A 72089-nucleotide genomic window follows, 5' to 3' on the forward strand; every position below is an offset into this window, starting at 1 on the left:
TAGTAGTTTGCATGATCTGGGTTATTATGGAATTATTTGAGATTAATTCATAACACATACAGTCAGCAAGAACCTTCAGATCTCCACCTAAAGGGAAAAACTCCAATCCGACAGTCATGACAAACTCTTTGAAATTTGAATGAGTTGCTAGCCTAACACGATGACCATAATCCTGCACACAAATATTCTAATAAACTGTTCATTATAACTGTTGCAACAAACTGCTCTATAAAAACATGCTCTTAAATATAAAACTCAGCCTTAAATTTAAGTTAGAAATCACTTAAATGTTTGTAGAGCTACTGCATAATCCACCAGAGTAAAACGCCATGTTACGGATAATACAATAATATGCCATGTGAGCATTATTTTCCAAAGGAAAACAATTACAAATTTTTGTATTAACAGATTATTAAGAGAGTGTTGCAACTGATTAAAAATATGAAATTTCTTATACATAGATCGAAAAGAAAAACCAAATAACACTACAAGAAAAAAACGAATTAGCGACAAAAAATTCTATCGCTAATTCCTTATTTTTTTGTCACTAATTTAGTATTGCCGACAAAATAGTGACAAAATTTTTTGTTGGCAAAATACTTGTCGCTAAAAAAATACGACAAAAAAATTTTTTATCGGTAAATTAACAGTAAAATTTTATCGCTAAATTTATTTTTTTTGTCGCTAATGTCATTGTAAAAGTTAGACAAACTTTGTCGATAAAATTTTTGTCGCTATTTTATTTGTATTTTATTGCTAATTTTGTCGTTAAATTAATTATGAAAATTTAAAAATATAATTTTTTAATGGTAATTTGTCATTAACTTTAATGATTATTTTAATGAAATAAATTGATCTTGTTATTAATTTATTGGTATTTTGTCGCTAAATTGTTGTTAATTTGACGCGCGTATCTATTGCGCGATTTGTACTGACAAAATTCATATTTGTTGCTAATTTGTTGCTGATTTGTTAGAAAATTAGGCGCCAATATTAGGCACCCTTCTTAGCGACAAAATTCAATTTTATCACTAATTTGATGGTAATTTGTCGCTAATATTAAATAATATTTTTTATTTTAAAATTAAAATTTGTCTATAATTTGTTGATAATTTGTCATTGAATACCGATAAGTTTTATCGATGAATTTTAATTTTCTTGTAATGTAAATAAATCATATAGAATTATTTGACAAATCTTTTGAAAATAAGAAAACTTTACCATAACAAATCCAGCATTAACCATTTAAATTGGCGAGCAGAATGGTTCTAATCATTAGTTTTAATAAAGAGGAACCTTGTTTGAGCATCATTGGAGAAAAAAGAAAGAGGTAAGAAAAAAAAAAAAAAGCCAAACAAATATACTATGGACATGATTAATATGAAATATTGAGTAGGAATCTATATATATTTAAACCAAATAAGTATTATGTTCTTATTAAACATTTCCTTACTAATATTTTCGTATTCTTTCTCAAGAAGGAAATCAAAGAGAGAAGAAGAAAAGAGAACTGATAATGATAAAGATATTAGACATAGAGCACTTCGTTTAGCTTGAAAAACTATGGCTTCTTTACAGTGGATCCCTCACCTGAGGAGCAGATGCCAATTTATCCACAAAATTAATAGAACCTAACTCGTGGTAAAAGGTGATGAAATCTCACCTTGTTGGTGGAGATTGTCAAAAATGACTTGGTATCACCAGAAATCAACGCTCCACTTCCACTTGACTCTTTCTCCGGTGTCGAGCCCAGAGGAGGAAGAAATACAGCTATAACGATGATGCAAATATCAAGCCTTGGACATCAGTTGGCCAGGAAAACAACAGCAAGAAGAGGGGAGATCAATTGCTTGAATAAAAAAAGGGAAGTACTTTTTGTTTTTCACGCGGCTCAATTTTATTTCGGTAAAGGGAACTACGTATTTATATGGCTCATTTAAGAATGAGAACCAAAAGACAATTTTAGATTAGTATAAATCATAAATTTTAAGATGGTAAGGTTATAGTAATCCTAAAAATCTAAAACTTCCTTAAAATTTCTCTTAGTTAAGATAAATGTTGTAGCATCCTGGATCTAAAACATCATATTATGATCATACATCTATATTTATGAACTTGACATATGTGATATGAATGTGTATACTCATGCATTTGCAATTGCCCTGTGATAAATAATAGGTAATGATATGCCTAAACATGACTTTGCATGTCAGCATATAATAAGAATGTGAATATGCAAATGTATAATCTGAATAAGCTCTGAAGCCGAAAAGCTTGGCACTCTGTCTCAATCACAAATGGTGCATATATGTTCTTTAAAGCCTTTCAGTACACCTATATATGGTGTTTATGAATGAGTTGACTCAAGTGAGAATAATGAAAGTATTATGGAAAATTATGTTCATTTGATGATTAAATTGATTAAGATTGTCTTAATATATTATTAAGGAATTGTTAATGACAATATTATAAGTAAATCAAAGTAGAAAATGATTATGGAAATTAATTAGAAAAAGGTTAAATGTGCTCAAGTTACAACGAAGAGAAGCTAGCACGTGAAGCACCTCAATTAGTGTTTTGATTGAGTATTTAATGATTTTGTGTTAAATCAACTAAGATGTTTAGTTAAGGCCTAAATGAGATCAATTAAGTGTTAATGGAGGATTATAGATTTGATTAACATAAAAGAAAAGTTATAATTACAAATTTGGGTAAAAATAAGAATACAAGAGAATTTAAGGAGTTAAAGGGAGATTAAGAGGCCATATGACTTGCATATGACTTGTTAGTTTATACAAGGCTAAGTAATAGCAAAAATCAAAGAAAAAAAGGGAATAGAAAAGAGAGAAGGAGAGGCTGACGCATAAGGAGAAGAAGAAGAAGAAGAAGAAGAAGAAAGCTTAAGGTGCTATAGAATTTAACTTGATTTTCAAAGGGTTTTTGTTGGAAATCATCTAAGGTAACTTAATCTCTATTTAGTTTATGTTATTTTCATAATATGGAGAAGATTGAGTTAGGATTTCAAAGTAGAGATTTTGAAGGGGAGATTGATTTTGATGCTAACAAGTGAAATAAACATGATTTAAAGTGTTAATTAGTTAGTATTGATTATATAAAACCAAGGTTTAAGCTTTAATTTGATTGAATTGAGAAAGTCTTACCTAAGGCTAAATATAGAAATTATGCCAACTTGAGATGACCCTAGAAATGATCATTTCATTTTGAATTGATGAGTTTAGTTAGTTGATTAATCATTCTAATGATGTTATCAAGTGTTAATTTGAAAAGGATGGTGTTTAATTGAAGTTACCATATTTATATGGTTTATGGAAGTTTAAAGAGCTTAAGAAATATTCATTAAATGGTAATATCATTGAGCATTTTAATAATGTTAATTGATGAGTAATTGATTGAATTGAGATTACAGGATTGTTTAATGATTGTTGGAGAATACATGCAATTCTTCGAGAGTTCAAAAATACAAAGAGGAATAAAAATGTTAAGCATTTAAGTCGTGCACACCAAATGTTTGATTAAATGCCTAAATGAGTATTAAGGTGCTTGCTTATCCACATAGGTAAAAAGGGTCTTAGAAGAAGGTGAAGGAGGAGGCTCTCCAGGCCTTGATACTACTACACTATATACAGTGAGTGAAAACTTATGATGGTTATTTATATATGATGAATGTTTGTTTGATATATCAGTTATGATATTATCCTATACGTGATATTATGATCTAAAAAAGAAATGATTTCTCTGAAAAGAGGCAAGTAAGCAAAAGATATATGTTATTCTGAGGCCAAATGAGCCTAATCTGTGAATGCAAAGCATATGATTCATTCTGAAAAGGGCTCAGTTAAACAAAAAGGTATGTGATATCTTGAGGCCAAAGAGCCTAATCTATGAATGCAAAGCATATGATTCATTCTGAAAAGGGGTAAGTTAAGCAAAAAGGTATGTGTTATTTTAAGGCAAATAAGCTAATCTAAAATTGCAATTTTATCACATCTGAGATAAAAGGAAGTTATGACCGTCATTACCAACTCATGAATCTGATTTGTTCTGGAGCTATGTGCTCATAAATCTATTTTCTAGAGCTGCGTACTCATAAATATGTTATCTAGAGCTGCATGCTCAAAATCTAAATCTGAAGTTGCGTGCTCAAAATATCTAATCTGAAAGCTAGCCAACTAAATCTGATATCTGAAATCTGTTATCTGATACCCCGGGGCGAGTTTGGTTTGACAAGTCATAACATAAATAATCTGACTACTATCTTCATCATACTTTTGAAATATACCTCTATAGCATTGTATGTGTGATGCCTTGAATGACTATGGTCTAAATTTCTATCAATGGGAATGATGTGATATTTGCACGCTATTGCTGTGAATGATTTGATGAATGACTATTATTATCTAATAATTATTGATGTCGGGCATTAATGGCCTGAGGAGTTAGAGATGTTCGGATTATTAGGAGTGCATTATGTGCTTTACTTGAGATGCTCATAATATGCTATGTTATTTCAAATAATCATTTATGACGGTTTTTACTCACTGAGTGGCATCTCATATAAAATGCTAATGTTTTTGTAGATTTGGCACTAGGATGCATCAGCAGTCAGAATTCCATTTGTTCAAACTGACAGAAATGGAACAAAGGTCGGGACTAGTTGTGTCTACATATGCCACCTCCTTAGTTTGTAAATATGTTTGTAGGAGTTTAAAACTCCTTAACGTCCACCATCTATTAAATAACTTTTAAATTATGTTTGGTCATGTATATATTTATATATATGATTGTTTGTGAAAAGTAAGAAATTTTTTTATATTGGTTTCTACTGTTTAACACATGGTGCTACTTATATTTCTGTTAATTGATCTTTATAATATGTTATGTAGCATCTCAACACTATTTATCCTTGGATACATGGTGTTAGGGTGTTACAAATGCAAATGCTCAAAACCTATACAATCTCACTTTTCACAGGAAGCACCATGTTAGCATTGGAAAAAACCTATCGATTATATATATATATATATATATATATATATATATATATATATATAATGATGTCTCAATAACTAACATAGGAAATTAGTCATATTAATGTCTACCTACATAACTTCTTGTACCACATCTTAGAGCCTTCTATTACGATGCGGATTTCAGAGTACTGTATCATCTCTAATGCCTTGATATTCTTTTTCATACTCAATATATGGACACTCATCTGGGGAGCTTGAACCATATTCATAAATAGTTTTTGTGGGCTAGGAAAGCTCATATGAGTCTATTGATCGAGTTCTATTATCATCTTAAAAAAATCATTAAATGAGTGTCTAGCATGAGATGTAGATCCATCCCATCTGCCTAAAGACATCGTAGAAGTATTGAAAGCAGGTACTGTAAATTAAATGGCGTTGGTTGCCTCACCCATTTTAGGAAAAAAAGTATAGGATTATTGGGTTACCATCATCAAACTATAATGAGTGTTTGATAGGGTTCCTAATACTGCAGATGGTGCACTCTACTTAGCTTGTCGTGTAGAAGATGATGTGTCGGGCATGTTAGCGCAATAACCTTCGTAATAGTGATATGTCATTGGATGAGGGACTTGACGTATACCATCTATTGGCGAGGCTTGAACTGGAATATATCTAGATGTCATTTCACGTTTCCTTCGCCTTTGCAGTTCTTTTAGTGTTTGAACATGAGAAACCTTATAGATGGAGGGCATGTTGAACCATAGAATGAGTTTCGATTATAAGCATAATCATACTTAGGGGTATGTAAGACATTCGATTGAATCGAACTAAAAGTTCAAATCGACCCATTTTGATTTGGTTCAATCAATCGTTCAAAGAGAATTTGGTTTTATTAGCTTAATCGGTTTGAACCGAAGTTATCGGTGGTTTGACTCTGTTTAGCCTTGATCAAAATTTTTTATTTTACATTTTTTAGCCTTGGTACGGTTCAGTCGTTTGCACACCTCTACTCATACTCGAAATTGATTATAATTATAATCACAATCATACACATACTTGAAATATTGAAACCATCATATGATATATGTGTTTTGGTGAAAAACTACTTTGAGTAAATAAAATTTTTTTTATTGGAACTATTAGTGGATGCTTAACAAAATACTATTCTCTCATGTACCTTTTGCTGACTGGTAGTCACATATTATGTTGCATTAAAACCACCAAATGAATTGTGTGCCTTAGTAAAAAAATCATTTGATAATTTAGTATCTTCATTTTGTATTGAAACCACCAATTAATTTAGTGGTTTGAATACAAAATAAAATTATTATTTATTTCTCTAATTGTTTTTTGCTAGCTACTTGTCAGTACATGTTACTTTTTATATCGCATTGAGACCACCAATTGAATTAGTGGTTTAATGCAACATTATCTTTCAATGGCATGACAAATATTAGATTTGTAAATAGTTTTCATTTGACATTACACTTGTAAATAGTTTTTACAAGAGCATCATTTTTATCAAAAATCCCAAAATAGTGTTGGACATAATTCTATTTTGATTTTTTTATTTGTTGCTTCGAATTGATCCAAGAAAATAAGTAAAATCCAGTCTTTTTAATAGTGTTTAAATTTCAAATTTTATGCCTTCATTTCAGATCAATATTATAGAAGATACAATATGTGACATCCCAACCTGGCAAAGCGATCCTAAGAGAGAGGGTAGAGCAAAGCTCCCGGCTAGCTTCTAGGATGGCAAACTAGCCATGGGTAGTGGAATGCGGGACAGAGGAATGAATCAGATCATATATCAAAAAGATGGAAACTAACTATCAGAGGCGCATTTTGGTGGAATGGCTTAGAGAGTTGGAAGAACTCTAAGGTTAAGCGTGCTCACTTAATGGAAATCCTAAGATGAGTGACCTCATGGAAAGTTCCCCATTTCACATGCGGGACAAAATCGTACGGGTCCTGCCAATCCAGTATGGAATGGAATTGGCTTAATCCAAAGTAGACAATTCCTCTAGTTGCTGGTGTCAGGCGTGACAAAATTGTGGGCCTATGACATCCCGACTCGACAAAGCGATCCTAAGATGGCCGGTAGAGCAAAGCTCCTGGCTAGTTTTGGGTAGTGGAATGCAGGACTCATGAATGAATCAGATCATATATTTAAAAGGAAGAAACTAATTATCAGAGGTGCCTTTTGGTGGAATGGCTTGGAGATTTGGAAGAGCTCTAGAGTTAAGCGTGTTCGCTTAATGGAAATCCTAAGATGGATGACCTTTTGGGAAGTTTCCCATTTCACCTGTGGGACAAAATCATGCGGGTCTTACTAATCCAGTATAGGATTTGGTGGTTGGAGTCAGGCGTGGCAATTGGTATCAAAGCTGGACCCTTCTAGTAGATTTATGGTTTAAGGACGAACTATACTGAAACTGGTGGGCCTGTGACATCCCGACCCGATAAAGTGATCCTAAGAGAACAGGTAGAGTAAAGCTCCTGGCTAGCTTCTAGGATGAAAGGCTAGCTGTGAGTGGAATGCGAGACACATGAATGAATCGGATCATATATTGAAAAGAGGAAAACTAATCATCAGAGGTGCTTTTTAGTGGAATGGCTTGGAGAGTTGAAAGAACTCCAGGGTTAAGCGTGCTCGCTTAACGGAAATCCTATGATGGTTGACCTCTTGCAAAATTCCCCATTTTATCTCTGGGACAAAATTGTGCGGGTCTTGCAAATCTAGTATGGGATGGAATTGGCTTGATCCAAAGCGGACAATTTCTCTGATGGTTGGAGTCGGTCGTGACACAATAGCAATCTAAAAAATTAATATGAGTATCAATTCATTTTTTAAATTTCAAAATTTTATGCCTTCATTTCATATTTTCAATTTTGTTTTCATCTTTGGCCTAATATATAAAATTGACACCAAATTTTAGGGTTTTATCCTTATGGTACTTTTGAAAGACCCCTTATATTTCTAAAATTATAATTTTGCTATAAGTAACAATATTTGGAGAATGAGACAGGTCATGAATCGATGAAGGCAAGATTCATTACAGTGGGAGGTTTGACCGGGTTCAATACTCCAACTGGATTTTTTTTATATGTAATATATTTTATTATCTTTGTTAAATACAATTGAAGATATATGATTTATAAATACTAAATAACTTTTATAAAAAAAACATAAAAATGACTAATATTTGTTCACCATCTAATCAAACTTAATCATTTAAATGTTGCACTAAAATTCTATAATATTGTTCACCATCCAATCAAACTCAATCATTCAAAGTTGCACTACAATTCTATAATATCGTTCACCATCTCATTAAACTAAATAATTCAAAGCAGCACTATAATTCCATATTCTTGTTCATCATCTAGTTAAACTTAACAATTAAATGCAACATTGCATCTGCAGTCTACAAGTACTCAATATGCAATCAAACTTAATAATATTGTTCAATATCTATTAACATTAATCATTAATAAGCCTAAACATTGTTCAACATAATAAACTAAAGAATTCATTCATAATCATAATAATCTCTAAGATCTCCTAAAGTTTTCCTAATTTCAATACCTTTAGAATCACTTCTTACACTAACATTAATAATTTCAAAAGAACTATCTCTTGACAACTAGCCCCTTCACCATATAGAGAAAAAGAAAGAAAGATATATAGGAGACTAGCATTTATTAAATAAAATAAAAATAATAAATTAATATACAAGTTAAGAGTAAATAGTATTCATCAAATACCACAAATGGGTGTTAGAGACTCAAGTACTGCAATTGCTTGTTGGTCATAAATGGAATTCTCAAAATCTTAATCACTTTCAAACTCTAAGGGTGATTCCTCTTCTACCACCCAAAAGTCAACATTTTTTATGCATTGTTAATCAATAGGATTATAGGTTCTCTTTTTGTGAGACCTAAGATAAATCATTCAAATAATTGAATGTATGCAAAACTAAAATATAGCTTATTAACCTAAATATGAATATCAAGAAAACTTCATCGCAAACCTACTCTTCAATCTCAAGTTATAAGTAATATAGACATGATCACTAAGTCTTTTGGTGCTCTAATATTTTTCTCTTCTTTATATGAATACATGCAAAGAAACTCTAATTTCTTTTACACCTAGAGAATAAGCTATTTGACTAAGTATTATGCCCCCACATTTCCACCATTTATCTACATAGATAAAAAAATTATAATTTTTATTGTATGTTTGACAATATCAAAATACTTATTTTATCATTTTTCTAAAAATCAATAAATCCTTTTTTTTTCTACAATACGTGTTTGTGATTCTCTTGTATTCTTGAGCGATTGATCAAAACTTCTACTTTGTGATTGATATACATGTAACTCCCAAAAGGCTTTTGCAGAATCATCACAAAAAATCTTATTTCAAATGAATCAATAACTCCTTTCATGATCCTGGCTTCTCAATAAAATTTTCATGAAAAATGAAAGTAAGATTCAAGAAGTAAGCAATTGTATGTAGATCATGCTTTAAGTGCTTGTCTTGTCAAAGCCTTAATCAACTCTATGTATGGCTGATATAATTTTTATTCTTACAGATCTTCTTGAATCCTTTTCTATCTTTTTATAATTCACTTGTTTTGTTTTATCGTTTAACAATTGGAATCAACAATGTTTTGCAATCCAATGCAATTGACTTTATTTAATTTCTTAGCAATGAATTAATTTTCTTATTCTAGAGGTGTATGATATTTTTTAGTTGATTGATTGATTGAGAATTTGTTGCTTTCTCTTTTAATTGTATTCTTTAATTCATTGAATAAGGATGGTCGTATCCGGCTTTGAATCAAAATCTTAATTGAGGTATTGGTCGGGATGAATATTAATAAGTGATTTGATTAATAAAGATTAAGTTGTGGTAGTGACCATCTAAGCAATTTGATAAAGAAAGAATTAGTTTAGTTTAAGTTTAGACTGTACATTTGGAATATAATCTTTTCAATCAAGAATTTGTTGGTTATGTGGCAAATATCCCACATCGGGATTTTAGGAAGGGAGAGGGGCTCCTTTCGGCTATAAAAAGGAGCCTAGTTTCTTCATTTTAATCATCCCAACTTGTCTTCCAATACGCAGTGGGTTAGACAAGTTTCTCTCCTCTCTCAATTTGTATATTTCTTCAGTGAAATATAAATTTGGTAGTGTCCGAGGACGTAGGCAAAATTGGCCGAACCTCGTTAAAATCCTAGTGTTCTCTCTTATTTAATGCTTTGTCTTTATTTATTTAATAGCTATTGTTGGGCAAAAATATTTTGGTGGTTATTGTCTGATTAATTGCATGTCTAGGTAAATTCTATCAAACGACACGAATTTAGTTTGAGGCAAGTGGATTTTAAGTGAGACTGTTTTTAACTCCTCCACTTATCTGAGAATTTACCTGGTGTAGTTACTTAGTACAGTAATTCACAAATTGTTTTAAATTTGGTGAAAAAAGCCTAATTACCACAACAAGTGGTATCAGAGCCAAGGTTACTAAGTATTCACTGTGGTTGCAGCATAGTCTGATCTGCCACATAAAAAAGGTTCCTTGGTTGTGTTTTGCATTTTGAAAATTAATTTTATAGCTATTAAATATTTAAAGCAAAAATGGCAGACGGAAAGAAAAATAACACACCTGCTACAGCATCAAGCTTAGTAAGAAATGCTGTATCAAATGCAAGATTTATAATGGAGATTTTGAATGGCATCGGTCATTTCGGCATGTGGCAGAGTGAACTTCTAGACGCTCTCTTTCAGCAAGGTCTAGATGTTGCTATTGAAGAGGAGAAACCAAACGAGATGGAGGAGAGTGAATGGAGGACCATCAATTGTCTGGCATGTGGTACAATTCGGACGTGTCTTTCTAGAGAGCAAAAATATGCTTTGTCGAAAGAAACTTCTGCAAACAGATTGTGGAAGGCATTGGAGGATAAATTTTCAAAGAAAAACAATCAGAACAAACTCTTCATGAAAAAGAAATTGTATCGCTTCAATTATATTCTGGTACCACTATGAATGAACACATCACAAAGTTTAATCAGTTGGTGGCTGATTTGTTTAATTTGGATGTGACATTTGCAGACAAAGATTTGGCATTGTTATTGCTAGCATCTCTTCTTGATGAATTTGACTTTCTTACAATGACTCTAATCCACGGGAATAAAGATGTGACTTTTAGTGAAGTTTGTGCTGATCTTTACAACCATGAATTGAGAAAGATAGAAAAGAAGGAAAAGGCAACTGAAGTAGAAGTTCTGCTGGTTAAAGGCTGTTCACGAAGCCAAAAGAAAGGGGGAAAGAAAAGTAGATCCCGTTCAAAAGCCAAAGTTGAAAAAGATGAGTGTGCCTTTTGTCGAGAGAAAGGTCACTGGAAGAAAGATTGTCCAAAGCTGAAAGCCAAAGGCAAAGCTGTTATTGATTCAAACATAGCTGGGTATGATGATGCAGACTCAGACTTCTCATTAGCTATAATGGCATTTATAGACAATTCATCAGCAAATTTGACAAGTTCTGGTTAGGTATGGCTACTAGACTCTACATGCAGCCATCATATAAGTCCCCATCTGGACTGGTTTTTTGACTTTAAAGAACTTGAAAATGAAGTTGTCTATACTGCAAATAATGTTCCTTGCTTCACAGAAGGGATTGGTTCAATCCGTTTGGAGAACTATGATGGGTCAATCAGGATCTTGACTGATGTTTGATATGTACTGAGTTTGACAAAGAATCTCATTTCAGTGGGAGTCCTAGAATCAAAAGGACTCAATATAATTGCGAAAGATGGAATGATGAAAGTCATCTCGAGTGCACTTTTGGTGATGAAAGGAGTTCGGAGAAGGAATAATCTATACTACTATCAGGGTAATACAATTATTGGATCGACAGCAGCAGTTGTTTCTAGTGATGATAAAGAGTTGGAAACAACCAGATTGTGGCATAGGCGTTTGGGACATGTAGGTGATCCTTGAAAAGATTGTCTGATCAGGGATTATTGAAAGATGCCAAAACCTGCAAGTTGGACTTCTGTGAGCATTGCACCAAAGAAAAGCAGTTAAGAGTGAAATTTGGCACTGGAATCCATAATACCAAGGGTATTTTGGACTATGTTCACTCTGATGTATGGGGACCCTCTACAACGGCTTCTTTGGGTGGCAAACATTATTATATGACCCTTGTCGATGATTTCTCTCAAAGGGTTTGGGTGTATATTTTAAAGTCAAAAGATGAAGTGCTAGGAGTTTTCCTTAAATGGAAAAAATTGGTGGAAACTCAGACTGGCAGACGCATCAAATGTCTCCGAACAGACAATGAAGGAGAATACAAAAATGATGCTTTTGATAAAATCTGTGTAGATGAAGGCATTGTTCATCACTTCACAGTTAGAAATACACCACGGTAGAATGGGGTGGTAAAACATGAACCGAATGTTGCTGGAGAAAGTTTGGTGTATGTTTTCTAATGCTGGGTTAGACAAGAAATTTTGGGCTGAGGCTTTGTCATATGCGTGCCATCTCATTAATCAATTACCATCAACTGCTATTGGTGGCAAAACACTTATAGAGTTGTGGTGTGGAGAACCTGCTAATGATTATGATTCCTTATGTGTATTTGGTTCCACTGCATAATGTCATGTTAAGGAATCGAAGTTGGATCCAAGAGCTAAGAAAGCCATTTTCATAGGGATAAACATAGGTGTTAAAAGCTATCAGCTATGGTGTACAGAATCAAAGAAAATAATCTTTAGCAGCGATGTCACTTTTGATGAATCTACCATGTTAAAAAAAGGTGACAGTAGAGCAGTCAGATGGTACTTCACAATAAGTGGAGGATACTCCACAACAGGTGGAGTTTGATAGAAAAATCCAATGGTAGGTACTGAACCTATAGAAACTCCTGAGGTAGAAGGAGGTTCAAATGAAGAGGAGGTTCAACTCCAAGAACCTGCACAGCAACTTGAGTCAATTGCACTTGATAGGCCAAGAAGATCTATAAGAAAGCCTGCTCGTTTTGATAATATGGTGGCCTATGCATCTTTAATTGTAGATGATAGCATTCCATCCACTTTTAATGAAGCTGTCAAAAGTTCAGACGAAGTAAAGTGGAGAAAAGCTATGAAAGATGAAATGAAGTCCCTTTATAGGAATCAGACGTGGAACTTAGTTAATCCACCAAAGGGAAAGAAGGCGATCGGATGCAAATGGGTATATGCAAAGAAAGAAGGATTTCCTGACAGAGACAGTGTTCACTATAAGGCAAGGTTGGTAGCTAAAGGCTACGCTCAGATGGAGGGAATTGATTATAATGAAGTGTTTTCTCCAGTTGTAAAACATTCCTCCATTCGGATTTTGTTAGCCTTGGTAGCACAGTTTGATTTCGAACTAGTTCAATTGGGTGTAAAAACTGCGTTTTTACATGGAGATCTGGAAGAGGAAATCTACATGACTCAACCAGAAGGATTCAAAGTTGCTGGAAAGGAAAATATGGTATGCAAACTTGAAAATTCGCTTTACAGATTGAAGCAATCTCTGAAGTAATGGTACAAGCGATTTGATAAGTTTATGCAAGGGCAGAAGTACACAAGAAGCAAATACGATTATTGTGTGTATTTGCGCAAGCTACAAGATGGCTCTTTCATTTATCTACTTTTGTATGTTGATGATATGCTAATAGCTTCAAAGAATAAAGAAGAAATTGAGAATTTGAAGAATCAATTGAATCAAGAATTTGAAATGAAAGATCTGGGCAAAGCAAAAAGGATTCTCGGCATGGAGATAACTAGAGATAGAAAATTGGGGAGACTTTGTCTGAATTAGAAGCAATATTTGAGAAAGATACTAAAGTGTTTTGGTATGGATGACAAAACCAAGCCTGTTAGTACACCTCTTGCTCCTTATTTCAAACTCAGTGCAGCTCAATCTCTAAAAAATGATGTAGAACGGGAATACATGTCAAAAGTTCCCTATGCAAATGTTGTAGGTAGCTTGATGTATGCTATGGTGGGTATAAGACCAGACATTTCACAGGCAGTTGGAGTTATGAGCATATACATGCATGATCCTGGCAAGGATCATTGGCAAGCTGTGAAATGGATTCTACGGTACCTTATGAACACCATGGATGTTAGATTGATTTTTGAGCAGGATAAGAATAGTGGTCAACGCATTGTCGGATACTACGATTCTGATTATACCGGTGATTTAGATAAACGTTGATCAACTACTGGTTATGTGCTTACTCTTGCAAAAGCACCAGTTAGTTGGAAGTCTACTTTACAGTCAACAGTGGCTTTGTCTACAATAGAGGCAGAGTATATGGCAGTTACAGAGGCTGTGAAGGAAGCAATTTGGCTTCAAGGATTGCTTGATGAATTGGGAATTAGGTAAAATAAAATTGTTGTACATTGTGATAGCCAAAGTGCTATTCATTTGGCAAAGAACCGAGTTTATCATGCAAGGACGAAGCATATTGACGTTCGATTTCATTTTGTTAGAGAAATTCTAGAGGAAAGACGGGTTCAACTCCAAAAGATTCATACTGCTGAGAATCCTGTTGATGTGTTGACAAAAGTGGTGACAGCTGTCAAGTTCAAATACTATTTGGACTTGATTAATATTGTTAAAAATTGAAGCTTGGCATGACCAAGCGCATTCGTAGACATTGCAACTTTGTGAGAGATCGAGCAGAAGCTTGCATTGGTGGGATTTTCGCCTAGGTGGAGATTGTTGGTTATGTGGCAAATATCCCACATCAGGATTTTAGGAAGGGAGAGGGGCTCCTTTCGGCTATAAAAAGGAGCCTAGTTTCTTCATTTTAATCATCCCAACTTGTCTTCCTCAATTTGTATAAGTTTCTCTCCTCTCTCAATTTGTATATTTCTTCAGTGAAATATAAATTTCGTAGTGTTCGAGGACGTAGGCAAAATTGGCCGAACCTCGTTAAAATTCTGGTGTTCTCTCTTATTTATTGCTTTGTCTTTATTTATTTATAGCTATTGTTGGGCAAAAATATTTTGGTGGTTATTGTCTAATTAATTGCATGTCTAGGTAAATCCTGTCAAACGACATGAATTTAATCCAAGGCAAGTAGATTTTAAGTGAGATCCTTTGTGACTCCTCCATTTATCTGGAAATTTACCTGGTGTAGTTACTCAGTACAGTAATTCACAAATTATTTTAAATTTGGTGGAAAAAGCCCAATTTCCATAATAGAATTAAATTGATTATATAACGATGATCATTCATATAATAGCGTTTTCTTAAACCAATAATAAAGACTTAGAAGTGAAAAAACCCCTAGAATGTTTTTACTCTTTATAAACACCAAGTGGTGTTTGATTTTACTCTTTATTTGTCTTTTAATTGCGATTTGAGAAGGTTTTGAGTTCACCTTTCTCATCAGCAACAATCTAGTCATTTTTACCAATTAAATTGTATGAAATAACAACTATTGCTTCCTTGAGAGACAACTTTGGATACTCACCCAATATTGCAATAATCTTATATACTTATGAGTATCGAGCCATCTGAGTGAAAAATATTATGAGAATTGGGTGGCGATTACTAAACTCTAAAGGAAACCATTTTTAATGACATAAATACTATTCTCTATCATATTAATCTTCCATTGTTTCATTATAAATCCCAATATATATGTAAATAACATCATAAAACTTGAAATACAAACTAATTTCACCAAAATCACACCAAACATTAAAAGATTAACAAATATCATAAAACAACAAATCTAATGTAAACTAATGTTGCATAAAAGTGTCCAGAGTCAAACAAAAAGAAAATGGGAGAAAGAGAGAAAAGGAATAATGGAAGAATGAAAAGCTAATTCGAAAAGTTGAATTCAATAGCTTCAGAATAATGGAGAGATGTCCTTTAGAGAAACATGAAAAGAAGAAAAGCTCACTCTGCTTAGAGATTCATCTCTGCACTTGGCTTAGAAAAAGGGGACTGAGGGGAGCAAGGAAGAAGAAACGCAATGTAAAGAAATTAGTTTTAGTTTTCCTATATCTCTTTTAATTTGCTTTTCTTTTTAAGCTGAGGTAGATGAACTGTAACAAATACATAAATTTTGAGTTCAAAAATCCAACCTCCTTTTAGATTTGTGGTGTCTAAAATAAATGTTTTATCCTTAATGCATTTCTTCTACCCTTATTTGGATGGATTGCTCTTTTATATGAATAGAAGCGAGGCGGGTACTGGCGAATTTTAAATTACCCATATCCGTATCCATTTAAAATTTTACTATTTGTACCAGTTCTAAACCCGTTTAAATATCCATTCAAGTACCCGTATCCAAACCTATTTAGATTTTTACTATCCGTACCTGTCTAAAACTCATTTAAAATACCCTTATATGGGTAAGATACCCGCGAATATTAAAATATCTAAATCCAAACTTATTTTAAAATATAATTTTTACTAGTGATGGATATAATACCGCTGGTAACCATTGCCAAACTCATTTAATATAGCCAGTAACAGGTAGCGGGTACCCAAAGACCTATCCATGTAGGCATAGCCACCGATTCGGTTCAAACTAAAACCGGCGGTTCAAGGACCGGTTAAGATTCATGTGAATGTTAAAATATGAACTTGAACTGGCAGTTCCAGTCCGGTTCAAATCGGATGCACAAATAAAATTGTAGCTTAAAATTTTTTATAAAAAAATTTTTATCACTTGATTTGATTGTAGTTAATTTGATTTATGGTGAAGAGAAGTACACCATGATACATAATTTATAAAAAGTGGTGGAAAAAAAGTACACATGATTTGATTTAATTTGTACAAAAAATGGTATATGACTAATTGATTTGTAAAGAAAAAATACTTTAAAGTTTAAAGTGTAGTAAAAGAAATAAGTTTAAAACATAGGAGATGAATTTAGTTAAAGGCAATTCTTAGTATGAAATTTTATTATTGATCATTAATTCTAAGATAACTCAATAATTTCAAGCAATAGACAAGTTATAATCTTCGAACAAGCGTCGTGGATCAATCTTTTCGTATTATTAGATTAAACAAGACAAGCGCTATGAATAATCCCTAACTAGCAAACAACCCTAAACAAGCAATAGAATTTAATTTGCTAAGCAATAACAATTTGAAAGACCCTGCCCTAATTAACAAACTCTTCAAGCGAGGTTCATTTAAATTAGATCATGAATTTTCATAATATAATCCAAAAGCCTGATTACAATTAGATTATATTATTTGTTACTTGAATCAACTCAACTAAACAATTACAGATTTAATCTTGTTCATTAGTATATGCTATCCTACTAAATTGAACAACTGACTATATTGAACAAATAATAAGATAATAATGGAGATAGAGATTCTCATATATGCAGAAAAATAGACAAATATTGATGGGATTAAAGAAGAAAATAAATACATTAAGATCTCACAATCATAGAAGAACCTTTACTTTGAATTGAACCTTTGACTGAAAATAAAAACTTAGCCACGCATGGCTATGGAGAAAAACAAAGAGAACAATAAACCTTAAAGAGAGCTACTGCTGTTGAAAAGAATAAAAGTTATAGACTTAAGGTTCTATTTATAAGAGAGGGAAAAATCCTAAACTAGGAAAATAAAAATCTCAAATCAGTTACAAAAATAAAATATTTGATTCTGAGTATCTTCCTAATTCCCTAAGTAGTGGTCCAGTTGCTTTAAATGACTTTCTAGAGTAAGCCCGAAGTAATCCTAGCTGGCAAACATCTTACTACCGCTCAACCCTGGATGCGCCTCTCTTAGCCTTGCCCAAGCTTAATTTGTCAACTTTCAAGGGGTAGTTTCAACAATTATTTGTACTTTAGCTCCAACCCAGCACATTAGTCTAAAATTTCAAGAATTGGCATCCAAAAGATTCTTATCCAAATATTTTAGCATGAACTAAAAAAAATATGAGAACAAAGTAAATATTCTCATTTTAAAATAAAAATATCCTCAATTAATAATCAAAAAGAGACTAGATCATGCTAAATTAGCCACTTATCAACGTACCAGATCTAAGGTTGATTTAATATCAATTGGTCTTCCCTTTGCCTATTAGGGTTACACACAAATACGCATGCCGTCAAAAAAAAAATTAACATATAGAGAATTCGCTTTGACTTATCGTATCTCCATCATTAAAGTTTGTGTAACGAAAAAAGGTCAAGAGGGAGAAATCAATTAACTTGGTACTTGTATCCTCTGCTCTTCAATGGCCGATTTGAGTTTCGCATCAGGTTAGTTATTCTATTACTGTAAAATTATGTTAGTCTAAAAGTTCTATACAATATATTTATGCAATTTAGTGATTAATGGTTTTGCATAATAGTAAGAATTAAAACTTACATTTGGAGCAAGTAATTTTTTTATATTATTGCTAAATATAACATCATTAGTCTTAATCTCGTAAAACTACGGTTCTTCTATTAGCTTTTGCCTTAATAATTTAGCCAAATGATGTACCTTGTTGACAGCACCGGGCTAATTTGTTTATCAACTTAGAGTTGTTTTGATGATGAAGTGAATACATTTATTTATTGATTTTATAACTACTATTGGAGTTTACCAATTCATTTTAAGTTTCGAGGCAAACTGAATTCTTTTTTTTTTTTCTCTTTTATTGTTATTATTTATTTACTTTATTTTTCTGGCTTAATAAATTTTCTAACTAAAGGAGCTTTTAACTTTGCTGCTTTATTGATTTGTTTTTAAGTGTATAATTGCAGCATGGATGTTAATAGTACTTTTCTTGATTTGTTAGACATATTTGTAACTAATTCAAATATAGCATGGATGTCCATAATTCAAACATATTTATCACACATTAACGTTAGACATATTTGTAACTAAGCATAAATAAAATGTTTAAATTATAGATATCCAACAAGAGAAGTTCAATAAGAGAGATCCCTCTAATCACCAAGACCGTAGACAACATTGTCACCTTCATTTGTTGTAGGGTTAGCACTGAATCCGAAAATAGGAGAAGTAGTGTCTAATTTGAGTGATATAGGAATGTAGGTAGGTAGCTCGACTTGATTTGCATGTTTTGATTTGGAAATCAGTTTGACTAAAATTGGAACAAAGTCCTTTAGCTCATTAATGATGGCAAAAAACTCTACAAAGAAAAAGAAAAGATCGTTTGGCATGTTAGCATCTAAAAATGTGGAATATGATAAAAAAATCATGAATGCCGAGATTGAATAATGGCACTGTAAAGCATGTTACCATACAAAACCCATAAAGAAATAAGCACAAGGTTCATAGTGATACTAGCAAATTCTGAGGTATGTCAAACTTAAAGAAGATTATAAGGATGCAAAATAGTAAGCTTACATTGATTGATGAAAGCTGAAACAAGAAATGCAAACTTCACTTTATGGTAGATAGGAGACTTAATGAAAACAAAGCAAAGGTACATTACTTGGAATATAATGTTTCATCCAAAACAAATCAACAGAAACAAGAACTAAAATCAGAACTTGAAATTGGTACAAGTTAAAAAAGATAAGATAAAACTTATGATTTGGCTGCCATACAAAAGAGCGAGACAAAAATCACTTAGAAAAGCTATGGAAATAATACAAAATAGATATTATATATGTAAACAAAAAATTGAAGAGAAAGATGAATTTATTACTTAAGCTAATACAAAAAAGTATGACATCAAATGAAATCAAAATAGTACTTATTCAATTGTAGAACTGTATAAAACTAGTTATCTTTATAGAGAACTTATTTCATTTTAAAATAAAATCAGATTGAATTTGTTATCATCTCCCGTAATAGCAATCACATATTAAAACAATAGTGCAGCAATGACTTGAAAGTAGTCATAACAAGGACATATTAATGTAGCTTGCAACAAGCTTTAATGGCTAAGAACACAAGCAACCATCTTCCTAATAGTCATCACTTTTATGGAAATTCTCATTCAACAAATCTAAAATTCAAAAAATAAATTATCATGCAGTAACAATCAATATATATATATATATATATAATAAACAAATTCACAATAAACCGAACTGTAATAATTGGCTTCTATTGCATCTTTCCCAAACAATTGCTTTAAATCTTATATGCTGAGAAGAAAATTAAAAGGAAATATGACATACTAGAGTAGAGATATAGCTTGCAAGTGCCAACTGTTACAATACCATATAGACTATTTAAATTGAAGCTTTTATGAGGTAGGCTCATAAATGTCAGATTCATTACCAGCAACAATAGAGCTAACTATTATAAGACTATATAGACTACCTATATTGAAGCTTTTTATGAGGTAGGCTCCTAAAGGACAGAATCAATACTAACAACAACATATTCCTTCAATAGAAAAATAAAAACAAAAAAAAAATAATTAACAACAATAATAAAAAAGATGAAAAATGAATAGATTCATCAACAATTAGAGAAAGACACTATAAAAATTTAAAAAGAAAAACGAAAAAGAGAGAATTCACAAATTGGGCAATAATCTCAAATTTTGTTCTCTCTCTTCTTTACTATGCAGGAATCAAAACCTAATTGCTATTTCTTTCTCGTGTCAAGTGTTTGCATTGAAGTTTGGTAGGACTTAGAGAGAGAGAGAGAGAGATTGGAGTTTTAATGGTATAAGGAATAGTTTAATGTTAGAATCTTTGTTGGGTTAGTAAGGGCAAATAAGTTACTTTGATGGTACAAAAAATTGTTTGCTTTGTAATTAACAAAATTCGATATGGAAATAACGCCACCCTATTTATATTTCATACATATAAATGGTAAAATTGTAATTTTGCAATAATGTCATTTTCTTTCCTCCATAATCTGAGTCTTTCCAAACCAATGAAAATAATTTTATTTTCATTCATTTCTTTTATTTTCCTTCCATTCCAAACATAAGGAGGGAAATGAATAGTATAATCCTACATTATTTTCTTTCCTCATTTTCATTCCTCCCCTAATTTCCTTCCCCCCCCCCCCCCCCCCCCCAAAACATAACATTAGGATATAGTTGCTGTAGACAGAGAGTATGAATCTTGGTTTCGAGGGATTATAACAAAAAAAATGTTCTTCAAAAAACTATTTTCCAATCTAATGCTAAATCAAAATTATTTACCAATCTAATGTTTTGTCCTACCATGGAGAGAGAATGTTGCACTAAAGTCACAAACTCGATTGGCAATTTCAATACAGTAGACAAAGTAATTCATACTGACAAGTAGTTAGCAAAAAATAATTATATGAATAATTAATAATTTTTATTTAATATTGAGACCACCAATTCAACCAGTGGTTTCAATAGAAAATAAAAATTTTAAATTGTCAAATGATCTTTTTACTAAAACACATAATGCATTTGGTGGTTTTAGTGCAAATATAGGATGTGATCAATAGTCAATAAAAAGTACAGGGAGAATAATGTTATGTTAAGAGTCCATTAGGTTAACTAATGGTTTCAATAAAAAAATATTTATTTACCTCAAGTATTTTTTCACCAAAACACACATACTTTTGATGATGACAACCCAACAAACCTATATTTCTTTCCTCAAAATGAGCAAGGCAACACCATTTCAACATACTGTACCTACTTTTACTACTTCTATGGCATTTTTCAGCATACATGATGGATCTATATCCCATGTTAGACACTCATTTAATGATTTTTTTAAGATGATGATGACATCCGATCAACAGACTCGCCTGAAATTGTTCGGCTCATAACAATCATTTGTAAATATGATTCAAGCTCCTCGCATGAGTATCGATATAAATATTGAGCATGGAGAAAAATATCAGGGCATTAGAGAAGATGCAGTACGCTGAAACTCGGGTCGTAATAGGAGGCCTCCAAGATGTGTATATAAAGACACATGAGTAGACATTAATATGACTAATTTTTCATGTATTAGTTATTAAGATATTTGTAACATAATATAAGTTCAACTTCAAACACTTTATTGCTGTTGATAATTTGTAACTGTGTAAAAAAACTTATGTTTTTATCACTTAACTTGAAATATTTATGAACTAAAACTTCTAGATGATATGTGTTCCGATGAAAAAAATAATTTGAGTAAATAAATATTTTTTTATTGAAACCATTAGTTAACCTTGTGTACTCTTAACAAAACATTATTTTCTCATATACTTTTTGCTAACTAATATATTTGCACTAAAACCACTAAATGAATTGTGTGTCTTAGTGAAAGGTCTTTGACAATTTAAAAATTTTATTTTGTATTGAAAGCACCAGTTGAATTGGTGGTCTCAATGCAAAATAAAAATTACTCCCTTCGTCCAAAAAGATAATCCACTTCTTATTTTCATACAGATTAACAAAGTAGCAATTATTATGATTAAAAGATAATTTTATTTATATAACTTTTATGTTATACTCATTTTAAATAACATATAAAGTAATTATTATATTAGAATAATAAGTAAGAATTAATGAAGGTTATTAAAAATAAGATAAAATTTAATAAAATTATAATGACAATTTAAGAATTAACTATAATCTACAAATATAAAGTGGAGTATATTTTGGGACAAACTAAGAAGTAAAGATGAATTATCTTTTTGGGATTGAGGAGAAATTCTTTATTCATATGAGAATTCTTTATTCATGTAATTGCTTGTTACTGACTGTTTGACAACAGAGTTACTCGGTTTATTGCACTTGATGATTAACTTTGATTTGACATTATAACTGGAAATAGTTGTTTGAACAATATTAATTTTGTTAAAAAAAAAGGTTTCGATTCATTTAAACAAAAATTTTTCTCTCAAAGTCAAATTAAACTAAAAAGCCAAATTTTATTCAAATTGAAAACCATATCCGAACCAAGGACTGAAAAAAAAACTAAACAACCGAACTGCATCGGCGAGTTATGGTTTTTTCATTTTTTCTCACGCCCCTAGATGGTGTACATTGGTTTGGACTTTGGAGTATTCCAATAAATTTCAAAGCGAATAATTGAATAGAAACAAAAAGAGAGAGATTGTTCTGTCCAACCTTTGTTTGTCTCTCCAAACGCATCAGAGCAAGAAATATCTGGATTTTAAGCTCTCAACTGTGAAGGGAGAATGGTGTTTGAAGAGTTTGAACACATCTATGGTGAACCCAAAGCGGAATGGGCAAATAAATCAAATTCGGAATCAGTTCCATTACGTCGATTCTTGATGCATGTTTTTGCTCCTGATTACTATCATCTCAAAATTCATGTAACTGATTATCACTCTAACACTTTCGAGGCCGTTAAATCGGTTATGCAGCTTGAGGACATGGTCAGCTCTTCTTTATCCTCTGTTTTGAGTTTAACGCATTATCTGTTTGTTTTCGAAAATTTTCATTTGTTTTTTACCTTCTGATTTGTATATGCTCTACATTGAAAAGCAAGCACAAGGTTTTTCTTTTTCCGATATTATTTCTTGCTTTTGTTCGTTAGGATACTTATACTTTGGTTTATCTTTGCTTGATTGGAGGGGAATAGTGAAAAAGGAGAGTGTTTTGGGTTATACATTTTTGGTGGCCTACTAATTTATTTCCTCATCCTTGTTATGAGCTTCTATTTACTCTTGAATTATTGAGGAAGAAGACATTTCTTCTGTCGTAGTCCTAGTCCTACATTTTTAATAGTATTGTTAACGTTGAGTTGTTAGGTTGATTATGCATCCAAAGAATTCTATAATTATGAAATACTGTAATGTAGTTATTCCTTGTAAATGAAAAGAATAATGGAAGACAAGCCATGAGAATTATTTTGTTTTTGGAATTTCTCATCAATTGGATAATATGAAAGGTTTCTGAATCTGAAATATAGACTGTTTCACAAATTACTTCTACTTAATACTATTTTTTCTCTATTTTTCTTTATTTTTATTTGCTTAATCTGATATGCAGAGGGATACCATTGGAGTTGGCGGCTCCTGGTCCGAATTTGTTGACTACATCATAGCTTCTGTTAAATCTGAAGATGTAAAGCTTGTTTTGGAGAAAAATCCAGACTCAGGTGGTTACTGATTATCTGTTTCTCTCGCCATCCTTGATGGATCCTTAATTGCTTCAGAAATGATTAATACATAGTTTGGTATATTTTGTTTTCATAGTGCAATTAATTGTCTAGTGGGAATTTTGTGTTAGTCAAATATAGAACTTAATTGCTTCAGAAATAATTAGTAACTTCAGTTTTGGTATATGTTGTATTTTTCATTGTACAATAATTGCCTAGTTATAAATGTGTGTTAGCCCTATAGTTATGCATTGTGTGTTTGGCGGTCAATAGTACATACTTTGGCTGATTTTGAAAGTTAAGTACGGCTGTAGGGTGAACTAGATGCACTCGTGATTCTTACAAGTTTTAAACCTTAATTTGTTTGGTGGTTATATATGTCTTTGTAGTTTGTCTAAGACATGTTTTGGTTGTCCTACTTTATAGTGATGAGGAGTCCAATTAAAGTGAGTTTGAATTCTCAATGTAAATGCATATTTTGTTATGTGCTCCATAAAGGTTATATATTTTTATTTGCAATTCTAGTATCTATCTGTGAATACCCAAATTTTAAGCACAACTGAACATAGAACGGCAGTAATACTTAGATGACTGTTATAAATTTGGTTTGGTTGGATGACTGTTAAGATGATAGTGGCAGTAATCATATAATTGATTGAAAACTGAAGTTATCTTGAATGTTTTTATGCTTAGTATGGTCAATTGCTGTGGTTGATGATGAGACTCAAACATTCTTTTGTATACGCACTTAATATTTTGTTTTTTGAGGGAGAGAGTGACTTTAGGAATTACACAAGACATATACTCAATTCATGTTAATTTATATTCTGTGTTTAGGTCTAGCATCTGCAAAATTAGTTGCTCAGAAATCAAAAGGAATGCCCGTGATCTCCTTTTCTATGACAAATCTTGTGGACTCTGCTGCAAATGATGCTATGGAAAATATATCTTTTGGGCTCTTCAAGGCATTGAAATGCATGCAAAATTTGACAGTGCAAGGTTGTCTTCTCCTTTTCTTTTATATGAAGTCACTAGCTCTTTTTCTCATCATTTTCTCTTTTTCTCATCATTTAATCTCCTATTAGGAAAAGTAAGGGTCACTTATTATCTAGTTATTTGTTGGTACTCTTATGAGTTTTTGTTTAAGAATTCAAGTTAACATGATGATTAGAAGTACCAATAGTTAGGGGTACGAATGAGCCGAGTTGAATTGAGTTTTGAAGAGCTCAAGCTTGGCTCCCCAATTTTCATTAAGCTCGAGCTTGACTCAATTAAATTTTATGGAGCTTTAGCCCAACTTAATCTTAGCTCAGTTAGCAGCTCAATTGCAAGCTTAACTCAAGCCTGGCTTGTTAGCTTGTTTGGAGCCATTAACAAGCTCAGAAAACCCTTGATTTGAGCTCAATAAAAGGGCGATCCAATGCACGAAGCATCTCAGATGTGTGGGCTCTAGAGAGGGCTGATTTACACAGCCTTTCCCCTACTTTTTTGTAGAGAGTCTGTTTCCATGGCTCGAACCTATGACTTCTAGGTCACAAGTGTAGTAACTTTACCATTGCCAAACTACAATTTGAATTAGGCCAATTGTTAGCACGCCAACCTAATAAAGTCCTAAATATTTCAGAGCTTTTGTAAAATTGCAAGGCAAAGATCTGCTGCTTCTCTTTTTCTAAGGTAAGCAAAGCCTCCTTTCAAATTTGTCCACATCTATGAAAAAATCTTTGGAAAATAAGTGAAAGTTAAATAAATTCGCGGTCAAAGACTTTTCTGCACTTAGGAATTCACTTTAGAAAACCACGGTACAAATGAAGATATAGGTTTCACATTTAGATTTCCTCAGCCATCAATTCATAGGCAAAGATTATGTTGCAGGCTTGTGGCCCTAGAGATAGAAATGCTTCTGAAATTTGTATATGGATCTTTGTTGATCCTTTTGAAAGGTAAAAAAGTTGCAAAAACTTAAGTAATCTTAAACATTTAGGGGTTTATCCTTCTATTAGAAAACAAAAACCTTTTCGACTACTCTGCCAATTACAATTATAATATTCAAAATATAAAAAGACTCATTGAAGTTCAATAGCAAAAATCAAACTTATGCCCATGCAAAACTGTTAGCATGCTAGTTGCAAGACTAGGTATAGGACTTGTCTTGGATCCCACATTGAAAATATAGGATTTCAATGTGGGGTTGATATGAATTTGGATTTCCAACCTTAACGGCTAGCTTTTTGAGGTGTGGTTCTCCCAATGTCATACCGATTAGTATCAGATCCAACCACTGCTTCTCACAGTTGCCATTCAGCGCTGCAAGTGATCGGTAATCCAGTTTTCGCCTTGGGCTAGGAAAAACTGAGCACACATCCAACCTACCACAAGCCAACCTGTCGTGGGTTGTGGGACTGCGGAGGGCGGTGGGTTATTAGGATCTTATTTGCAAGACAAGGTTTGGGACTTGTCTTAGATCCCACATTGGAAGCATGAGATTTCAATGTGGGGTTTATATGAACTTGGGCTATCAAAACTTAATGGTTAGCTTTTGATATATGTTTCTCCCAAGATCATTTCAAAAATTTAGTGAATCCTTTGATGCACTTTTGTGTTTGTCTTTCTTTGCATGGAATGCTTCAAAGAGTTTCTATGTGCCAATTCCTTTTGGTTGGTTTTCATTTCTTATCTTTCTTTCAAGTAATATAGTAGACTTCAGATTTTATACTCTATTGACATGTCCAACTGCATATATATATGTATGTGTGTATATATATATATTCCAAATCTTTTTTTCTTATTTTTTTCTTTTAATGAAATTCTCAATAGATCAACAAAATATGAAGTGCTTATAAAAAAATTACTTATTGATAATTGACTATGCTATAATCTCTTCCACCTGTAAAATCACAAGAAAAAAGGACAATAAATCAAAGAAGGGTTTTATTCTGACTCGTCAATGATGGTATCTTTCCTCGTGATTTCTATTTTTGTTTCTGTTTGTTCTCTTAGGTTTCTTGTAAGGTTCTCTTTCCAACTATCAGACTTGCATTGCCTTCCTTGATTTTCCAACAATCAAAAAGATTTCTCATCACAAATTGTAATTGCTCCCAGATGACAAAATTTAGATCATTTGTAATTACTCTGTTGACTTGTCTATAGACTATTTAGGAATTTACGTCTCCTAATTAGAATTAGATTTGGTTTCCTGTTTAGACTTGTATTTTTGTGTATAAATAGGGTGTGTTAATGTCATTGAAAAATCAGAAAACAGAGAAATAATTCTATAATTCTCCTTGATAATCTTTAAAATTCCAAGTTGGTATCAGAGCTAGCCCGGAATCAGATTGGAAACTATTAGGCTTAGTTTGGTTTCTTTTCTATTAAATCGTTTAGGACGGAGAGTGGAGTGACACCGCCTAGCTAAGAAGGTAGCCCAGCCGCTGATCAGCCTTACGCCAGAAACCAACGACTGTCCGGCGAAGCGCGTGTGCTCACTTGCCTTAAGAGCTTCCAACGTCTCTTCCATGCGCCGGTGCATGACACAGTTTTCCGGCGACTTTTTTCGGTCGTCTGCCCTTCCTCTAGCGACCCTGTTCCAGGTGCTAAAACCAATTTTGGTTGAGGTTTCATTGGCTGTCTCTTTTAATTCGTACAAAAACGGTACTGTTCCTGCCTGTTTCATTGATTTTTGAAATGGGTGATTTGAAAAAAACTACTGAAACTGCTGAACCCACTGAAATTAAATCTAGTTTTTCTAATGGTAATCCCTCTTTGCAAATCAGCCCTGTAAAGCTTGATGGCACTAATTTCCTTGCTTGATCAAGGTCTTTTCTCTTACTTTTTAAAGCTAGAGGACTACAGGGATACCTTACTGGAACTAAAACCCAACCTAAAACAACCAGTTCAACCTTTGATAAATGGGATTTTGAAAATGCTTATGTCATGTCTTGGCTTATTAATCCCATGCAACCTCAGATTTCTAGTGGGTATTTGATGTTGGATATTGCAGAAAATATTTGGAAGACTGTTTCCCAAACGTATTCTCAACATGGGAATGATGCACAAGTTTATGAAATTCGGAACAAAGTTCAAGGAACAGAGCAAGGTGAGATGACCATTAGTCAGTATTATGCTGAATTGAATAGTTTGTGGCATAAACTTGATTACTATGAAGATTATCATCCCAATGTGAAGCTAATGTGGTAGGATATGAGAGGAAAGTTGAGAAGGAACGCAGATATGATTTTCTTATAGGTTTGAATACTGAATATGATCTAATACGGATTCAAATCTTAGGGAAAGACCCTATGCCTTCGTTGCAGCAAACATATTCCTATGTTCAACAGGAAGAAAGCCGGAGAGCTGTCATGCTTACTACTGCTTTTGTTGAGAAATCCAGACTTCACGTTTCTCAACCTGCAAAAAATACCTAAATTTCTTTAAATAAAGATCGATTAGTATGTGATTACTGTGGAAAGCCAAGACATACTATAGAAAGCCAAGACATACTATAGAATCGTGTTGGAAATTGCATGGACGACCAACTAGGGGTTGTGGTGGTAAAAGGATGGGTTTCTCTAGACCTGTTGCACACCAAGCTGAAGTAGTAGCAGTACCTGAAGCATCGTTTGTTGGGAGTTTCTCTACTGAAGAGGTACAATCACTAAAGCGTCTTTTGTCAAAGTTTGAGTCTTCTTCCACCTCTGCTGCTTCTTCCAATTTGTGCAATCAGGTATGGCCCTTCTTGCTACTTATGTTGATGATGATTCATGGGTTATAGATTCAGGAGCAAATAAACATATGACGAGCTCTTCTAATAAATTCATAACCTATTCATCTTGTTTTGGCAAAGAAACTGTTCATGTTGTAGATGGTTCTTTTGCACCCATTGCAGGCACAGGTTCTATTAAGTGCACACCTACCATTGATCTAACTTCTGTCCTTCATATACCCAGTTTTCCTGTAAACCTTTTATCTATTAGTGCTATTACAAAAGCCCTAAATTGCAAAGTTGAATTTTTTCCTACTCATTGTGTTTTGCAGGATCTGAGAACAGGGAAAACGATTGGTTTTTGTAGATTGTATGATGGCTTATATCTCCTGGAAAAGAGTTGTAGTTCTTTGGCTCCCTATATTACTCGAGCTCTATTAGGAAATCATAATAATCATAGTCAAGAAATAATTATGTGGCACAGGCAATTAGGGCATCCCTCTTTTCTAGTCCTAAGGAGATTATATCGGAGTCTTTTTGAGCATTGTCAGTTAGAATATTTAGTTTGTGATGCTTGTGAACTTGCCAAACATACAAGAAGTTCTTATATTTCCCATAATAATAAAAGTTCAGTTCCTTTCATGACTATTCATTCTGATGCATGGGGCCCTACTTCTACTGTTTCATTATCTGGTTATAAATGGTTTGTTACCTTTATTGATTGTTGTACTAGATTAACTTGGGTTTATTTGCTAAAGGCAAAGATGAAGTGTTTTCTTGCTTTAAGTCTTTTCATAACATGATTAGTTCACAATTTGATGCAAATGTTAAAACTTTGAGAACTGATAATGGAACTGAGTATGTGAATAGCATGTTTCAAGCTTACTTAGACTCTAATAGAATCATATATCAAACTAGCTGTGTAAATACTAGTGCTCAAAATGGGGCGTTTGAAAGAAAAAATAGGCATTTACATGAGGTAGCTACATCCCTTTTATTCATCATGAATGTTCCCAAGACTTATTGGGGAGATGCAGTACTCTCTGCAGCTTAGCTTATTAATAGGATGCCTCTTAGAACACTCAATTTCAAAAGTCCTATAGCTGCTTTACAGGGTAGCACCTAATACTATTGTTCCTCCAAAAGTATTTGGTTGTGTTTGTTTTGTTCATCACAGGCATGGAGGCAAGTTGGAACTTAGAGCTTTGAAATGTGTGTTTGTTGGTTACGCTGCTACCCAAAAAGGATATAAGTGTTATCATCCCCCTTAATGCAAATACTTTTGAGTATGGATGTGATCTTTAGAGAGTCCGAGTCTTATTTCTCCCAAACTCCTCTTGAGGGGGAGATTAGGTTAGAAGAGGAGTTTCCTTTAGCTCCTATATTCGCATATGTTCCTGAACAATTTGTGAATATAAACACTAGTGATGAGCGAGAACTTAAAGAGGGTAGACTTGATAGGCCAGATTTAAAAAGGCACAATCTCCTATGTCCGCATTTGTTCCTGAACAATTTGTGAATATAAACACTAGTGATGAGCGAGAACCTAAAGAGGCTAGACTTGATAGGCCAAATTTAAAAAGGTACAGTCGAAGGGAGAAGGAGGTTAATGCCATCACGCATGATATACCTGGTCAATCGTCATCTCTGCAATCAGCTCCTGAAATTGAAAATCCATGTGGTGAGTCCTCTATACCTCCCAGCTCTAATTCTGATTCAATTCCTTCTGTTAATATTTCTGACTCTGACTCTGTAGTTGATGATGTTGATCTTCCCATTGCTCTTAGAAAAGGGGTTAGAACTTGTATCAAACATCCTATATCCCACTTTGTTTCTTATAACTCTTTATCACCTTCCTGTAAAGCCTTTATGTTGTATGTTTCTTCTATTTCTATTCTATAGAATTGACAGGAAGCATATCAAGATCCAAAATGGAAAGCAGCAATGGTAGAGGTGAAGCAAGCTTTGGCAAAGAATGGAACTTGGGAACTTGTTACCCCTTCATTAGGGAAAAAACCAGTGGGATGCAAATGGTGTTCACAGTAAAACACAGGGCAAATGGCACAGTTGAAAGGTATAAAGCCAGATTGGTGACAAAGGGATTTACTTAGACCTATAGAGTGGACTATCAGGAGACTTTTGCTCCGATTGCAAAGATGAACACCATTAGAGTCTTATTGTCCTGTGCAGCCAACCTGGACTAGGGCCTGCATCAATTTGATGTGAAAAATGCCTTTTTTGCATGGTGATCTAGAAGAAGAAGTATACATGGATATTCCTTCAGGCTTTGATTGTGAGAAAACTGAAGGTAAGATTTATAGATTGAAGAAAGCATTGTATGGGTTGAAATAATCACCTAGAGCATGGTTTGATAGATTCAGTAAGGCCATGATTTCCTTCGGTTATTCTCAAAGTAATGCTGATCATACCTTGTTTATCAGACACTGTAATGTTAAGATCACTTTACTAATTGTCTATTTTGATGATATGGCCGTGACTAGAGATGATGAAGAGGAGATTGCTCGCTTAAAGAAGTTGTTGGCTCAGGAGTTTGAGATTAAGGACTTAGGGGGTCTAAGATACTTTTTGGGTATAGAAGTTGCTAGATTGGATAAAGGGATGTATCTCTCTCAAAGAAAATATATCCTGGATCTCCTAGCAGAAACTGGCATGTTAGGTTGTAAACTAGCTGATTCTCCCATTGAAGTTAATCACAAATTGCAAGCATGAATGGGAGAATCAGTTGACTTGGGTCAATATCAGAGATTGGTAGGCAGATTGATCTATCTCTCACATGCTACGCCTGATGTAGCATATGCTGTAAGTGTAGTTAGTCAATATATGCATGATCCACGTAGTTCTCATCTTGAAGCCGTCTTTCGCATTTTAAGATATTTAAAGTCTGCGCTTGGAAGAGGTCTACTTTTCTCTAAGCATGGTCATCTAAAAATTGAAGCCTTTTCTGATGCTGATTGGGCTGGATCTCCAGATGATAGGAGGTCAACTTCTGGTTATTGTACCTTTGTTGGAGGAAACTTGGTTACTTGGAGAAGTAAAAAGCAGACTGTAGTGGCCCGCTCGAGTGCAGAAGCGGAATATAGAGCTATGGCTCAAGGGGTCTGTGAACTGTTATGGCTAAGAAAGATAACGGAAGAATTGCGAATGTTGGAAGGAGAAGATTCGACCTTATTTTGTGATAACAAGGCTGCTATTAGTATTGCTTAAAATCCAGTTCAGCATGATCGGACAAAGCACATAGAGATTGATAGATATTTTATAAAAGCAAAAAATCATCCGAGGTATTTTGAAGCTTACTCATGTGACTTTAGGATAATCAGACTGTAGATCTTCTTACTAAAGGGCTTCATAGCAAACAGTTCCATAATTTGGTTTACAAGTTGGGCATATGCAATATTTATGCACCAACTTGAGGGGGAGTGACTTGTGTATAGACTATTTAGGAGTTTACGTCTCCTAATTAGAATTAGATTTGGTTTCCTATTCAGACTTGTATATTGTGTATAAATAGGGTGTATTAATGTCATTGAAAAATCAGAAGACAGAGAAATAATTCTCCTTGACAATCTCTAAAATTCCAAGTTACTCAAACAAAAGTTAACTTATTGCTACAACCTTTTACAATCTGCTGTCCTTTTATCAAGAATGTGTTTTTCCTGTTTATCCTGTTCTCAAAGATGTTTTTGTCTTCTCCAAATACCATTCAAGGAAACAAATGCTGGTCTTATCAGTCATTGCCCCTTCTCAAAAACCCCCAAAAAGTCTCCCTGCATATTTCACTTCAATCTGGCACCTGTGACTAACTGGTACTCTTTTACATTTTCAAGTGGGCGCAACATATATTTTTGCCTTCAAGAAGACAGGGGAAGGATTTCCATACTAACTTTTAAAGTACTATATCTTGACGTGATTTTTTCTGGTCTTATCTATTGGGTTTATTGTTAAAAAATTTGAAAAAGGAGTCCAAGAAATTGAGCCAAAAAAGGGGAAGGATTTTGATTATAAATTTTGAGTTTTTTGTGCATTTTACTTTTTATAGGTATTGTATCATTTTAGGTTTTAGGCAAATAGAAGCATATTTTCCTGGAACTAACTAGCTGTTATTTGTTTGATTTGTTTTCAGATCAAGGGCATTCTTCACAATTGACAAAATTGACATCATTTGAAAAGGTACTCTTGATATTTGCTAATTATATACATGATATCATTTGTCATGATATCATTTGAATGAGTAAAAATGTTCCTCATTGTTTTGGTTTTGGACTCTTCCATTTTGAAGCTATGTTGGAGCCTTGAGCAAGCTGGTGTAATGTTTATAGAGTTCTTCTTAAATTGCATCTTTTACCTACCAACTAGCACCAGGGCCATTCAGATACCTTTGGAAGAGTATAATAGATGCATATGAGTTTGTTATTTTCTTTATACTAGATGAATGCTTATAGCAGAGCTAATTAAGTTTCTTTGAGATGCCTACTGCCTCAAGGCAGTCTTAAGTATTGTTTTCCATCCGACAATCTAAGACCAGGGTGCAAGCAGCAATATGCTATTCTATGAAAATGCAGTAGACAGAAAAATCTTTTGTGTGATAAATGAGATAGTATAGCTAAGGGGTATTCACAATCGGGTTGAAACTTGATGTATTAGGTATTCCTAGATTTTTTGTTTTCTTGTTAGCATTACTTTCTCGCAAATGGAGACACTCTGTTTCAAAATTCAGAATGTTGGTGTATGAACAACTGATTGCATTTAGCAACTAATGTAAACTTGATAGCTGTTTCCTCTTTATTTAGGTGTCTTCAACCTATTCTTTTTCCACTGCTTTCCTGCATCATAAGTCTCTTGACTTCTTCCTGCATATTTTTTACTAACATTATGTGCACCATCCTTTCATATCCCAGAATAGGAAATTTGTGTCAGGGTTCGTTACTCCATTCGAGAAGAAATTCCTAATTTGGGAATTAAGGTTCCTAATTTAGGATTTAGGGCTTACTAGTTTTTTTTAATGTGCGATGCACATTATTTATATTTGTTGGTTTTTTCTCGTATATGTATGCACAATCAATTTTTTCTATTTGTATAATTTTGTGCTTATAAATTTAGGTTATTAGTTTAGTAGTAATAGGAGTTTATTCACGTTGAATTATCCAGGTTTTTTATTTTTTTAATAGTTTTTTAATTTGGATAATCTATTATATTAATTTAATGTTGATATGGAATAATATATATTTCATCATTAAAATTATTATTCACCTATGTTATATTTTAATTTGTAAATAGTATATTAATAATTTTTTAATATAGTTTTAGTTTCAGAAATTAATATACTAATCAAAGAATTTAGATTTACATAGGAAAACTAATATGACCATGTTAGGAATATTCCTAACTATTTAAGTAAAATAGGGTAGATAGAGATGCTGCAGGTCTGAGAGAGAGAGAGAGAGAGAGAGAGAGAGAAAGGAATTGATTGTATTACTGAATTGAATGCTCTTGCCTCTAATGAGGCGCATGCATATAGGAAAAAAGAGAATAAAGGACTATAGCAGAATAAAGGACAATAGCTGTCACACCAGCTGTGTCTAGTACTATAGGAATATTCTAACTAACTATTTTTGTTTCTTAGCTACATTAATTCCTAATTACATTTCAACCCTTTCTCTTATATGTAAAAATGCCCCCCTGATTGCATTCCTGTCCCCAAGAATGAAAAAACTCAGGAAATTGCTGCTTGATGAAGGAGCTGTCTTCCCAAGTAGCATCTATAGCAGATAGGTTCACCCACGTAATCAATAGTTGCTGAACATAAGAGTCTCCTAATGACATGGTGCGAGTGTTGGGCACTTTTTCAGGTGTAATGACAAATTCCCCATCAATTAGCTTAGGCAGCTCTAGGGTGGGAGTAGCATTGTTCCCAATCTTTTTCTTGAGTAGAGAAACATGGAATTCGGGGTCTATCATGCAATTAGGAGGTAACTTGAGCTTGTAAGCCACCTTGCTAATCTTGTCTACTATCTGAAATGGCCCATAATACTTTGCTGTAAGTTTGATTGATCTTCTAAGAGCTAGAGTAGCTTGTCTATAGGGCTGAATTTTGAGGTAAACCCAGTCTCCTATTGCAAATTCCCTATCTGACCTGTGCCTGTTAGCATACTGCATCTTTTTATTCTTAGAGGCAACCAATTGTTCCATAAGACAGTGAGTCATGGCTTCTCTAGCTTGAAGAAAATCTTCTACTGATGCTATTGAATTAGAAGCTGAAGGGAGGGTTGGCAGAGTAGGGTATACCCATAGAGGACTCATATTAATGGCATTGTGGTGAGTGGTATTATACCAATATTCAGCTAGACTGAGCCACTTGCTCCACTGGTTTGGCTTTTGAAAAGTCATACACCTCAGATATGATTCAATGCATTTGCTGAGCCTCTCAATTTGGCCATCAGTCTGGGGTTGGTATGCAGAACTGAACTGTAGTTGTGACCCTATAATGTCATGAGTTCTTTCCAAAAGCTGCTAGTGAATACCTTGTCTCAGAGACTATTGTTTCATGCATGCCATGGAGCTTAAATACATGATCTGGGAATACCTGAGTAACCTTTGAAGCATTGAATGGTGAGCAAGAGGAATAAAATGCGCAGATTATTGAACCTGTCAATGACAACTAGGATAGTGTCAAAACCTTGTGATTTTGGTAGTTTTTCTATGAAATCCATAGAAATATGCTGCCAGGCTTGGATGGGGGTTGGGAGAGGTTGAAGGAGACCAGGATATGCAGTGGACTCAGTCTTGCATCTTTTACATGTGTCACACTACAGGACCCATTCAATGACATATTTCTGCATGCTTGGCCAGTAGAAGGATTGTTGTAGTCTAGCCAATGTGCCCCTGATCCCAGAATGGCCTCCAATAGGGGATTCATGGCATAGGGATATCAATCTCAACCTGAGTTCTGTAGTAGCTCCAATGTATATTTTCCCTTTACTTCTTGAGGGTTTATGGTTAGAGCAGCAATAGTAGGGGCCAAATACATTATCACCTTCATAGGAATTTAGAACTTCCTGTAGCCATTTTGGGGTAATTGAGGATATTGTCAAGCTGAAGCAGGAAGTACCCCCTTCAAATCTCCCTCAGAGAGCATCAACTACTCTGTTTTCAGTTCCTTTCTTGTATTGGATTATATAATCCAATCCTAGCAATTTAGAGATTCCCTTCTGTTGGATGTTGGCCCCAACTCTAAGTAGTGTCTCCATTGAGTTACAGCCAAGATTATAGCCATTAACTCTTTCATAAGCTGAGAGCTGTTGTGCCCTTACACTTAACGGCTTTGATATGTAGGCTAGATGTCTGTTATGTTGAAGTAAAACTGCCCCCAGTCCAGTGTCACTAGCATCACACTCAATAATGAAAGGTTGGGTGAAGTCCGGTAGAACCAAAACAGGTGCATTTGTCATGAGATGCTTCAGCTGGTCAAAGGCAGCCTATGCAGTAGGGTTCCAGCTGAATTAATCTTTCTTGAGAAGGTCAATAAGTGGTTTGTAGATAACCCCATACCAAGCTATGAACTTTCTATAGTATCCAGTAAGACCAAGAAACCCTCTAAGGCCTTTCAGATTTTTTGGGAAAGGCCAATTAGTCATAGCTTCCACCTTACTAGGGTCAGTACACACCCCTTGAGCAGAGATAGTGTGACCCAAGAAACTGACTTGGGATTGCCCAAACTCACATTTAGGCTGTTTAGCTAACAGCTGATTTGAGGAGAGTACTTGAAAGACAAGTTCTAGATGCTGCACATGGGCTTCAAGAGTGGGACTATAGATGAGAATATCATCAAAGAAAACTAACACAAACTTTCTGAGGTAGGGTTGAAATAAGTGTTGAAATCTTTGTAATTAAAGTCAATATTGTCTTTCCTAGTTTAGGTTTATTGTCTTTCCTAATTTAGGTTTATTCCTATTTAGATTTCTTCCTATATTGGAACAATCTTGTGTATATATATAGTGGTGTAGAGATTGAAAATATAACACACAATAAAAGAAATACGAAATATTCTTTCAACATGGTATCAGAGCCGTCGCCGTGAATTTTTTTTTTTTTTCGGCAACAGTTTCGGTTTCTGAGTGGACTGACATACACCCAGTACCGCCGGGAGTAGGAGTTGATCGTCACCGCCAGGCTCAGAAGGAAGCGCGACCGCCGATCGGCCCTCCGTCCAAACCGCGTCGCCGTCCGATCACGCGTGTGTGCACACGCGCCTCCAGAAGATTCTGGCCGTTCTTCACGCGCCGGCGCGTGCGGCTATTTCCGGCAAGCTTCGTCGACGTTTCTTGTTCCGGCGGCCTCGATTTGTTGTGGCGTTCTTCCCTTGCTGGTCCTTCGGCACCAGTTTTGCTTTTTTGCAATTTTTTCTTTTTTTGGTTTATTTCTGCCGCTGCTAGTTCTTCGCCACTGCCGCTTAAAATTTTTTTTTTTTTACAATATGGGTGACGGAAAAAAGGTAGATATGGGTTTTCACTCAGAGAGCCCCTCTCTTCAGATTAGTCCGATGAAGTTAGATGGAACGAACTACCTGGCTTGGTCTCGATCTTGCTTATTATTCATTGAAGCAAGAGGTTTGCAGGGATACCTTGATGGTGGCGCAACTAAACCAGTTTCGACAGATCCAGGCTTTAACAAATGGAAATCCGAGAATTCTCTTATTATGTCTTGGTTAATAAATTCCATGCAGCCAACTATTTCCCGAGGCTATTTGCTTCTTGATACAGCTAAGAAGATATGGGATGCCGCTTCACAGACGTATTCGCAAACTAGAAACTATGCTCAGAGGTATGAATTGCGATAGAAAGTTCATAAAACCAAATAGAGAGATCTGACTATCGCTCAGTATTTTGCTGAACTTAGTGGGTTATGGCAAGAACTGGATTATTACCATGACTTTCAAGCCAAATGTACTGATGATGCGACTCAAGTTCAGAAGTTGATTGAAGTAGAACGTGTGTATGATTTTCTGGCTGGCCTGAACAACGAGTATGATCAGATTCGAGTCCAAGTTCTTGGACGAGATCCTTTTCCATCCTTGCGACAAGCATATTCTTTTGTACAGCAAGAGGAGACTCGGAGGAATGCAATGGTTCACAGATCTACAATTGATAAAGCAGGGTTGATTGCTAATTCTGCAAGAGAACATATACAGGCTGCCAAGAACGGTTCTTCAGACAGAGATCAGTTATTTTGTGACTATTGTGGTAAGAACAGGCACACTAAGGAGTTCTGCTGGAAATTACATGGACGCCCAACTAAAGGGCGTGGAGGAAAGCGGATCAGTTCTTCTAGACTGCAGGCACACATATCTGATGGTGGAGCTTTATGTGAGGAAACATCTACTACTGGTAGCTTTTCTGATAAGGAAATTCAGTCCCTGAAACGATTGTTGTCACAGCTTGATTCTTCCTCAACTCAGACTGCAGCTTCTAATTTTGTTAATTCAGGTAATGCTTTTCTTACCTTTCTTGCAAAAATTGCAAAACCCTCTTGGGTTATAGATTCAGGAGCAAATAAACATATAACAGGCTCTATAAAACATTTCCTCACATATTCTAAGTATCAAGGCACAGAAAAAATTCGCATTGCGGATGGCTCCTTAGTACCCATTGCTGGCACAGGTTCTATTAACTGTACTTTCAATATTAAACTCTCCTCTGTTCTTCATGTCCCTAGATTCCCTATTAATCTGTTATCTGTTAACTTAATCACAAAAGCGCTTAATTGCAAAGTAACCTTTTACCCTACTCATTGTATATTTCAGGAACTGAACACGGGGAGAACGATTGGCAGTGGTAGCTTGCGCGATGGACTGTATCTGTTGGATGACGTTTGTCGTTTTTCAAATTCGGGTACCGGTCAAGCTTTGTTAGGAACTTCTAGAAATCCTTCCCATGAAGTTATTCAATGGCATAGGAGATTAGGACATCCCCCTTTTTCTGTTTTAGGACGTTTATTTCCCACTTTATTTGCTAAGTGTGATTTCGATTCATTAGTATGTGATGCTTGTGAACTTGCCAAACACACCAGGCATTCTTATTCTCAAATTAATAATAAAAGTTTGATTCATTTTGCTACTATTCATTCTGATGTATGGGGTCCTACTAAAACTGTCTCTCTTTCTGGTTATAGGTGGTTTGTGACCTTTGTTGATTGTTGTACTAGATTAACTTGGGTTTATTTGATGAAAACAAAAAATGAAGTTTTTTCATGTTTTTCGAACTTCCATAGAATGATTTGTACTCAGTTTGATGCGCATGTTAAAATCCTAAGAATTGATAATGGTGTTGAATACATGAATGCAGTTTTTCGTACCTATTTAGATTCTAATGGTATTATACATCAAACTAGTTGTGTCAATACTAGTGCTCAAAATGGAGTCGCGGAAAGGAAAAATAGGCATTTACTGGAAGTAGCTAGGTCTCTTATGTTCACTATGAATCTTCCCAAACCATTTTGGGGGATGCTATTTTGATTGCTGCTTACCTTATCAATCGTATGTCTCTTCGTACTTTAAATTTTAAAACTCCATTAGAGGTTCTTCAAGGAAAAAACTCTTATATTGTACCTCCTAAAGTCTTTGGTTGTGTTTGTTTTGTTCATCAGAATGGTCTAAGCAAATTAGATCCTAGAGCCTTGAAGTGTGTGTTTGTTGGTTACTCTGCTACTCAAAAAGGATACAAGTGTTATCATCCTTCGTCTAGAAAATATTTTGTGAGTATGGATGTTACCTTTCGGGAATTTGAGTCTTATTTTCCTTCCCAATCACCTCTTCAGGGGGAGAAATATCAGATGGAAGAGGTGATGAATGACGTTCCTTTCCAGGGGGAGTTTCCTGTAGACATAGATAGTAGGAGAGAACAACCCAAACCTCTAGAAAGATTGGATAGACCTGATTTGAAAACCTACACACGACGGACTAATACAGATACAACCATGGAGCATGAGATCTCTGATCAACTGTCTTCTCCAATTTCAGGCTCTGAAAATACAGCCGAACAAGAACTTGGTGAGTCTTCTTTAATTCCTGATGATTCTGATCCTAATCTTGATTCCAGGCCTTCTGACAATGACCTTGATATTCCTATTGCTCTTAGAAAAGGAGTTAGAACATGCACTAAACATCCCATCTCCCATTTCATCTCCTATAATGCTCTGTCCCCTTCCTATAGAGCCTTTGTTTTGTCTGTTTCTTCTGTTTCTATACCGCAGGATTGGCAAGAGGCATTACAGGACTCAAAATGGAAGGCTGCAATGGTTGAGGAGATGAGAGCTTTGGCAAAAAATGAGACATGGGATCTTGTAACTCCTCCATCAGGAAAGAAGCTAGTTGGATGTAAATGGGTGTTCACAGTTAAACATAAGGCAGATGGTTCCATTGAGAGGTACAAGGCCAGATTGGTAGCCAGAGGGTTCAGTCAGACCTATGGAGTCGATTACCAGGAAACTTTTGCCCCTGTAGCCAAAATGAATACAATTAGAATTTTGTTGTCTTGTGCATCCAATCTTGATTGGGAATTACATCAGTTTGATGTTAAAAACGCTTTTCTACATGGTGATTTGAAAGAAGAGGTGTATATGGAGATTCCTCCTGGATTTGATGATGACAAGACCAGAGGAAAAGTTTGCAAGCTGAAGAAGTCATTATATGGGCTGAAGCAATCACCAAGGGCATGGTTTGAAAGGTTTAGTAAAGCTATGCTTTCTTTTGAGTACATGCAGAGCGATGCTGATCATACTTTGTTCATTAAACATCATAAAGGTAAGATCACATTGCTTATTGTTTATGTTGATGATATAGTGATGACTGGAAATAATGCAGAAGAAATGACTCACTTGAGAAATTTATTAGCTAGGGAGTTTGAGATTAAGGATGTGGGAAAGTTGAGATATTTCCTTGGGATAGAAGTTGCTAGATCAGAAAAAGGGATTTTTATTTCTCAAAGAAAGTACATCCTTGATCTCCTTAAAGAAACTGGTATGTTGGGATGTAAACCCGCAGAATCACCTATTGAAGCCAATCATAAGCTTCAAGCTGGAGTGGGAAGTTCAGTTGATGTTGGCAGGTATCAGAGCTTGGTCGGGAGGTTGATTTACCTTGCCCATGCTAGACCAGATATTGCCTATGCTGTAAGTTTAGTGAGTCAGTACATGCATGACCCTCGGGAGTCTCACTTAGAAGCTGTGCATCGGATTCTAAGATATTTAAAATCAGCTCCTGGTAGAGGACTTTTATTTTCTAAACATGGCCATTTGACAATAACAGGCTATACAGATGCGGATTGGGCTGGTTCTCTTGATGATAGGAGATCAACCTCAGGATATTGTGTTTTTGTTGGAGGAAACCTTGTCACATGGAGAAGCAAGAAGCGGGTTGTTGTTGCAAGGTCCAGTACAGAAGCAGAATATAGAGCTATGGCACAAGGAATATGTGAACTCCTATGGTTGCGCAGATTAATGAAAGAGTTAAAGTTGGTTGAAACAACAAATATATCCTTGTTTTGTGATAGTAAAGCAGCCATCAGTATTATGAATAATCCAGTCCAGCATGATCGAACTAAGCACATAGAGATTGATCGTCACTTTATAAAAGAGAAGATAGTTGAAGGCCTTATAAATGTCTCCTATATAGCTTCAAAAGAGCAACTAGCCGATGTTTTCACAAAGGGTTTGAATAGCAAACTGTTTCATTCTTTAGTTTGCAAGTTGGGCAAGCGTAATATCTATGCACCAACTTGAGGGGGAGTGTTGAAATCTTTGTAATTAAAGTCAATATTGTCTTTCCTAGTTTAGGTTTATTGTCTTTCCTAATTTAGGTTTATTCCTATTTAGATTTCTTCCTATATTGGAACAATCTTGTGTATATATATAGTGGTGTAGAGATTGAAAATATAACACACAATAAAAGAAATACGAAATATTCTTTCAACAATAAGGAATTCATTAGGGCTTGGAAGGTAGCTGGTACATTAGTATGCTTATTGAGTTCCCTATAATCCACACAAAATCTCCAAGTCCCATCTTTCTTTTTAATTAATAACACAGGAGAAGCAAAGGGGCTGGTGCTTGGTTGGATGAGGGAGCTGTTAAGCATTTCAGATACAAGCTTCTCAATTTCATTTTTTTGGTGGTGAGAGTATCTATAAGGTCTGATGTTGACTGGTTTAGTGTTTGGTTTTAGGGGAATTGAGTGGTCATGAGTTCTAGATGGGGGTAAATAGGTAGGTGTTTGGAAGAGATGTGCATATTTATGAAGTAGGGAAGTGATTATAGGTGATGGGTTTGGGTTGGGGCTGAGTGTTGTTCAATGGGTGGGTTTAAGGTCATGACAAATAGTCTAGCACTGATCCCTTTCCAACCAGATTGCATTAGTTTCCCTAAGGCCTTTGAGGTCATCATTCTTATATAGAGTTGCTCACTCAACCCTCTCAACTCAAGCTTCTTTCCCTCTTTCTGTATAGTCAGCTCAGTTTCCTTAAAGTCAAAGGTCACAGGTGAGTGACATTTCATCCAATCAACCCCCAATATCATATCATAATCTCCTGGTTCTAAAACCCTTACGTCAAACCCAAACTTATACCCTTGCATGTTCCACTTTCAGCCATTGCATTTTTCACAAACAGTCAGTTTTCTCCCATCAGGTTCTGTCACAGTCACAGGTTTTACCTTGGATACAGGTAGTTTAGACTCTTTGGCTACCTTAGAATCTAGAAAGCTATCTGTACTGCCTGTGTCAATCAAGATCATGATTGGCTTACCATGTAACTGACCCTTCAATTTTAGTGTATTATCACTAAGCCCCCCATCTACAGCATTAAGGGATACGGCTATATTCTCTAATTTTTTCCTCTAGAGTTTCATTTTCAAGCTCCTCCACTTCATGCCATTCCTCCTCTTCCAACTCCCTTTCTTCTTGAGATTGTATTGCCATTAATTTCTTAGATGCACATTGGTGACCTTGGAAATATTTGTCACCACATTTGTAGCATGTGCCAGGTGGTCTTTTTTGAAAGGAATGAGCTGTTTTGTTTGTGTGTTGAGTGGAAATGGGTTGGTTGTTTTGGGATCTGTTCTGGTCTTGGATGTGTTAGGTGTAGTGTTTATGGGTATATTAGGTGGTCTAGTATGATTATAAGGGTTCCAAGGTTTAGAAGTGTAGTTAGGTTTATAAACAGGTTTGGGTTTGGTAGCTGCTAAATGTCACTCTTGCAGCCTTGCATGCTCAATAGCAGTGTATAGGTCTGAGGGTTTATCATTTTGACAGCTGATCTTATTTCATCCATAGTCCTCCAATGAAGTAGGAGATATAATATGATTCAGGGTGAAGGGGGTAAACCTTTCCCATTCTCAGTTTAAGAGATTCAAATCTGTCTTGATAGTCATTGACAGTGTCAATTTGCCTTAGGTAACGTATTTCCTCCACAACATCTTCTTCCTTTTGATCCCTAAATCTTTGGCAAATAGCCTTGCTCCAATTAAGGAACCAAATCTTAGCTCTACCCTGTAGAAATAAACTTGCTAGTTCTACCCTCCTATCATCGAGTACCTCAAAAGTTTGGAAATATTTCCTACACTTGCTAACCCAAGTTCTTGCATCTAATCTCTCAAAACTAGGCAAATCACACTTAGGGAGTAGCTTATTAAAATAAGTTCTCCCATTTGGTTCATACTCATTCTGTTCTCTACCCCCTGGGTTATTTAGGATCCCTTTATCAGTTCTAGGGGATTCAGGGTTTGTGTTTAAGTGCTTCCTACCTCTCCTACTGCCAAGTTGTGAGAAGGGACCTCCAGGAGAAAAAGAGGTAGAGAATGAGGGATTACCTTGAATCAACATAGCCAAGTAAGCCACTGATTTTTGGTTCTCTTGCTTAAGCTCTTCATAAGATGCTTGTGCTTTTCTTTGTTCCAGCCTCATACTATTTTGCTCATGTAACAGTTTCTCCATTGTGATGTGATGTTCCTTCAAGTGAGATTCAATAGATCCAAGCCTGGTTTGCTCCTCCAGTTTGGAGTTGAGAGAGTGGAGCTGGTATTCCAGTTATTCCAAGGATACAGGAATGCCCTCAGATGAGGGTCCCTTGTTCTTCTTAGAGGCAGTTGATTTACTCATGGTTTCCAGCAACCGTGGCTGCTTTGATATCAGTTGTTAGGAATATTCCTAGCTATTTGAGTAAAATAGGGTAGGTAGAGATGTAGTAGGTCTGAGAATTGAAAGATAAAGCAGAATAGGAGAAGAAAAGAAGAGAATGACAGAAGAGAGAGAGAGAGAGAGAGAGAGAGAGAGAGAGAGAGAGAGAGAGAGGAATTGATTGTATTACTGAATTGGATGCTCTTGCCTCTAATGAGATGTATACATATAGGAAAAAAGAGAATAAAGGATAATAGCAGAATGAAGGACAATAGCTATCAAACCAGCTGTGTCTAGTATTATTGGAATATTCTTCTTAGCCGATGATATCTCCACAGATCATTCCTCTGATTTAGGAACAGATTACAATTAATTTCCTGTAATTAATCTCTGTAATTCCTTTCCATATTCTGTTTGTATTCTCCCTATTTAAAGGGTCTTGTACATCAATACAAATCATCAAGAATTCCAAATCCTCAAACACTTTCATGGTATCAGAGCTTCGGTTCTGAAAATTATCCTTCCCTCTCCTTTCTCTCTCATATTTTTTAGCTGCTGCCGCCGATAGCCATGACACAAACAGAAGACCCATCTTCGACCTCCAACCCTAAAACACCCACCCCCATTCACCCTGCCTACTCTGTGACTAACATCCAATCAAAAATAAGAACCCTAGATGGTAGCACAGTTACATACACATCATGGGTGAAATTATTCAAGTTTCATTCTATTGCATACCGTGTTCTTGATCACATTGATGACACGCCACCCCCAGCCTCTACAGATCCATCATACAGTGCCTGAAAAGAAATAGATGCCTTGGTGTCTCAATGGATTTACAGTACCGTGTCTGATGAACTGCTCACCCACATCCTTGACACTGAAGCTACGGCTAGAAAAACATGGCTGAAACTTGAGAAAATCTTCCTTAGCAACAAGAAAGCAAAAGCGGCAGCTCTTGAAACAAAATTCGTTAATCTCACCCTTGCAGCCTGCAGTTTCGTTGATGATTACTGCAAGAAATTGAAAGACATCGCCAACCAACTGAACGATGTTGACCAACCAGTTACAGAATCCCGATTGGTCTTACAACTGGTTTGTGGCCTTCCTCAAGAATTCGACGCCATAGCTTCTCTTATTAACTCACAAAACGCAGACTGGGACCTTGCACGAACCATGTTGAATGATGAGGTCATTCGCCAGGCTGCACGACAACAAACCACCTCTGTCCTTGTCGCTCCAACCATGCAGACAAACCAAACCCAGCCGGCCGCAACTCAACAACCTCACAACAGTTCTTACCACTCCAATTATAGAGGCCGTGGTCGAGGCAGACGTGGCAGCGGCAGAGGACGCAGCTACAGGGGAAACTCTATGGGGACTCCTTGGGCTATAACACATCAGTCCGCCAATCAAACCAACCCAAAATGGGCTTGGTGGAACACTCCACCTTGTCCCTACCCAACACAAACTCCATGGCCACCAAATCAAATTCAAAACACACCCACTGCCCATTATGCCGCTTATTCAGAACAGCAGCCATACGACCCAGCACCTCCATATCCCTCTCCACCGCATACTGGATATGATGCTTTAAGTCCTTCCGATCTCAGCCAAGCTTATAACACGATGCAACTCAACTACACAGATCCAAATCTGATCATGGATACAGGGGCAGAACGTCATGTCACCGACAACCGAGGTATGATTCGCAACCCTGACTCTTTTCCTGTTAACACTAAACTTTTAGTCGGCAACGGACATTAGTTACCAATTGAGGGCTCAGGAACAGGTTACCTTCCCATCCTTAACCGTACATACATCCTCCCAAACATACTATACAGCCCACAGATCATTAAAAATTTATTATCTGTCCGCCGTTTTACACGTGATAACAATATTTCTGTTGAATTTGACCCTTTTGGTTTCTCTTTGAAGGACCTCAAAACGGGACAGCTCCTTTCCTGCCACAATAGTACCGGAGATCTCTATCCTGTCACTCCACCAACCCTACCACCACAAGCTTGTTCAATCACATCTCCAAATTTACCTTGGCACGATCGCCTCGGTCACCCTGGCACACAAGTTTTAGATGTTTTAACCAAACAGTTTGGTCTTCCTTGTAATAAGAACAAGCATTTATTTTTTTGCAATTCTTGTCATTTATCTAATAGCAAACGATTACCTTTTTATGAGTCAAATTCCTTTACTTTCTCACCATTTGATATAATACACTGTGACTTGTGGACCTCCCCTATTCCAACCAAATCTGGATATAAATACTACATGGTGCTAATTGATAATTTTTCCAATTATGTGTGGGTATACCCTCCCAAGTTCAAATCTGAAACTTTCACCACTTTTACTAAATTCCATAAACTCATAGCCACCCAATTCAACCGTAATATCAAAACTTTTCAATGTGACTTGGGGGGAGAATTTGACAACCATAACTTCAAAATTTTTGCCCAACAACATGGTCTGTTATTCCGTTTTTCATGCCCCCAAACATCTTCCCAAAATGGTCGGGCTGAACGCATGATTCGTCGTCTCAACGACATCATCCGCTCACTCCTCATCCATGCTCAATTACCACCTATGTTTTGGGTCGAAGCACTTCACACTGCTGCCTATCTCCATAACATCCTTCCAACCAAACGTCTCAATTATTTCACACCCACTTTTGCATTAAATCTCCGCCACCCGACATACGATCACTTACGTGTGTTCGGGTGTGCTTGTTATCCCAATACCTCCGCAACCCAACCCCACAAATTACACCCAAGATCCGTTAGATGCATCTTCCTTGGATACCCTCCAGACTTTAGGGGATACCGATGCTTTGACCCTACAACTGGGAAGATCCACATATCACGACATGTAACCTTTGATGTACAAACTTTCCCATACACCATTCCAACTCCACCCAAAACATACACATTTCTTGATGAACAACCACCACCAGGATTTCAGTTTATACAACCTCACCCAACACCAAACACCACCCAAACCCAAAAACGCCCAATCTCTCCTTACCCCATAATATACACCCGCCGCCATAAACAACAGCCCCTTAACCTAGTGGCCAATGCTACGGCACCCCCACACACTGCTGCACCTGTCTCACAAAATCCCAACACTCAGACCACCGCTGTATCAAAACCCGCACAGAATACCCATCCAATGACCACCCGCTCCAAAGCTCGCCATGCCCTTATGACCACCTCAATTTCACCAATACCCACCTCTTATGCAAAAGCTTTTTCTGACCCTCATTGGTTAAATGCTATGCAGGCTGACTTTCGTGCTTTGCAAGAAAATGATACATGGGAACTCGTGCCTCACTCTCCTGACCGACCGGTCATTCGGTGTATGTGGCTTTTTCGTCACAAATTTAAATCAGATGGGTCACTTCAAAGGTACAAAGCACGTTTGGTGGTAAATGGCAAATCTCAAACGGTGGGCATTGACTGTGACGATACTTTTAGTCCCGTAGTGAAACCCGCTACTATACGGACTGTGTTATCCATTGCAGTTTCCCGTTCTTGGCCAATACACCAGTTGGATGTCAAAAACGCGTTTTTACATGGGCATTTAAATGAAACTTTTTTTATGCATCAACCCCCGGGTTTCACAGATAGAAGATACCCTCATTTTGTGTGCATATTGAAAAAATCCCTTTATGGGCTCAAACAGGCGCCACGGGCATGGTACACCAGATTTGCAACCCATCTGCTGTCTCATGGGTTTCGTAGCAGTGTGTGTGACAATTCCCTATTCATTTTCTCAAAGGGAAATCAGCTTGCGTATTTACTTCTGTATGTTGATGATATAGTGCTCACTGCCTCTTCTAATGAGTTATTACAGAATATTATCCGCATGCTCTCACGAGAGTTTGCAATGACAGATTTGGGCCGGGTGCATCATTTCCTGGGAATCAAAGTGACATGGACATTTGGTGGGTTATTTTTGGATCAGTCTCAATACACAAAGGATATCATCTCCAGAGCTTCAATGTCCTCTTGCAAACCGTGTGCCACCCCAGTCGATCTATCATCAAAACTGAGTGCTTCTGATGGACCTCTCTTCCATGATCCAACATTATACTGCAGTCCTGCTGGCGCATTACAGTATCTCACATTCACACGCCCAGATATATCATATGCTGTTCAACAAATATGCCTCTTCATGCATGAACCGCGGGATCCACACTATGCCTTTCTCAAAAGAATAATCCGATATTTACGAGGCACAGTTGACTACGGTATAAGAATTGGCAAGACAAATACACATACCTTGGTAGCATACTCAGATGCAGATTGGGGTGGATGCCCAGACTCCAGAAGATCAACTAGTGGCTACTGTGTTTTCCTTGGTGATAATTTCATTTCATGGTCTTCAAAACGGCAGCCTACTATCTCACGGTCTAGTGCAGAGGCAGAATATAGAGGAGTAGCCAATGCTGTTGCAGAGACCACCTGGCTTCGCAATTTACTTCTGGAATTACACCTCCCACTTCAGCAGGCCTCCGTCGTATACTGTGACAATGTTTCTGCAGTGTATATGTCTGACAATCCTGTCCAGCATCAACGCACAAAACACATTGAGATCGACATACACTTTGTAAGGGAGAAAGTTCGAATAGGCCACATTCGGGTCTCACATGTCCCATCTGCTTTTCAATATGCTGACATCTTCACCAAAGGCCTATCTCGACAGTTGTTCCAGTCATTTCGATCCAGCTTGAGCGTCTGTCCTCCGCCCGCTCAAACTGCGGGGGAGTCTTAGCCGATGATATCTCCACAGATCATTCCTCTGATTTAGGAACAGATTACAATTAATTTCCTATAATTAATCTCTGTAATTCCTTTCCATATTCTGTTTGTATTCTCCCTATTTAAAGGGTCTTGTACATCAATACAAATCATCAAGAATTTCAAATCCTCAAATACTTTCAATTCTAACTAACATTTTTGTTTCTTAGCTACATTAATTCCTAAGTACATTTCTACCCTTTCTCTTATATGTAACAGACCAATCAATTAATATACTAATCAAATAATTTAGATTTAGATAGGAAAACTAATATAACCAATCAAAATTAATTACCTTTAATTAATATACTAATCAAAAAATTTAGATTTAAATAGGAAAACTAATATAACTAATCAAAATTAAATACCTTTATTTTTCCAACCACTCAAATTAAAATCTTTCAAGATATTCTTGTCATTCCTCAAAATTATTTGGTTCATTTTAGTCGATCCTAATGTTTTCCCCACTCATTCCCACTTTTATATGTATTATATATTATAGATTATAGATATAAATATATCAAATCTGATTTTGGGTGTCAAGACACAATTCATGGGGTTCCGCATCACAAGGGGAGGATTACTCCAATTTTGTAGTTCGCAGTATTATTTTGGCTTATTGCACCTCCCAATGAATAAAAAAAACATTATCTTTTGATTTAGAATTTTCTGTTTTTTTCAGGATGATGGTCGAAGTATCCACAGCAAACTGGAAAAGAGGCAGAAGTTAGAAAAGATGAACTCTTCAAATACAATAGATGCTTCAGCACCTCTGAGTAGTAATGGCTCACAAGACTCACCAGGTGTGTATCCTTTTTGTGTCTTTTCAATATGCAAATTCCGGGCTAATTTGGATTGCTATGGCCAATAGCAGTTCTTGGGGTCATGACTTACGCAAAATTCTTGTGGGTTAATGAATAATAGATTCTTGTACTGTTATTTTTGACTGCTTAAAGCAGATTTTGGGCAAAGCCGAAAATATGCACTTTTTCTAAAAGAAACTCATTGCAAAAAGCTATAGCCATGATGGACCAGCATGATTAATCATAATTTTTGGGCAAATCTATTGACAATGCCCATTGCAAAATTTATGATTGCACACAATCTTGTTTCCAGGTTATTTATAAACTAAGGAACTGAGCTTATCTACATTATTGCATTTGTGCATTGGATAATTTTATAGAAAAAGTATTTCAAACTTAAAACTAGAAACTATGCTGGATGTAATTGCGATTAGACTAGGATTCCACGATGAATTAGAAGCTTGCTTGCCAAGAGGTATATGCAAGTGAAATCTTACGAGTAATCAGAGAATCCATGAAACATTGGACCAAAAAAAAAAAAGTCTAGAATTTGGTCAATATGCACAATGTTAATAGCAGTGTTTTCTAGATCCACACTGGAACGGCTGGTCAGACTGCTTAACCAGTAACTAGTTGCTGGCTCTGTTTGTGTTTCTCTGATAAGCCCTCGTTCTCTGGTTAACCAGTCCAATGGAGTGGAGGGTGAACTGACTAAAAAACCAATTTGACTGAACTGAAAAGTGGAAGTGTCAAAGCGAGGAGTTGAACCTTTATCCTTGTGCTAAATGCATGTATAGTGTGGCACCGACCACTTGACAGTCGTAATTTGTTATCACCAGTTTTTTATTTATTAAACAAAATAAACCAACAAATTAGAATTTTTTTTTTTACTTAAGTATATCCTCTATATTAATTGGTCATTAAAATATAGTTATTATACACAAAAAAAATTATATATATTCAAAATTAGAAGAACACTGCACAACAATTTTTTTTGCTGTGTTTGTTTTGATAGAGTCAGGGTGAGCAAAAGAGAAATAGAAATAGAAATAGAAAATCAACATGCAAGAAATGACACATTTGTTTTCTTTGGCTGGGATGGATTTTTTCAAAGAATGATGGGGAAGCAACCAAGCCCAGACCATTCATGGTGTGTTCCAGAAGGCCCAAAGTTGGAGGGCAAGGAAGAGGAATTTAGAAAAGACAGCATCATACCTTGCAGCCAACGAATGAGTACATGGTAGAAGTTAGTTAGGAATTCCAGCTGTATATTGGAGTGAGTGCGAGGCTGTGAGGGGTATCTTTTGGGATCAGTAATTTCGATCGTGTTGGTATCGGGAGCATCCTCCTGGGGGCTGAGTTTCTTCAGTCATCTATTCTCTATTCCTTGTTTACTGGATATTCTGTCCTTCATTTCAGTTAATTGGAACCCTTCAAGGCCTTATTAATTTCAGATCTTATTTCTTTTATTTTCTCCATTAGAAACCTGTTCTTTACTCTACCCAGTTGGTCCGACCTGCTGTTTTGCACATGGCAAAAACCAGAATGGAGGGTCGATTAGAGGAGGTAGAGAAGAACGTATATAATCTACAAACACAGCAAAGTTATTTGCTTTTCTAGGGTTGTAATTTTTTTTTTTTTAAAAGAGAAATGCATTTCAGCCTAAAAAATGCATTTTAAACTTATGTTAAAATTATGGAAAGGCGCCAGAACATTCCGTACCCGTATGCTGGAGTTTCCAGGCATCATCTGTATATATACTCTTCTATCCTTTTTCACATATTCATTAACTAATATTCAGAATCGTGCTTTCAGGACTTCAATAAATATATTTTTCTTTTGATCTAGTTTAATCCTAGTTTAACCATAGTTAATACTGTGATCCTTTGATACTCCACCTTCCCCTGTTCAGTGGTGGTTTTTGAGATAAAATGCATCAGTATAGAGCATATTACATGATCATGATAACCAACAAGAAAATCTGTCAGGGTCATGAACTGCTTTTCAATAAGTTGAACTTGGAAATTTTATGAAAGGAACTCCTTCCTTTTACATTCTCCTTGAAATTCTTCTATAGTTGGACTGATGGGTAGCCTCACTAGTTTGTTGTGTTTTTAGCAGATCTATTTGCTTGCTGCTAAAAGTTGGAATTTGGTTTCCTAATTTTATTCTTGCAATTTTAAAGAAATCATGGTAACAGTTTGATCGCCTACTCAACAGACAAAAAATCAGCTCGTGATCCAGGCTCAAAGAAAGTTACTAGTCGTGTTGTACCCGCATATCGCAGGTATACTTCAGCATATATTACCAGTGAGAACATATGTTTCTCATGTTAATGACTTCTATATTGTTTGGGCAGGGCAAAAGTGAGGGGCGCCTTTCTGCAGGATACTGAAGATGACAAACACAACTAGAATCGAAGCTGACGGTTTAATTGGCGACGTTTTGCAATTACATGATCTAGTTTAGAATTGTTATTTCAATGGAACATATATACATATAGAGAAAATGAAATGGATTAATATTTTTAGTTAAGTGACAAAATGTAAATCCTAGACTGTTAAGAATCTGTGAAGAAATGTGATTTTAGGGATTTGTGTATATATTTGCTATCAAAGATTAAAATCAGGCATTTGGACAGGTTTGTACAGATGATATTACTAGTCAGCTTATGCAAATTGTATTTTTCTGTATATTCATATGGCTAAGTTGGAATAGTTGCCTGTGTTTTGCAATAGTGATTTTGCTGTTTGAAAAGAAACAAATTCAGGAATCACAGATATTCAAAACAGAGCATGTCATTTGTTTATCTTCTCAGTAAGTTTTTGGCTGCTTTATGTAAAGTTTTTAGCTGCTGTAGTAGCCGAGAAACAATCAGCATCGATCACCAGCAACAAAGGTGGATGCCATGGGCATTTTTCTATGGAGATTTCTCGTCAATTTTCTTGTGTTTTCCATTCGAAGCTTGTCGTTATGCTGTTGTAAAACAATCCTAAGCTCATTCAGAAGAAGCATCCTCTACCTCTATCTCTCATGTGTTTACTTTTCCTGGTGCAGAAGAAAGGCCAGCAACCTGGAGAGAAGCTCCTGAACAATTCAACAAGTTTCAATCAATGGGGATTTAACATATGATCAAATGCCTTTCTAGGATAACATAACTTGAAAATCTAAAATTATCATTAGATGGTTTTGTAGCATGGAAAAACAGGTTGAAGAATTAGTAATTTTTAGCATTTAGATGCGCAATTTATTGGGAGGACCAGGGAAATACCTGCTTGACTTGCTGCTGCTGCTGCTGGTGCATCTACTACTGTTAGTGCTGCTGCTGCTGCTGCTTCTACTGGTACTACTTGTATTGCTTCTTTTACGATCTCCTGCAGACAAGAATCTTTTTATCCCCCACTCCTCGTCTACATGACTCTCCTGTACATGAAAGGACGGCTTTCGAAATGCCTTTGGATCATTTTCGCTAGTTTTTTTCTTCCAACTGAATGTGCTGGGGATGAACATCTTGATCAAGAAACTTTCTTTTCCCATACTACCAGTTCTCGATATCCGATCAGACTTAGCAATATTCTTTATGTTTTTCTTTGACTGTTTCTTGATTTGAGTTTCACTAGTGTTCAAATCGAAGCCAGTTCCTTCAATAGCTTTCTCTTTCTCCTCGTTTTCCCTTTGCAGAGCAAGCTGTTCTTTCTCATCTACAATATCCTTTAAAGACAGTTCATAACTGGACTCTGGCATGTCATTGATCTTCTCCATGAGCTCCTTCCTAGCTTCTGCCATGGCTTTTGACTCTGGTTTTGGCGATATATTACTATGTGGATGGTTGACAGGGAGCAGACGGGAAGTTTCATTTCTAACATTTCTTGATGTATTGGTTTTCCATAAGCCTACTGAAAAATCATCGAACTCTTGCTCAAAATTTCCTCCAAACTCCCTTTCGCTGCCATCTTCATCAGTTATACTCTCGTAGTATTGAGATTGGCCTACGCCCCAGAAGTTGAATTCTTCACTTGCCATAAAGATTGGATGGTTGCTTGACAGGAGGAAGGAGATGCATACAAGAAATGTTAAGTTTGGAGATTAACCAGTTCATAAACAGCAAAATCTTTATTGGAAGATAAATAATCTTCTGGTCATCTTCTCCATACAAGTCACCACGGAGGAACTCAAAAGTCATTGCCGTCTTAAATGGGTTGTCAAGTACATTTGCATATGGTCCAATTTTGATATTTTTCTCCTTTTTCCTTTCCTTCAAACTTTATTGACAACATTTTTTAAGAGTCATTGGCTACATCTATTTTCTTATTTTCTAGTCAAGCTTCCATATAATAGTACTTGTGAATAATATATTTTACTAAACCCATACATAATTTGATCCCTCAATTTTATAAAATAAAGTTTTGGTTTAACTTTAAAATCGATATTGTGACATCCTTAATTTATTTTTTTAATAACTTCGCACCCTTTTACATTAGAAACAACAAATTTTAATGTTTTTTTACATGTAAAATATTAATTTGATACGTGTTTAATATAATTTATGAAATGATATTTTTATATTTTTTAATTATATTCAATAAATATTTAATTGATATATTTTTACATGCTAAGGTTTTTAATGGATTAATAAAATATTTAACATGTCTAATTTTATAAGCAGAATCAAATAAAAATTGAAAGTATAACAATATTTTTATGAAAAATAGAAAAATGAATTTATGTATTGAATCTTGATTGAATATCCGGGTAATTTCAAAGGTATTATTACTATGACGTATATATTTTTTCCAACATTGTCAAATTTTGACGATTGCCAATTTAAATAACTCTTTTGGAATTGAGTGAATTTAATGTACTACAGATTTTGCAGGGTGTATTGTGCCCATAAAATTATAAATTTTAATAACGAGAATATACTTTATCTGTCTCAAAATATGCTATTTCTATTCCTAATACTTGTCACATTTGATAAAATAATTTATTTTAAAATACTTGTCACATTTGTGGTTTCAAGGAGTAATAAATATTTTTTTTTCATATTTACCCTTTATATATAACCAATAATTATTACTTCAATTTAATGATTTTTTTTAGAGAATTAGTATTAAATTAAGGATAATTCAGTTAATTTACTCAATAATTTATTCTAACTTAAATAAATTTAATAATTTTCTTAAGGGACGTGAAATTTCAAATGTGGCAAGTATTATGAAACAGAGGCAGTAAGTCGTTTAAGGTTTTTGCACAAGGATTAAGGAATCATTTAATTTTTCTAAATTATAATAAAATCAAGGGTAAATTGACTAAGTTATTTTTTATCTCCAAACCAATAATTGCTAGTAAAAGTATTTATTATCTTACATTGAAAAAACTCATTTATTACTCCTTAAAATACTCAAAAGACTTATATTTTTGAACAAAATAATCACTTAAAAATGACTTATGTTTTGGAACAAATTAATTACTCAAAAACAATTTATATTTTGGAACAGACGAAGTACCTCTTTATGTTAACAATATAATTCACATAAACAGATTATTTTTAGAGTTTTGATTTTTATGTGTAAAATATTGAGTTTATGTGTTGTTAGTATAATTTTTAAAATAATAAGTTATATATTTTTAACTATCCAATAAGTTTTTCATCGATCCAATTTTATTAGTCGGTGTTTTTAATAAAATAATTTTGTAAAATGTTAACGAATCAAAATAAAAGTTAAAAGTGCTATAGGATTTTTCCTAAAAAGCACAAAGGTGAATTTATGAATTTTCTAATAAGAAAAATCATAATATTATTTCAGTACTTTATCAAAAATTACTACTTTGTTTATGTGGTTTGAAAAATAGGCTATTTAACTACATATTTTTCTTTTGTTATACACTATTGCCCTTCAGTTAAAAAAAAAATCCCACATTTTGCCATTAAATACTTTTTAAAAGGGCAGAAATATCCCTAGTCCCTTTGTACCCTTAAACCTTCTTCCACCAAAAAAGTTTTTATGAAAGCTTAAGCTGCTATTAATAGAGATGAGGATAGCAATAATAGGGTTGAGTAGCAACGTAGACTTTAGTGATGAAAATGATAGAGATTTGGGCGTAAGTGGAATTTAAGGGTATTTATGCCTTTTACAAGGTAAAAGAAAAATATAAGAACAAAGTATATTTTTTAAATAGATGGACAGAGTAGTAAATTTTAGCAAAATAGATTGACAATATTATAATTTTCCCTTAATTATATATGTCCATTTGCCATTTGAATATTTTTATATAATGATAAATAAGATTGGTTTAATAACTCTTAAATTTTTTATTTAACTAATATATATATTTTAGTCATGGATTAAATTACCTCTAGATATTTCTGAACTAAATACTTAAACTACTTACCAAAAGCTTAACTATTTTTTTTTTAAAGTAATTTGATATAAAATATATCCTTAAATTAAAAGTAAAAAGAAAAAGTGAAATCCTTATTTAATTGCATGTCCTTCCGTGAATTCAGCTGATGCCGTGTTCTTAGAGAAGAGAGAATCTCATCTAAGAGACCAAGACCGTGAACGATAATGCATGAAAGAGTGGATTTGAGTGTGCCATGAGTTAATTCTGAATTCTGGTGGGAAACCAATATATTAATTAACCCAAAGTTTGACTTCGTTTGTCCTTCTGTGTCGATATGGCAATTGGTAAATAATGGAAAGCTATTGAGGCCTAGATTCGCAAGAGTTTGGGAGTGAATATATAGCGTAGGTAGTGTTAAGATGGCCACTTAACCTAGAAGGTACACATTACTTGGAGTGCACTCATACTGACCTTTATAAATAGAAAAAGTTACTGTTGTAATAAGACATATGAATTAATATAAAAAACTCATTTGTCTCGTGCATTTAAGTCACCTTATGTCTTCCGTTTTTTTCCAACTCCTTAGATTTTTATATTTCTCTCTTGCCCATCTTATTTTGGTTTTTCCTCCTGAATTCTTCTTATTTTCATCCTCTTCTTTTCTTGCCCATCCTCTTCTTTCAAGCCAAGCAAGCCTCGGCCCATTTATCCACTATCTCAAGGCACTATTATATAACCAAACCCAATGGATCCTTAACCAATTTTAGATGGAACAATTTTTTTGACACATTTGGTGGGACCTGCTGGGGTTTTCTTAAAATATCGAGATACTGATGAAAGTGACCAATGATTTGCTTTACCTAAAATTAAACAATTTCATGCATCTCAATTCGGACTCAACTTTTAGAACAGAAAAATTGGCCTATCGGATGATTTTTGTTGAGATATTTGAGAGAACTTCCTGCCGATTGTGGAAGAAACATGAGCAGCCCCTGCATATATGCAAGATTCTATGATTAATTACACGATAATATCGACCGCTTAGGGACTGATGTGGCAGAATGGAAAGTTCGTGACGACTTGGTCAAGACTGATATAGAAATCACTATCCCTAATCAATTTGTAGATTACAGATATGAGGATTTGGTATACACTTTGGGCATGGTCAACCTTGGAACCAAGTTAACAACCGAATAGAACCAAGTATTGAACACTGGAAAAAATAGTAATCAAAACTTAAGACTAATGAAGAATCATACCTTGAGGATTCCAACCGCCCACGAACAGTTGACATAGTGGACAACTCTTGCTTACCATAAGGGGAAAAGAACTATCATAGATAGGTTGAAACTGAGACGGATGTCACCTAAGCTATGCAAACGGCTTCTTTCTAAAACTAATGGCCATAAAGCCGAATGATTATCATAACACATCTAGGCAAGGTCATTGCCAGGCTAATACTATTCTATGCCTAGATGTAAATAGTCGACTGTACTGGGTTATGAACAAAATAATCTGGTATGACAAGCGATTGACCCTATTTCGCATTTGGAGCAATATAATGGTATACCTCCAGATTAGAGTATCTGGAAATACGGTTGGTATGTGCAAATAATTGATTATCGGCCTAGAAACATAATGATCTATCCAAAGCATTAAGAGAATTGTTTAAAAGAAAAATTGATCCAAATAAATATATTAAAGATACATGAGAAATATGGCCTAAATAAAGGCTGCAAATTCTTATTAAGTTAGACATACAGTAAGATAATTCATAACACATTTGAAATCGAAGAAGTCTGATGCGCTGCTTTCTTTTTCTTGGCCATCCTCCTCTCATCGGCCGAAATGGAAGACAATAGGAGTAGAATGTTACGCGACTGGCTTGCACTTGCCTTCATAGGGAAGCCACTTTTTCTGTTAAAATGGGTCCCTTAGCTCTGCAGCCACGTAGCTAGGACTTAAGTCTAGTGATTTCAACTAGGGCAATCTTTTTCTCACTTAATTATTTCTTGCGCTCTTCAATGAGCCTAGGCAAGAGGCTTAAGCCTCCTCCTTTTGCTTTTTCTTCATGGCCAAAGCTTCCTCTAGAACTGATAGAGCATTGAAAGCAAGCTAATGGTCCTGAATTTTGCTGGTTAATTTCTTCATAGCGAATATACTAGAATCGTTCATAGGACCACCCCTTCATAGGCAATCACATATTCAAATGCATGATGGACGAGTTAGAGAGTTTAGAGCTTATAAAGACATCAATCTCGTGCTCCATCACCCAGTGGATATCACCAAGGTTTTATTAACGGGCACAGGGGCCGAAGGGGGTGTGACAAATGATTCTCCTAGCCCTGGTTAAGCAGGAAAGGACATTACAAACTGGAAGTAGGCTTCTTCATCATCAGTAACAGGACAATCGACCTAGAAAGGGACAATATTAGAAATATTTATTTGAATGGAGCCAAAAAAGGAACCGAAAGAAATTTGCCTTCGATAAGATAATTGGAGGAATGGGAGCATCCTACGCTAAAGGAAAGTTCACACGGCTGGAAGCAGACGGATCATTTGGCCTTATTTAAAGTCCAGAAGAAGACATGGTCGAGGGAACGCCTTGCTATGGTCCTTCAGGATAAGGAGTCAAGGGTAATTTCTCAGCTGAAGAGGAATGGGATCTAGTGGACCCAGACTTACAAAATACCTTCGAACTTTAAACTATAGAGGTTGAATCACCAATCGATGTTTAAGGGGCATGGCTGATAGAATTGGAGCACTAGGAATATTCAAAAGGGAGGAAGACTGGACTCGACTTTTTAAAAGGATGGCTTGATGAACCACTCGACAGGTTCTGGGGTCATTGGTATTAACAGAAAAGAGCTAATAAGAACCACTTAAATATAATAAAGAAACAATAATAATTCAGTTAGGATTCTTTAGCTCGAAGAGTAGAACGTTGAACCTCTGAAGGAAATTCCATGTGTAATATCCTCAATTTGATAGTTCTAGGAATTCTAGTTATCTTGTAAATTAGCATTATCCAGATAGCTAGAATAATTGAGATTATTTTAATTTTAATATGTAGAATTATTCATTGAAAGTTATAATGCAAATTAAAGTTGAGTTATATAATGAGAATCAAATTGAAAAAAGGTTAAATAAGCTTAAGCTTAAACGATGAAAAGCTAGCATGTGAAGCTCCTTAAGCTAGCACCTTGATTTATCATTTAATAGATTAATAATTAAACACCTAAGACATATGATTAAGATTTAATTGGGACTAAAATAAAGTAATAAAAAATATTTAGGTGCAATTGTATGAAAAGAAAAACAAAGGAAGGATTAAGGTGCAAAAGGGTAACTAAAGGACATGGGAGAAATTACCATGAATGGTTTTGATTGCCACTTATTTATAATGAGTCATAAGGCACCTCTTGGTCATTTTTTTTTTTTTGCTAACAATGGTTGAAGCTCCATGAAAAGAGATAGAGAAAACTTTTAAGGACAAGCTAAAAGTGCATGAAAACTTAGGAATTTTCAAGTGATTCTTAAGGAAAGGTAAGTTATCTTCTCTTTCCTCTTTCTTTTCCATGGTTTTATTTTTGATTTCCATGAACTATGATATGAGGTGTTTGCTTATTGTTGCTGACTTAGTGGAGATGATGTGATTATATGTATTTTTACTGTGATTTAAGGCGATTAAGGATGGTTAAGTATGAGTTTGATGTCATGATTGCATAATTAACCAAATTGATAATTTCAACCATTTGATTGATATTGTATGGATTAAATATTCTCGTATATGAAAGTTAATTATGTTAATTAAGTGTTAGAAGAGTTTTTATGCATAAATTAGTGGTGGAGTTAAGTAAAGAATGCTTAAGGAGGTAAAATATTGCTTAATTCTATTACAATTGAGCATCCTAAAATTTCATCATTAAGATTGGCTTAGTTAAATAGGTAATGAACTCCAAAAATTATGAAATTTTATAAAGAAGTATGATAGGATGGTGGGAAGGTTTTGGTAAAAGGGTGAGTACAATGAACAAAGGGAAATAAAGTTATAGCTAGGTTTATGTAGGCTGCTCATTGGAAAACCTGATTGAGATTCAGGTACTATCATTTAGCTATTTGGCTATGCAAATGAGCTCCAAAATTCATGAAATTTTATATGAAAATAGCCTGAGATGTGAGGAAGATTCTGTTGTAATTTTAGGACAAATGAGTTTAAGAAACCAAAGTTATAGCTAAAGGAAGACAGACTGCTTATATGATTAAAATATTGTATCCATTCATTAGTAATGAATTGAGCATACTTTTGATATATTATTAAGTTCCATTGTTTTAGTTGTTATTTTTATGATTCTAGATGAGATTAAGTATAAAAATGAAGTAGTTCAAGCCTAAATTAAGGACAAATGGTACTTGGTCATTCATAGTGAAATTAAAGGAAAAGCATGAATACTACATTCTAATGCTTAAATTTGCATCCTATGATAATATGTGTATGTCTAATGTGTTGTATGAAGTTAATATGAACATTAACTTAATGCTATAATTTTTGAGAGGAGAGAGTTGGAAGATAAACCAATAAGTAGAGGAGAAAGGCTAGGGGAGCCTTCCAATTCAGATTAGTGTAATACTCCTTTCTTACTTATTTCAAGTCAAATGTATTTGATTTCACATTTAATTTTATACAGTGATTTATGATTGAAAAGGAAATATTGAAATAAAAATTTTATAGGTTTAAAAGGAAAGAAGCATGATTTGATAACTTATGATTTTTAATAATTTTTAAAAGTTATATTGAAAGTTGTTTATATGAGAAAGGAGGATGTCGGCCAATTGTTATCTGTGGTATGAGGAGCAGCCATAAATGAATGCTTTTAGTAGTGTTTATGAAAATGGATTATTGCCCAATGTGTTTTCAAATATGTTTAATATATAAAACAATTTATAGTCTCATAACAGCTGATAGACATGATTATTGCCCTGCAGATATCCCTTCATTTGTTGAAGTTGATATTGTGATTGATATGAAAATGAATGGTATGGAATGATATTGTTCCCTCCTAGATGAGGTTGAGATTCTCTCTCTTCTGTTGAGATATAAATCACAAATTAAGGTTGAGATAACTTTGTCTTAATGAGCTTATAGGACACTGATAGCCCTTCAGATTGAGTCTATTTAAGCTGTTGAAACTAAATTGGATATTGCCAAGCTTCTTGAATTGATGCTTTTTCTGTAATTATGATGCTCGGTAACTATTTTCACATAAAGGCATATACGTGATTCTTGAGCAAAGAATTTCTATCACTATTATTGATATACTTTCTTACTAAACTCTTTACTGAGTTGAAAGAAAGATTGATTTTCAAGAAAGATTAAATGAAAAGGATTTTCATATAAAGCTTTATTTACAATTATGGTTAATATTGGAAAAATGTGAATTTACACTTAATTATATATATATGCACTACTAAGCAATTTGCTCAGGGATAGTGTTTTCTATGCTATCACAGGAAAGGAAAGGAGAAAGCAAGAGAGTGAGTCCTACTAGTTGTAGGATTCTTTTTTTATCATCATAAATAAAAGAGCTACTACTTTAGCTATTGTATATAATTCCTTTTTGGGATCTTGTACAATGTATAGAACATTAACAGAACATTCATATATACATATATGAGTAGATATATGTAATTAAAGTTTATGTAAACTCTCAATGCTAGTATATAACACATGCTATATATATATATATATGCTTTTATTATCATGGAACTGCATTTCAATTGGGCTTATCAGTTACGGAATCATTTGCGATGAACGAACTTGCATAATTGTAAAACAAACTTTTATGATATTATGAGTACTTTTCCTTATATATATAAATGTATAGTTTAATAATAGAAAGAACTTTTGATCCTACTTCTAAGTGACGTACTTGCAAATAAATTAGCTAATGAAGATGTGTTTTGAAATTATTTTATTTAAGTCCCTTGTAATATGTTTATTGAGCTCTTATGCAAAGTAAGTGTTTAATAAGCATATTATGGGCGACATGCCACATCTTACAGTAGGGTAAGATGTGACACCATGTCCTCCAAAGGATCTCTAATGATAGCGAGAATGGCATTTGTCCAAGGGAAACAATTCAACAAAAGTTAGTAAAATAAATGAGAAGAATGAATGATACATTGGGATAGTATGACCCTTAGATAAACTTTCTTCGATTCAATCAAGTGTAGATGGTGGGTTCCTGGATCACCCATGCAAAGAAAAAACTAGCCTATTCTATTTTTAGTGTTCTCTTTGGTCAGTACATTCCTAGAGAAGCCAAAGGCGACCATAGGAAACTCATGTAACTAATGACATCTCGACCTGACAAAGCGGTCTGAAGAGGGTGGGTAGAGCAAAGATCCTGGCAGGCTTCTAGGATGCCAAGGATAGTTAGGGCAGTGGAATGCAAGACACAAAGAATGAATGAAATAATACATTTAAAAAGGGGAAAACTAATCATTAGAGTCACCTTTTGGTGGAATGACATGGAGAGTTGAAAGGACTTCAGGATTAAACGTGCTCATTTAATGGAAATTCTTGGATGGGTGGCCGCTTGGGAAGTTCCCCATTTCATTTGTGGGATAAAACTGTGCAAATCTTGTCAATTTTAGATGAGGTAAAATTGATTTGATCCAAAGTGGACAATTTCTCAAGTGGTTGGAGGGATCAAGAATTGAGGGATCCAAAAGGAGGGAATTTCAAAGCACTTCAGGTCAGTGGAATGAGGCCGGAGCTATGAAGTTCGACCACCATTTATCAAAAATAGCTATAATGGATGGATGAATAGCCTCTAGAAATTGAGTCTAGCTATAGGCAAGGAAGTTCAAGCTTAGTGAGGCACGAGTATAGACTAATACAGGCTGAATTGACAAGCTACCAAGTTTGGGTGATAAACTTCCACCCCACAACAATTGTTAGAACCTTTCTCAAAAGATATACCATATATGAGATCCTATTGAGTAAAGGTGATTGACTAACTCACTTGCCATTCAAAAGACCACCTGAACTAGGAATAAGATCCTTGTATGAAGGGTTGATCTTCAACCAAGAGGGACCGAATTCAGCAAGCCAAAAAGGACAAAACAAGTGGTTATCTCTAGAAGGTGTAGTCAAGAAGAATTTAAAAATTGACAAAGCTTTCTCCTTCCAATCTACCTCTCTTTCATTAGCTACAAAACACATAGCCCAATGGCCATAAACACATGTCTCTACAGTCAGCCGATTAGTCTTCATGACCAATCCAAGGAAGTATGCCTTGAGCCATAGTTGGAGTATCCACATTGGCCATGCATAGGTGAATAGTGATTCCTAAACCCATTCGAGCATGTGTTTGTGTAGACTCCAAGACAGACATGGAAGGACGCTTTAGCTAAGAGCTAGATGTTCCCACCTAGTTAATCTTGACTGCTAGTTTAATATAAGATTTCATGATCTTACTTGAGTGAAGCAGAAGGAAAATTTACATAACCAATAAAGAAGGAAAGCTATGTGCTCTCCTTCATCTGGGTCGGGTATTTCCTTTCTTCGGTCAAGGACATATTGTTGGCTAAAGGGTCAAATTCTAATCTCGAAATTTTGATGAGTAAAACAAAACAAATAAATTTGAATTATATTACTTGTGCTAATAATATTTTATGCAGAATACATATGGAAAGCAATAATGAACAAGGCAAGTCGTACAAATCTAAAGATTATGAAGACATTCAAAGACCTTAGTGGTTAGATTTTTAGGATTCATTGTAGGATAGAGAGAACATTCAATTATAAGCACAAAAACCAATTTTCTCTCATCAAAGTTATTTTTTGAAAATAGTTCTTCAGAATAAATCTTTTCGTTCTTTGATTTTTTTCGTTAAAAATTGTTTTTCGAAATTCTCTTAAGATTTGAAATGTTCAAATTACCTAAATTAAAGAGACTATGTCTCTAACAATTTTGGTAATAAGAATAAATCGAATAAAGATCTTATGCACTTCAATTGCGGAAACAAAACCTTTTTGAAGATCTAAGAATCTTGATTTATCCTCTTACCTAAAACGAAGAAAGATCTTATTTTTATCCGTTTTAGTAAGAAAAATCTTTTCGGAAAATATTTATTCAAGTACTTACTTTCGAAAATCTTTATTTTAAAGGAAAGAAAGATTGTCTCTTCTTTACTTACCAAAAAGATAGAATATTGACTCAAAAGTTTTGGTAACAAAGATTTTCGTATCTTCTAAATAAGGAAAGACAATATTCAGATTTGAAAAAGAAATTTTTACTTTCTAAAAATGAGAGTCACAGACCTCTCTGTAAAAAGGTATTTTCATTCTTAAAAAACGTGGAAGAAAGAGTTTTCGTTTTAAGAGTATTCACCCATTGATCATATCTTTTATCTCTCAAAACTTACTCTCTACCCCCTTATTTCTTTTCATCTTTATACTTTACGTTTTTATCTTTAAAAGAGAAAAGAATTTTTATAACAACTTCTTTTGAAAAACAGTTCTGTTTTCTAAACGATTTTCTAATTTGAAAAACTGTTTTTCTTGTGCTTATATTTGCATTTCTATCTGTCTATTTAGATTTTGTAATCTTTAGTAGACAGGTTTCTATTTGATAAACATTTGTGTAATATCTTAGGTGAGAAGCTATTGTGAAAGAGGTCATCAAGTGACCTTCTCCGTGAGAGAGATTCTAATGTCTTGAATTGAGTTTCTATACTCTGCCAAAAACAGAAAGGGTTGAGGTTAACTAGAATCTTTGGAAAATCTAGTGGGATAAATGGTAGATTTAGGTGTTCATCTATTGCCTTGTACTGTTGGTTTGTCTCTTGCCCTTGAAAAGAGATAACATAGTTGAGGATCTCAAGATGAGTCTTGGGGAGTGGATGTAGGTGAGTTAGTGCCGAACCACTATAAATCACTGTGTTGATCTTTTTTTTGAAGTTTTTGCTTGATACTATTTTACTCACACTTCTGTTTACATTCTAGAAATGGTAAAGTTGTTAATGGTTCTGATGTTCTAAAACTGGAATAAGTCTTATCTTCTCTGAATATTAGAACTCTGGAATTCTGATAAGTGAATATACCAAGTTCTAAACTGTTCTTCTATTTACAGTATATTTCACTACTTGGGTTTCTAATCAGTTTTCTAAACTTGATTAAAGCTTTGTGAAGCAGTTCTGATTTCAATAACTGTCTCTCACACAGTCTTATATGATTTTCTAAACTTTATGAGAAAGTTCTAATTACAATAGCTTTCCGTCATAAAGTAGTTCTGATAATTGAATAAGACATTGTGAAGCAGTTTTAATTGATAGCTGCACTTCGCAAAGTCTTTCTATTTTCTCTGAATAAAACATTGTGAGGTAGTTCTAATCAATAACTTATTTTCACAAGTTCATTATTTTTTTCCGCTGCACTTAGAATTCTATATTTTGTTTTTAAAGCTAAAATTTATATTTTTAGAAAATCCAATTCACCCCCTCTCTTGGGTTATGCCATTCATATACGGGACCCACAATCTGGTATCAGAACCTTGGCTCTTGACTTACTAAAGCTTAACAGCTTAAGAGATAAGATCCCATGGCAACCCCACTTCCTCTTACTTCTTTAGAAGGTCAATCTGTTGCTAGACCTCCTTTGTTCAATGGTTCTAATTACTCTTATTGGAAAACCAGAATGGAAAATTTCATGAAATTAGTTGATATAAACTGCTGGAGGAATGTTATTACTGGTTCTCGTATTCCTATGAAAATTATAGAAAATGAGAGTATTAGAAAAACAGAAGAAGAATATACAGATGCTGATTGGGATGATATTTCTATAAATGCAAAAGCTATTAATATTCTTCATTGTGCTTTAGATGCAACAGAATACAACAAAGTGTCTGGATGTAAATCTGCAACAGAAGTCTGGGAAAAACTTAGAGTTACCTATGAGGGTACAGATAGAGTAAAGGAATCCAGAATAAATATCCTTTGGAGAGAATATGAAATGTTTAGTATGAAGGAAGGTGAAACTATTGCAGAGTTAAATTTTAGATTTACTAATATAGTTAATCCTTTGAGAACTCTTGGAAAGGAAATTTCAAAAGATGAGCTTGTTAAGAAAATCCTTAGAATTCTACCTAAAAAATGAGATTCTATAGGAACTGTTATGAATTACAAAGAGACTCCCGTCACGTATGATTATCTTATAGGAGCTCTTGTTTCAGAAGAAATGAAATCTTCTTTGACTGTAGAAGATAAGAAAAAGAAAGGACTGGCTTTGAAAGTAGTTTCTAGTGAAGAAAGTTCTTCCGATCTTGATAGTGATGATTTAGCACTTGTTGCTAAAAGATTTAAAAAGTTCTATAGAAAGAGTGGAAGGCCACAGAAAAAGTTTATCAAAAAGAACTTTCCACCTAAAAATAGCAACTTACATAAGAAAGAACTTTCTGAAGTGGTTTGTTATGAATGCAACAAACCCGGACATATCAAACCCAATTGTCCTAAATTGAAAAAGAAGTCAACAAAAGAGAAGTTGAAGCAGGCATTCGTAGCTGCTTGGAGTGATTCAGATAATTCTAATTCTGAAAGCCAAAGTGATCAAGAAGAAATAGCTAATATTTATTTAATGGCTACTATTGATTCTAACTCCAAAGAAATCAGCACTCTGACTTCACCATAGAAAGTTGAAATCGATAAAACATATGCAACGGTCCAGAAGCATGAAGAAAGCACTCTAACTATTTTTGAACCTGAATCAGAAAATGATCTTCTAGATACTTACAATAATCTTTGCAATGATTTGAAAAGCTTGTTAGAAAGCATAAAGTTCTAAAGAAGGATTTCAGAAAACTAAAAACTGAATGTAATCACTTGAAAGATGCTTTTTATCAAGAAGTTACATGCAAAGATCTTATCATAGAGATCAAAGATCTTAAAAATTGCAATAATAGATTTTCTGAAAATCTGACACACCTTGAAGAAAAATGTAAAGATCTGAATTCTGAAAGTGAATCTTTAAAGACTGAAATTAGAATTCTAAAATCAATTTCAGAATTATTTTCTAAAGAAAAGACAAGTTCTACCTATGATTGCATTTCTAAACTGAATCATGTTTCTAATAAGAAAAATGCTGTTTCTAATGTTGTGACTTTAGAACATCAAAGTTTCAACAGAAAGAAAAATCATAGTAAGCTAAATGCACATGTTACCACTAACCCTCCAGGACCCAAAATGAGTTGGGTACCTAGATCTGCTTGATCTTTTCAGGTGTGCCTAAGGAGTGTGCTGAAAACAGAAATGTGGTACATGGACAGTGCTTGCTCTAGGCATATGATTGGTGATAGAAAAAAGTTTCGCCATATTAGAAAAGAAAAAGGGAGGTACAATAAGCTTTGGAGACAAAGCAAAAGGTAAAATTGTTGGTATTGGTGTGGTAGGTTCTAATCTTTCAATAGAAGATGTATGCTTAGTAGAAGGATTACATTATAACTTGTTAAGTGTTAGTCAGATTTGTGATAAAAATAGAAGATTGATCTTTGAACCTTCCCATTGTGAAGTTCAGAACATGCATGATAATAAAACTTTATTTGTTGGAAAAAGGTTTGGGAATATATACCTAGTAGATCTCTCTGATATGCATAACCAGTATATATGTTTAGTTTCTGTTGATAATCCTAGTTGGTTATGGCATAAAAGACTTGGACATGCAAGCATGCACCTTATTTCTAAACTGTCTAAGAAAGATTTGGTTCAAGGTTTGCCAAAGTTGAAATTTGAAAAAGATCACGTTTGTGATGCTTGTCAAATGGGCAAACAAACAAGAATATCTTTTAAATCCAAGGGCATGGTTTCTACTTCTAGACATTTAGAATTGCTACACCTTGATTTATTCAGACCTATTACCTCTTCTAGTCTTGGAGGAAAATTCTATGCATTTGTTGTTGTAGATGATTACTCTAGATTCACCTGTACACTCTTCCTTAGAAATAAGGATGAGTCACATGACACGTTTGTTCATCTTTACAAAAGAATACAAAATCAAAAAGGATACAACATATCTGCAATTAGAAGTGATCATGGAGGAGAATTTGAAAATAAAAAATTTGATGCTTTTTGCAACGAGTCAGGAATCTTCCATAACTTCTCAGCACCTAGAATACCTTAACAAAATGGAGTAGTGGAACGCAAGAATAGAAAAGAATAGAACACTTCAAGAAATGGCCAGAACCATGCTAAGTGATTCTAAACTACCAAAGTATTTCTGGGCAGAAGCCGTTAATACTGCCTGTTATATTCTAAACAGGGCTTTGGTAAGATCTAAACTTAAAATGACTCCATATGAGCTATACAAAGGTATAAAACCAAATATTGGTTATTTTCACATTTTTGGGTGTAAATGTTTTATTCTTTCTAGATAACAAGAAAAATCATCTTGCTAAATTTGATGCTAAATCTTATGAAGGTATTTTTCTGGGATATTCTAGTAATAGTATAGCATATAGAGTGTTTAATAAAAAGACTCTAGTTGTAGAAGAATCTATTCATATTGTGTTTGACGAATCTGACTGTACATCTAGAATTTTTGAAAGTGATGATGTTGTAGATTCTAATCAAGAAAAGCAGAATGAACAATCAGAACAACTAGAACAGCCAAAAAGTGAGCAGAATATTGATAATCAGGCTGAACCAGAAGTTGAACATGAAGATCAGAATATAGTTGAAAGTCAAATGCCAGAAACAGAAAATGAAGATTCCCAATTACCAAAAGAATGGCGATTCCATAAGTATCATCCCCAAGAAGACATTATGGATAATCCTTCAGAAAGGATGATGACTAGAGCTCAATATAAAAGATATTTTGGTAATGTTGCTTTCGTTTCTCAATTAGAACCTAAAAATTTAGAAGATGCTCAAAATGATGAAAGTTGGATTCTTGCTATGCAAGAAGAGCTAAATCAATTTGAGATAAACCAAGTTTGGAAACTTGTTTCTAAACCTAAAAACCATTCTGTTATTGGAACAAAATGGGTTTTTAGAAATAAGCTTGATGAACAAGGTGATGTTGTGAGAAATAAAGCAAGATTAGTGGCTCAAGGGTACAACTAAGAGGAAGGCATCGATTTTGATGAGACCTTTGCCCCGGTTGCTAGACTTGAGGCCATTAGAATGCTTTGTGCATTTGCATGTTTTAAAAACTTCATGTTGTATCAAATGGATGTAAAAGGTGCTTTTCTAAATGGTTTTCTAAATGAAGAAGTGTATGTAGAACAACCTTCTGGTTTTGAAATTTTTGATAAACCTAATCATGTTTGCAAACTCTCTTTATGGTTTGAAGCAAGCTCCTAGAGCTTGGTATTGAAGATTAAGTAAGTTTTTATTAGAAAATGGTTTTTCAAGAGGAAAGGTTGATACAATACTATTTATAAAAAATAAAGCACATGACATTCTAGTTGTACAAATTTATGTTGATGACATAATCTTTGGCTTTACTAATAATCTCCTTTGTAAGGAATTTTCTAAGATTATGCAGGGTGAGTTCGAAATGAGTATAATGGGAGAATTAAACTTCTTCCTTGGACTTCAAATCAAACAATGTGAAAATGGAATTTTCATAAATCAAGAAAAATATACTAGAGAATTTTTGAAATGATTCAAAATGGAAAATGCCAAGGTATGTAGTACACCAATGAGTCCATCCTCAAAATTAGAAAAAGATGAAAAAGGTAAGGATGTGGATATCAAATTGTTTAGAAGTATGATTGGTTAATTACTATATCTAACGGCAAGCAGACCAGACATACACTTTAGTGTTTGTCTATGCGCTAGATTTCAATCGTGTCCCAAAGAATCTCATTTAATTGCTGTAAAAAAAATTTTAAGATATCTTTGTGGAACTTCTAATCTGGGTCTGTGGTATTCTAAAGGCGATACATTTGATCTTGTTGGGTATAGTGATTCTAATTTTGCAGGGAGTAGAATAGATTGAAAAAGCACATCTGGAACTTGCCAATTTCTAGGTAGCGCCCTTGTATCATGGTTTAGCAAGAAACAGACATCTATTGCTCTTTCTACTACAGAAGCAAAATATATTACTGCTGGAAGCTGTGTTGCACAAGTTTTATGGATCAAACAACAGTTGGCAGACTATGGACTGAAATTAGAAACAGTGCCAATAAAGTGTGACAACATAAGCGCCATCAATTTATCTAAAAATCCAATTCAGCATTCTAGAACTAAGCACATAGAACTCAGACATCACTTCATACGTGATCATGTACAAAAAGGTGACATAGTGATTGAGTTCATTCCTATAGAAAAGCAATTAGCAGATATCTTTACTAAACCTTTGAATGAAAGTCAATTCTGCTTAATTAGAAGAGAACTCGGTATGTTAGTTCTAAACTCTTAACTTTAGAACTCTGCAAGTATGTTCTAAACTGCTTTTTATATTTGAGAGTGAAAGACCTGCTATATTCTAATACTTTATTCTATGTGTTTGTGAAAAATATTTTTGTGTCTAAAAAGGAATGCGTATTGCTCAGATATGACTTTCTAATGTCATTATCAGAATCTCGCTTTAGACAAAAATTCAAAAACAGTCAATTTGTTTTCTTTTGTGTGTTTGCTTTATTATGTTTTGTGTCTTTATTCTATTTAAGTTTTGGCAGTTTTATTTTTATTTTTCTTGTCGATTTGAATTTCCCTAAAAACTGTATTTTATTTTCGTTTTATTTTTCTTTCCTAAAATCTATTTCGCTACTTAAACGTTCCTGTCTCTCTATTAACTGCTCTATATTTCTCTCTTACTCTCTTGCTAACGAAACCCTAAGTTGTTCTTTACGTCAAAAACCTTAAAAATGGTCGAATCAAGCTTCACCTCTTCGTCCGACTCTCTAACTGAACAAGAACTCCAACTCCTAAAAAGGCTATCAAAGAAAAATGAGCAAAAGGAGTCAAAATAGAAAAAGTCAGTTGAAGAATCAAAGGAAGAAAAAAGCGGAAACTACAACTTCAAAGAAACAAGTAGCTAGGGCTCGCGACAAAGGTAAATCTGTTCTTTCACCATATCCTCTCATACATTCTTATGTCATTGATTGGAAATTTTTCGGGAATGCTGAGTTTAACTTCAAGGAACTCTTTGAGTTTCAAGGTTGGATGGATTTTCTGTCGTTAAATAGACCATGTTATGAGAATTTAGTCAAAGAGTTCTATGGTTCTCTTAAGGTTAGTGGAACAGAGTTGACTTCTGTAAAACTTGAGGGTGAAATCAAAGCGTTCTCTTACGCTGACTTGAGCAAAATTTTTAATTTGCCAAATACTGGGTCTAGGGTAATGAAAATTAAGGATATTTCTAGGGTAGGTGAGTACAAAAAGGAAGAGTTTGTGACGAAAATTGTTAAGAGGGTTTCTGCAGATAAATAGGGTGTTATTGAATGCTCAAATTTGACGGATAGCATGAAATGGCTATACAAACTGATTGTGCATTATATTTATCCCAAAAGTGCTTCACTTACATATATGAATCAGGTTGAAATGTGCATTATGTGGCATATAGTTGAGAAGAAACCCTTCAACCTGTGTCATACCATCTTTGGCAAAATGCAGAATAACCCTAAGAAACTGCCCTATGGAATGGTACTTACACCAGTGTTTGAGTTTCTGAATGTTGATTTGAATGAAAGTGATGGTTGCAATGTTTCAAAGCTAGACAGTGGGTCATTGAAAATGAAAGATGAAGAAGGAGAAGAAGAAAAGGAAAAAGAAGAGAAAGAAAAGAAAGAAAAAGAAGAAGCTGAGAAAAAGAAGAAGAGAGAAGAGAAAGGACAAGCTAAGTTGGAAGAAACAGAGAAGGAAGAAAAGAAAGAGAAATTAAAAGAAGAAGAGAAAGAAAAGAAATTAGAAGAGGAAAAGAAGGAAGCGACAGAAAAAGAGAAGGAGACAGTAGTTGAGAAGGAAGCACAATCAGAAAAAGAAAAAGGGGAAGAAACAGAAGAGAAAAAGGAGTCTGAAAAGGTAGAATAAGGAAAGAAAATAGAAGAAACCAGTGATGCTGAAACAGAAAAACTAGAATTAAGTGAAGAAGATAGGTCGACTGAGGTCAAAACTGAAAAAGAATCTGAGCTTTTATCAGCTCAAAGGAGTAGAGAAGCTATGCTAGGAAGAATGAAAAAAGAGCTTATAGAAGAGCATAATA

General features: G+C 34.7%; 2 protein-coding genes and 1 pseudogene across 4 annotated transcripts; 1 reads left to right on the forward strand and 2 right to left on the reverse strand.

Annotated features, from left to right (window-relative positions):
• The first annotated feature begins 22854 nt into the window (after positions 1-22854).
• Positions 22855-52230, forward strand: LOC105632765 (U2 small nuclear ribonucleoprotein auxiliary factor-like protein). 3 transcript variants are annotated; one of them, XM_089719834.1, is made up of 7 exons: positions 22856-23315; positions 23932-24040; positions 24878-25039; positions 32881-32927; positions 49417-49537; positions 51758-51820; positions 51897-52230. In XM_089719834.1, exons 1-7 carry the CDS (start codon positions 23115-23117, stop codon positions 51905-51907), a joined length of 714 nt encoding a protein of 237 aa, XP_089575960.1. In that variant the 5' UTR covers positions 22856-23114; the 3' UTR covers positions 51908-52230. The 3 variants fall into 3 exon arrangements, with proteins under 3 accessions (XP_089575961.1, XP_089575960.1, XP_089575959.1); XM_089719833.1 differs by having other exon boundaries at positions 22860-23315; positions 51758-51824; XM_089719835.1 differs by lacking the exon at positions 51897-52230 and having other exon boundaries at positions 22855-23315; positions 51723-51824.
• Positions 41752-43737, reverse strand: LOC149497679 (uncharacterized; annotated as a pseudogene).
• On the reverse strand, positions 52207-53803 carry LOC105632764 (uncharacterized). The gene is made up of 2 exons (XM_012215207.4): positions 52809-53803; positions 52207-52624 (listed from the first exon to the last, which is right to left on the reverse strand). Exons 1-2 carry the CDS (start codon positions 53558-53560, stop codon positions 52540-52542), a joined length of 837 nt encoding a protein of 278 aa, XP_012070597.1. The 5' UTR covers positions 53561-53803; the 3' UTR covers positions 52207-52539.
• Between the last annotated feature and the right edge of the window lie 18286 nt (positions 53804-72089).

This window comes from Jatropha curcas, chromosome 3, assembly GCF_041381405.1.
Source record: "Jatropha curcas cultivar XTBG-Jc1 chromosome 3, XTBG_Jcur_1.0, whole genome shotgun sequence".
Lineage (NCBI taxonomy): Eukaryota > Viridiplantae > Streptophyta > Magnoliopsida > Malpighiales > Euphorbiaceae > Jatropha > Jatropha curcas.

Bases quoted from the DNA above. Each gene is read 5' to 3' on its own strand.
- LOC105632765 (XM_089719833.1), top strand. From the start codon at position 23,115: ATGGTGTTTGAAGAGTTTGAACACATCTATGGTGAACCCAAAGCGGAA. The intron at 23,316-23,931 runs GTCAGCTCTTCT...TCTGATATGCAG, and splicing joins TTATGCAGCTTGAGGACATG to AGGGATACCATTGGAGTTGG. The intron at 25,040-32,880 runs GTTGTCTTCTCC...ATTTGTTTTCAG, and splicing joins GCAAAATTTGACAGTGCAAG to ATCAAGGGCATTCTTCACAA.
- LOC105632764 (XM_012215207.4), bottom strand. From the start codon at position 53,560: ATGGCAAGTGAAGAATTCAACTTCTGGGGCGTAGGCCAATCTCAATAC. The intron at 52,625-52,808 runs GTATTTCCCTGG...TGAATTGTTCAG, and splicing joins AGCAGCAGCAAGTCAAGCAG to GAGCTTCTCTCCAGGTTGCT.